We start from the raw sequence: 72,089 nt of genomic DNA on the forward strand, positions 1-72,089 counted from the left end.
TTGTTCACTGATGTTGGACCTTGTGAAATGGAGCCCTTCACCTAACGCCATCTGTAATTTAGGAAGCAGTGTTTCCTAGCATTGATAAGTATGTTTGACGAGTAATGTTCTTACCAATTGATCCATACGAAGACCCAGTTTTAAGCACACCACTTTTTCCTTTCCCTACCTTCAAAGCTGCACACTGATTATTCAGAAATGTTGTGGAGCTAGTACACATATGACAGAACGTTTTAGTGGAGTATTGAAACTGTAACTGAGGATAAAAGTGTTATTTTTTAGGTGCTAGCCCCACAGTATTACGGAAGAGAATGAATTAAACGAGCATGTAACCATTTCACAGTTCCGACACAGCAATCAGTGCTATCGCAAATGATTTCACGATGTATAGCGAGTAAAGAAAAAGATATTCTAACCTCACCAGCGATCCTGTACAAGGACCAAATTGCTTGAGAATGATGTTAAAGTGGAAACTGGTTGATACAGAAAAGACTGCTTCAGAGAATCCAGAAGCTATTCTGAAATGAGCCACATATCAAACTGTCAATATGACCAGACGAAAAATCTGAGAGTAGTTGAATACCAGGCATAACGTAATTTTGGTGGCAAGAGAGGAGAGGAGGTGAAATACAATTGGATTGAAATTGCTCATGGTGACGAGACATAAAGACTGTGACGAACCAGCACTACTCAGATCTGTGCAGCATTGTGACATAAAAATAAAAGAATATCAGTTCCTGTAACACATAGAGAACTTCGTGTAGGAGGTTATACCACAATGGTATCGCAAAAATTCTAAGATGAGTGCTGAAAGGAGCTGGGGGTGAATGTCTCGGGGTATTGATCTTTGTCCACTGCTTTCTTGAAATAGGATATACAGTTTCTGGCGAAAGACATACGTAAACGTGAAATTTTACCGTCGTCCTCGTGGAATGCAGTATTAAAATTTCGAATCTTTGATGGGCTACAGCAAAATACTTTTTCACTAATATAATACTTCCTTACCCTCTGTATAAAAAGGTTCTCATTATTCTGCCGAATTCATTTTCACGAGATTTCAGTAGAACTGTAAACCGTAGATGATAAACCGCAAGGTTTCAACCGTAAGTTGGCATACTTGTTTTCAACACGCTACTTTCATTCTGTACAGGAGTTCCACATACCTTTTCCGTTCCTTGATCCACTGCTTGTTTTCCGTCTCCCCGATCAATTTCCACCATGCTTCTCCCTGCTGCTCATTAACCCTAAGTCTCTGAATAGATTGTGATTTCACAGTGCATCTTATTCGTAAGTCAGAAACTGTAATACATACTGATTGTAAACTTCCTTTCCAGACGAATGTTATGCTGGATTTCAAAACACTATTTAGTTTGCCAAAAACACAGTCGGCTAATTCGGAATTATGGATCTTGTCTTTCAATTCTAAATTTTCCCACTATCCTGGTAAATATTAATCGGATCAGCAGTATTGATGTATACATTATATAGTAGCTAATTAGTCAACGATTCTTGTACTCCTTGGATCGCGTCCCCGGCGGCACGATATTACGTGGAACGTCTCAATAGGTTCACACATAAAATAAATTTTCTCTGTTAAAATGACAGGATGTGTTTACAGATCAACTTTATTTGTAAACTATAATAAAATGTAACCCAACCTCATGCAAATGTCAGTAATTTTATCCCTACATTCACATTAAATAAAGTAATAACCTTGAGGTTACAGCTTACTATTACTATTATTATCACTTCACTGCTACTAAAACTATTATTACTACTATAATTATGTCTGATACTATTATAATACGTAACTAAAGAAAACTATCAAACCATTTACCAGTTTTTGCAATCACAGATTCATCGCTTTTACCCAGGGGCACTCCGGTCGATAGATCCATCTACAGAGGTGTTACAGAGGGCATTGTGAAGCAGTCCCAGCCCTTCGTCCAGTTTAGGTTAGATCGCAGTCTTTGTTTGGAACTTTTCTACTGTGCCCCCATGTCGCCATTTTCAATGTCGAACGCCGCCGTATGATGGCCACCGTCACTCCATATCTCGTGTTCCTGGTGCATGTAGACCAGTACTTCAGCGGTGCTGCTATTCCAGTACTGAAGGGAGAACATGTTGGTCCAGATGAAAGTGCGTGTGCCATGCCTTTTTCAACAATGTGTCAGCAACGTTGTCGATGATCTTCCAGGTAGACTCATGGTGCAGGACCTCCTTAATGTCTAGTGTATTGCCGAGCGGTTCTAGGCGCTACAGTCTGGAACCGCGCGACCGCTACGGTCGCAGGTTCGAATCCTGCCTCGGGCATTGAAGTGTGTGATGTCCTTAGGTGAGTTAGGTTTAAGTAGTTCTAAGTTCTAGGGGACTGATGACCTCAGAAGTTAAGTCCCATAGTGCTCAGAGCCATTTGAACCGTATCTAGTATATTCCATGCTGAGTCACTTGTTGACGCCCAGCTACAGCCATGTCTACATAGAGAGGGTATTTCTAGGCGGTGTGTTCTGGAGTTTCATTTTCTCACAGATACATTCGTTCCTTTCTCTCCGTCTGATTCATTGCAAGTACGAGGCATGTCGACTGGTGCCCGTCAGAAAGTGGGTCTGTCCTTTTCAGAGATTCATGTCTCGTAATCCGAGCCTCTGTTTGATGTTTATCTATGCGGCAGGAGAAATTAGCAAGTAGAAATGATTTCATTTGTTATTAAAACTTACATTACTACCAGCACTCTTAGCTCACGAGAGAGGAGGGGATATATTAGCCCCTTTTAGTGCAACAATAAGGTTAAGCTGTGGATAGTGACCAGTTGTTCCTTGTTTTGCACTTACGAATCACTCTGTTATTTTAAAACTGTGAGCGATTCTTCACAAAAGAGTTCACTGAAGCCTACATTCATTCTGAGGCTGTTAATAATATGCACAATTTTTTAATTAGTTGTCTCCTGCTGATCGACGAGGGATGTCTTACATTATTGTTACAGCACGTCTCTGTGCAATGATTACTTCGCATTGTACCTGGAATTGTTCTTGAAAACTATTCCATTTGGCATTAATGAGTTGAAGTATTGGAATTACACAAACTATCTAACGCTATCCCCACAAAAATCATCATTAATACATAGAACAAAAATGTCAGAATTTTGTTTTTTATAAGTTGCAGGTCACTTATCAAGAACCAATAAATAACATTTCTGAATATGTTATCGTTTCTTCTGTTGTTGCATCTCTGTTTGAGTCTGAAAAGCACAACCTACCCTGAAACATTCTTACAAGCTTATCAGACTGTTTCTGACCACCATGTGTAGCAGGCATGGGAGCGGTCGTAATATGGAAGTGTGGGGAACAGCAGTGGTGATCTGTCCCGACTCAAAAAGATATTCATTAAAACAGCATGAGCAACAGTTCATATGAAGCAAAACATTTACGCATTCTACTTTGAAAGCTATTCCCAAAAAAGGGTTGACCTCTACAAAATCTATTGCCTTAAATTACCAAAGAAAACGGCAGGTGAATGTTTCTCATTAAGATATTTTCAGTATATAATTAGTGAAATGGTAAATGGCGTGCTCGGTGGAATCTTTAGGGAATCGAAATTATGAGTGACTCAGAGAGCTAGCATGGATTTAATTGGTAACTTGATAAGTTATAACGTTGTTTTAGCTTGGAGAAATTACCTCCCATTGCAGTAAATCCTTTTACATTACTTCTGTTCTATTTTCGTCTGAAGTATCATAATACACTCCTGGAAATTGAAATAAGAACACCGTGAATTCATTGTCCCAGGAAGGGGAAACTTTATTGACACATTCCTGGGGTCAGATACATCACATGATCACACTGACAGAACCACAGGCACATAGACACAGGCAACAGAGCATGCACAATGTCGGCACTAGTACAGTGTATATCCACCTTTCGCAGCAATGCAGGCTGCTATTCTCCCATGGAGACGATCGTAGAGATGCTGGATGTAGTCCTGTGGAACGGCTTGCCATGCCATTTCCACCTGGCGCCTCAGTTGGACCAGCGTTCGTGCTGGACGTGCAGACCGCGTGAGGCGACGCTTCATCCAGTCCCAAACATGCTCAATGGGGGACAGATCCGGAGATCTTGCTGACCAGGGTAGTTGACTTACACCTTCTAGAGCACGTTGGGTGGCACGGGATACATGCGGACGTGCATTGTCCTGTTGGAACAGCAAGTTCCCTTGCCGGTCTAGGAATGGTAGAACGATGGGTTCGATGACGGTTTGGATGTACCGTGCACTATTCAGTGTCCCCTCGACGATCACCAGTGGTGTACGGCCAGTGTAGGAGATCGCTCCCCACACCATGATGCCGGGTGTTGGCCCTGTGTGCCTCGGTCGTATGCAGTCCTGATTGTGGCGCTCACCTGCACGGCGCCAAACACGCATACGACCATCATTGGCACCAAGGCAGAAGCGACTCTCATCGCTGAAGACGACACGTCTCCATTCGTCCCTCCATTCACGCCTGTCGCGACAACACTGGAGGCGGGCTGCACGATGTTGGGGCGTGAGCGGAAGACGGCCTAACGGTGTGCGGGACCGTAGCCCAGCTTCATGGAGACGGTTGCGAATGGTCCTCGCCGATACCCCAGGAGCAACAGTGTCCCTAATTTGCTGGGAAGTGGCGGTGCGGTCCCCTACGGCACTGCGTAGGATCCTACGGTCTTGGCGTGCATCCGTGCGTCGCTGCGGTCCGGTCCCAGGTCGACGGGCACGTGCACCTTCCGCCGACCACTGGCGACAACATCGATGTACTGTGGAGACCTCACGCCCCAAGTGTTGAGCAATTCGGCGGTACGTCCACCCGGCCTCCCGCATGCCCACTATACGCCCTCGCTCAAAGTCCGTCAACTGCACATACGGTTCACGTCCACGCTGTCGCGGCATGCTACCAGTGTTAAAGACTGCGATGGAGCTCCGTATGCCACGGCAAACTGGCTGACACTGACGGCGGCGGTGCACAAATGCTGCGCAGCTAGCGCCATTCGACGGCCAACACCGCGGTTCCTGGTGTGTCCGCTGTGCCGTGCGTGTGATCATTGCTTGTACAGCCCTCTCGCAGTGTCCGGAGCAAGTATGCTGGGTCTGACACACCGGTGTCAATGTGTTCTTTTTTCCATTTCCAGGAGTGTATCTAGGCACTTTTCGTTTCCTAGAAGGGAATGGATTTATATATCTCATATAGTAGTGCAGGATGTCCATAGAGTCCCACTATCATTAAAAAAAAAAAAAAAAAAAAAAAAACGTAACTTGGAAACCATTAGAGATGGAGCATCATGATTCGTAGTAAAACATTTAGCTGCTGTCAAAGCTCTTTTCCTTCTATGCCAGAATTTCAATGTATGCTCCACTCGTCTCTCGTACAAGATCGAGACTATACGGTATTCGAGTTGTGCCCATGCGGTAGCCAGCAATGCAGCATCAATGGTTCTGATTACCTCTTTGATTCGTGCGCGAGGGGCAGCAATGTCATTAACTGGTGGGTACTCGCGATCCTCGGCCTAACTCTGCAAAAAAACAGTCTAACGGCATGCCATCGGGCGAGCTGGGAGTTATGCGGTGGGACCATCACGAGCCATCCACCTCTCAGGAAAACTTTCAGTCAACACGTCCAGTTTGTTCAAAATCCATTGTGGTGGTTGGGGTGCGCATTATCATGCTGGTGGACGATTGAGGGCTACAGCTCAGTGATCGCAGGAACTGTTCGAGCCTAACCAGGTAAACATTTCCCATTATCGTTAACTCAGCAAGGAAAATTGGGCCCATCACCCCATCATGCAGCAGGTCACAGAGTCTACTAAAGATGATTTCACGTGTGTTGCGTTGCTGTTACTAAAAGGAGCACGATAGAGATTGAGAAACCTCATAATCAGAATAAATAACCAACCTGTGAAGAGAAAAGAAATATGTAGGTACACACATAGAAATAATTTTCCAGAGAGGCATTAACATCCTGAGCAAAACAGTATCATTTGGCCAACGAAGCTTTCAGCTGCCTCTAACTGCTATAAGTACGTGGCACAACCGCAGACTTAATCGCTACTGTAGGCTACGGGTCGAGCGTATGGGCTCATAGAGCCACAAAGGTAAGGACAGCACAGGGAAGCCTACTCCTGCGCCTGACAGGAGCGTATTAACCAACACTGACTGAGGTGCTGCTGATCTCGCTAGACCTAGCAGTCAGGAAGAGAGGTGCACAATATTGGCTCAAGAAGCGGGTATATGATATAGTAAAGGAGATTCTCGGCAAAACAGCTATAACAATTAAGGAAATAAAGGCATGCGTTAATAGAGAAGGGCAAGAAATCTGGGACGGGACAGAAACAGGGAGAAGAACCTTCCTAACATAAACGAAAGGTCAAGGATGTCATACTTCTTCTCTCCTTCCGACCACACGCTTTCTGTCGGGAAATCATTCATCCTGCACTTTGTTTTTTTTTCTTTGTTTTCTGCAGTTTCTACAGCTCCCTCGACAATGGAAGTTATTCCCGGATGTCTTAAAAGATGTCCTGCCATTCTGCTCCTTCTTCTTGTAAAATTTAGCTACATATCAATTTACTACGCTGTAATAAAACCGAACGAGATCGGAAATAAATTTTTTTAACGGATACTTTTACATGAAAAAATATCTTGTAACCCTCAGTTCCGAGTTAAATGTTTCTCTCTGTAACTTCGAGGCAGATTAAAACTGTGTACCGGATTAGGATTCGCACCTTGGGCACAAAGCTGTAAGTCTTGCTTGGAAAGATCAGTCGGAAGAACACTTCTCCGTTCACGCAGAATTCGCAGATCCCAGTCCTTATTTTAACTTGCCATGAAATTCTAAATCAGGTACACTGTTCTGAGTTTTTCACTGTACTTTCTCCTGCATGTTTTTGTCATCAGTCGTTCTACTGCTCCACGCACCCTGCGTCGATTTCCTCTGCTGTGCCAACCTCTTCACCTCAGAGTGGCACTAACACCCTACGTCGTCAATTATCAGCTGGTTATATTCCATTCTCTGTCTTCCCCTACAGTTTTTATCCTCTATAGCTTCCTCTGGTAATAAGGAAGTGATTCTCTGATGTCCCTTCTCCTCGTCAGTGTTTTCCGTTTGTTACTTCCTTCGTGGCTTCTGTGGAGAGCCTCCTCATTCCTTGTATTATCATTTCCCCTAATTTTCAACATTCTTCTGTAGCACCACATCTCAAATACTTATATTCTCTTCTGTTCTGACTTTCCCACAGTCCATGCTGTGCTCCCAACGTACATTCTCAGGAACTTCTTCCTCAAATTAAGACCCATGTTGCCCGCCTGCCTACCAGCGCGATCTAACGCGCTGCTTCCTGAGAGAGAAGGCGTGCCAGTCCCCGGCACGAATCCACCCGGCGGATTAAATGGTTCAAATGGCTCTGATGTTATCAGTCCCTAGAACTTAGAACTACTTAAACCTAACTAACCTAAGAACATCACACACATCCATGCCCAGGCAGGATTCGAACCTGCGACCGTAGCGGTCGCGCGGTTCCAGACTGAAGCGCCTAGAACCGCTCGGCCACAACGGACAACCCGGAGGATTAGTGTCGAGGTCTGGTATGTTAGTCAACGTGTGGATGGTTTTTAAGACGGCCGGGGTGGACGAGCGGTTCTACGAGCTACAGTCTGGAACCGCGCGACCGCTACGGTTTCGAATCCTGCTCCGGGCATGGATGTGGTATCCAAAAAGGGCGAGAGTCATAGATGTAAACGACTTAGATTTTTACTTCTTGCCGGACGGTGTAGCCAAGCGGTTCTAGGCGCTTCAGTCTGTAACCGCGCGACCGCTACGGTCGCAGGTTCGAATCCTGCCTCGGGATTGTATGTGTGTGATATCCTTAGGTTAGTTAGGTTTAAGTAGTTCTAAGTTCTAGGGGACTGATGACCTCTGAAGTTAAGTCCCATAGTGTTCAGAGCCATTTGAACCATTTGAAACATCTGCCTCGGCGAATGCGGGCTGCCAGCCGGAGTGGCCGTGCGGTTCTAGGCGCTACAGTCTGGAACCGAGGGACCGCTACTGTCGCAGGTTCGAATCCTGCCTAGGCGCTACAGTGTGGAACCGAGGGACCTCTACTGTCGCAGGTTCGAATCCTGCCTCGGGCATGGATGTGTGTGATGTCCTTAGGTTAGTTAGGTTTCAATTAGTTCTAAGTTCTAGGCGACTGATGACCTCAGAATTAAGTCGCATAGTGCTCAGAGCCATTTGATCCATTTTTGAATGCGGGCTTGTTACCCTTATTCCGCCTCAGTTACACTGTCTTGGCGATTTGTGCGTAAAAACTATCTCCAGGTACGTGTACACCATAATTATTCTACAACGCAATCATTTGGGGTTAAATTCGTCTGTTTTGAGACTTTCCCAAGGGGGTCCACTGGAGGCCGAACCGCACAATAGCCCCGTGTTCGGTGTGGGACGGCGGTGGGGTGGGAGGACTGCTGTGGCCAGTTTTGGGGTTTTGATCCACTGAGGGCTATGGCGGGACGAAGCCTCTCCATCGTTTCTAGGTCCCTGGTCCAATACAATACAACACAAGGCCAATTTTTGGTACCAGTAGACTTCAATTGGCCACAAATACCCTCTTTGCCCATGCTAGTCTCCTTCTGCGACCCCTTGTCTCTTCTATCATGGGTTGTATTGCTTCCAAGGTAGCAGAATTCCTTAATTTGGACTACTTAGTGATCCCCATTTATGACGTAATATTTATCGCTAATTATGTTTGTGCCGCTCTTCATTACCTTCTTCGTCTTTCTTCGGTATACCCTCTGTCCATATGCTGTGCTTACTATACTGTTCATTCCATTTAAGATGCCCTATAATTCTCCTTTACTTTCATTGAGGATCGTAGTGCCAACAGAGAATTTTATCTCTGCGACATCACATGGAATATATATAATGGTAAGGTCGTTGTCGAACTTGGTACCGAGCGAGGTGGCGCATTAGTTAGCACATTGGACTCGATTTCTGGATGACGATGGTTCAAACCGGCGTCCGGCCATACTGATCTAGGTTTTCCGTGGTTTCCCTAAATAGCGCCGGCCGTTATGGCCGAGCGGTTCTAGGCGCTTCAGTCCAGAACCGCGATGCTGCTTCGGTCGCAGGTTCGAATCCTGACTCGGGCATGGCTGTGTGTGCTGTCCTTAGTTCTAAATCTAGGGGACTGATGACCTCAGATGTTGAGTCCCATAGTGCTCAGAGCCATTTGAACCATTTGAACCCTAAATCGCTTCACGCAAATGCCAAGATAATTTCTTCGAAAGGGCACTGTCGACTTCCTTCCCCAACCTGCCCTAACCCGATGGGACCGATGACCTCGCTGTTTGGTCACCTCCCCCAAATCAACCAACCAACCAACTTGGTGGCAGGCTGACTAAAATAGAGATATAGATCAAAGGTTAAAAAACGCCTTTGTCCTGTTTTACCTTAAAAGGAGTAGAACTTTGTGATGAAGTCAGGGATTTTCTCTGCCTCGTGATGGCTGGGTGTTGTGTGCTGTCCTTAGGTTAGTTAGGTTTAAGTAGTTCTAAGTTCTAGGGGACTTATGACCACAGCAGTTGAGTCCCATAGTGCTCAGAGCCATTTGAACCATTTTTGATGAAGTCATTAGAAGCAAGTGCTCGGGGCCTCCTGCGACACTACCGGTGCGCACAGTGTTTGGAATGAAGCAGAAAAGGCGGCCGGCGGGCGTCGCCGTGAGCGGGCACCTTTAGGCGGCGCGACAGCCGGCCAGCGTCGCCGCCTGGACGCCTGAGTGACAAGGCATTGATCCGTCGCTGCTCCGAGGCGACGCCTGCCCCCCCTCCTCCTCCCCTTCCCCCCTGCCCCTCTCTGCCGTCTCCTCGCCAGCAGGGCCTGGTCTCCCTGCGTCGCCGTGTCCTGCAGACGCACACGTGCACAGCCTGCGCGCACCTCGCGAGCGAAGCGCCCCGGGGCTCAAGCTGCCACAGAAGGACACCTCCCAGCGTCACAGGAGGCTGCCCACCTGCACATCGGCGAATGCTGATGCATATCTGGGCTACCAGCCGCGAATTCCGACGTAGTAGAACTACTCTCCAATTGCGTGAACTAAAGGCGATAGCTACGGTGGCTGTAAAAGGGGACGAAGAATCGGTGGCACAGGGAACAGAATGGAGAAACTTGAGTAACCAAGTACCGATAGTAGCCCAGCAGGTTTATACTTAAGATCTTGCAGAATACTCACTAGAAAATTTCCGCTTGTGTGTCTAGTTCAAGAGATAGATAAGAAGCACAAATAGTAAATATTATGAATGAAACACACATAACACTGGTGTAATATTCTAATATTTGGTATTTGTTAAACGAATCGGTTTTGGGCTGTTACGTCATGGTCGGGTACGAAGACAAGTATATGGTGCAGCGAAATTGCTTGGATCAAAGATTTTAAACTAGTGCATGTACGGAGTATCTCCATTTCCCGAGGTGGAAATGTTAATATTAGAATGGGAATAAAACAAGCGAGATTATTTCAGTGTAAATGCTATGGAAGATTATTTAACTAAGATAAAACATGTGACACATTAATTATTGAACTATAGACAAATTACAACAGTAGTACGCAGAACAACATAATTGAACAATAAGCTTTGGTGACATATTCCAAAGATATGGATGAACGAAATAATCTTTTCTTTAATAGATCATAAATTACAAACAAATATGATATAATAGTCATAGTAAGCTGGTGAGTGATGCAGCTGCGATTATACACAGTAATTTTTTTTAAGACAACGAGAGGAATTTAAGTAACCGAAATAAAGGAAATGGAGCATGTGAGTAAGAGGGGTAATTTACAACATGTGACACATTAAGTATTGAACTGTAGACAAATTACAACAGGTGTACGTAGAACAAATTAACTGAACAAAGCTATTGAACTGTAGACAAATTAGAACAGGTGTACGTAGAACGACATAACCGAACAATAAGTTTTGGCGACATAATCCTACGATATGGCTGAATGAAATAATTTTATATTTAATAGATTGAACTGTTTGGGGGAAGAGACCAAACAGCGAGGTCATAGGTCTCATCGGGTTAGGGAAGAACGGGGAAAGAAGTCGACCGTGCCCTTTCAAAGGAGTCATACCGACATTTGCCTGGAACGATTTAGGGAAATTACGGAAAACCTAAATCAGGAGGCCGGACGTGATTGAACAGTCGTCCTCCCGAATGCGAGTCCAGTGTGCTATCCACTGCGCCACCTTCCTCGGTCTTTAATAGATCATAAATTACAAACAGATAAGATATAACAGTGATATTAAGCAGTTAGTGATGCAGCTGTGACTATACACAGTAAAAATTTTTTAACACAATGAGAGAAAATTTAGTAACTGAAATGAAGGAAATGGAGCATGTGAGTAAGAGGGGTAATTTACAACATGGTCTGGAAGGGATTATGAGTAGTATTTGCAGTTAGAAGTGGTAAGTAAACTGTGTCTGGTCATTGGGATGCTGGACATGAGTTTATAAATTTCCATAATTTCAAGACAGTTCATCTCCCTTCCTTTGTGGATATGATGTAACACTTCGCGTTTCACGTTGTAACTTCTTTAAGGAAATGGTCTGCAAAGCTTCCAACTTCCGTGGTGTTCCTTCAAACGGGTACATATTGCCCTGCCAGACTGATCTGTATGGAAATTGTCGGAATTTGTCACTGTTACAAGTAATTTTATATATTCCACTCTTTTCCAAAGTGTACATGCTCTAGTTTAAAATCTTCGATCCAACAAAATTTCACTGCACCATATACTTATCTTTGTACCTGATGATGGCGTAACAGCCGAAAACCAGTTCGTGTCACAAATAATAAATACTGTAGAATATTACACTAGTGTTGTGTGTGTTTCATTCATAATGTACAAAATATTCTACCAAGAACCGAAGGAGCAGTTATCAATGCAACAGTAAACAATTAATGAAGTGACGTTACAGAATTAGAGGCTGTCCTTAAAAGTCTCGCTAGCATATCAAAAAAATCAAAAATTGAAAACTATTAGAGACAGAAGATATGGTTTGTTGTAGAATGGTTCGCAGTTCACAAAGATTTTTTCCTTTGTGCTTCGTTGCAGATTTGATTCAGAGTGCATCAAAATGATGACTGACCAGGAGAATGCTCAATGAGTTATCTGGTATACAGGATCCAAATCTGTGACAGCGCTACTGAGGAATTATCGACGCCAGTATGGGAAGGTACCATCGGAAAAAGACAAGCGTAATGATGTGGTTAAAAAACTTTAAAGAGACGGGCAGTGTTAAAGACATTCCTCGAAGAGGGCGACCCCCTGTATGTCAAACACGTGTTAACTGATTGCAAGCTGCATTTCAACGCAACCCCAGAAATCAGTTCTTTATGCATCACGTGAATTGCAGGGAGCAAGATCAACTGTCCATGAGTGTTACACCAACGGTTACGCCATTTACAAAGTGCAACTGGTCTAACCAGTGCAGCCAAACGATGGTCCTGTGTGGTATGAATTCGCGTGGTGCATACTAGCCTCCTTAGATGCTGACAGTGGCTACCCAAAAACGAGCCTATTTTCAGATGAAGCGACATTCCAGATTTCTCGACAGGATAATCGCCGCATTAAAATTTGGGGATATTTATTTATTTGTTATTTTCTTCTGGTTTGTGATCTAGATACAAGAACAGACTATACATTCTACATGAGTTGATGTCTGTGAATATAGCACATACTATTTAACACAAATTCAAATGAATTAATATAATTAGGTGTTATGGTGTTAAAGATGTAAATAAATACATAAAGAATAAGAATATAAATAACTTTAGAAACATGCATACTACTCATTGGCCATCTGGGACACTAATTTATATTCATTCGGAATCCGGAAAGCACATGTTACTTGCCTACTGTTCCGTGCTACAAAGCTACATTACAAATTTTGAAGTTTATAATTCTAGACTACACTATATTACACTAACTACACTACACTACATTTTCGTACTTTTGCATCAGAAAGAAACTGGATTTTCTCATTTGTCGGATAGTTAGCCCTTAGTGCGCTGAGGCCCAACTCTGGATTCACAAGGACTGTACTGCCGTTGTATCCGGAGTTGAAGAGATTTGGAGATGGCTGTCAGGTCTCAGAAGATCGTCCCCAGAGCCCATCTCCAGGCTACCCCTGGAAGATTGTTGTAGGTCAATTCTCTGCTATGATTCGTCTCGTTGTCGTGATATATGGCCTCTTCTTGTTTGTCTTTTGGCTCTGTAGGCTTGCAGCTTGTAAGCTGATATTTTGACAGTCAGAAAGTTCAGCCTGTACCAGAGCTCCTCGTTGTTTATTATGTCATATACAGTCGTATTGCCAAACACGTTCCTATCCAGGTCCATAACATCTTGTCTAATGGCACTCTCCCAGAAGATGTGGACCGAGTTTCCGATTGATCCTTCATTCACAAGTCTCTGCGGTGCGTTTTCGTGTTCTCAGTAACTAGCTGGCAAGAAATTTCTGAGAATGTACATCTGAAACATAGCGCACTGTGGTAGTAGAAAATGAAATGTGCGAAAACCAGAACAGAACGGAATGAAGTACTTGAGATACGATGCTACAGAAGAATGTTGAAAGTAATGTGTATAGTTAAGGCAGAGAATGAAGAGATTCTCCGCATAATCGGCCAAGAAAGGAACATACGGAAAACACTGACAAGAAGAAGGGACAGAATGACAGGACATCTGTTAAGATATCAGCGAATAACTTCCGTGTTATAGGGAGCTGTAGAGGGGTAAAACTTCAGAAATAAAGATAAAAGCAGGATGGATGATTATTCGACAGGCTGTGTGTGGTCGGAAGGGAGGAAGAAGTATGACATACTTGATCTTTCTGGCCATTATCTGTTAATGCATACCTTTATTTCCTAATTTGACGTGAGTGTCGTGCCCAGTATCAGCTATACCTTATCACATACACCCTTCTTGAACCAATATTGTGCATCTCTCTTCCTTATTGTTATGTCCAGCGCTAGTAAGCCCAGTGAGACCAGCAGCGCCCCAGTTGGAGTTGTTCAGTGCGCGCTGGTCAGGCGTTGGGGTACGTCTGTGCTGTCTTTCCCCACGGTAGCGATTAAAATTGCGTTGTGGAACGTTCTTATATCACTAAGAGGCAGCTGAAAGCTTTATTGGCCAAATGTTCCTATTTTGTTCAGGATCTTAATACCTCCCTGGTAAATTATTTACATGTGTGTACCTACATATTTGTTTTCCCTTCACAGATTGGTCATTTATTCCAATTGTGGGGTTTCTCGATCCTGATAATGTTACTTTCAGTAACATCATCGCAACGCACGTGAACACATCCGTGACAGACCCAGTGAACCATTGCATAATGGGATGATGTACCCATTTTTATTCACTGAGAAAAGCATACTGGGAAATGTTTACATACACATGCTCGAAGAGTTCCTGTTGCCGGAGATCAGTAAACTGCAGCTCTCCATCACACTGCAGCATGATGGGGCGCTCCCCCCCTCCCCCCCCCCCCCCCGCGCCCTCCAACACACACACACACACACACACAATGGAATTTGAACATTCTGGACGCGTTGACTGAGAATTTTCCTGAGAGGTTGATGGGATTATGATGGTCCCATCGCTTAGCCACCGCGCTCACCCGATGTCACGCTATTAGACTTCTTTTTGCAGAGTTAAGTCGTGGATGTCGAGTACACACCTCCAGATAATGAGATTGATGTTTCTCGTGATCAGATCGATGAAGCAATCAAACCTATTGATGCTGCACTGGCACCTCCCGCCGCAGGTTCGAGTCCTCCCTCGGGCATGTGTGTGTGTGTTCTTAGCATAAGTTAGTTTAAGTAGTGTGTAGGTCTAGGGACCGATGACGTAAGCAGTTTGGCCCCATTGAAATTCACACTCATTTCACCATTTGTTGCTGCAGTGCTGACCAGTGCATGGGCAGAACACGAATATGGTCTTGATCTTGTACGAGAGACGCGAGAAGCAGACATTGAAATTCTGACAGAACAGAAAAAAAACTTTGAGAGCTGCTAAACAACAGATCATGATACTCCTCCTCTATAGTTTCTAAGTTACGCTTACTTGAAATGGTAGTGGGAATCTATGGTCATCCTGTACTGCCATATGAGATTTATAAAACCATTCATTTCTAGTAAACGAAAAGCATGTGGATATGGTGATACTTCAGAAGGAAGACATAAACAAACTAATGCAAAAGAAATGTTTGCTATGGATGACAACTACCCCAAACAAAAACAAAGTTATAATTTACCAATTTACCAACTAAACCTATCCTTGCTCAGTGACTCGCAATTTCAGTTCCAGAAGGATTCCACTGAACACGTTATTTACTTCTTCTCTGATCTTGTACTGAAAATATCTTAATGACAAATATTCACCTATTGTTTTGTTTGGTAATCCAAGGCAATCTATTTTGAAAATGTCAATACTTTTTTCGGGAATGCTTAAGTGCTTACCTTGAAACGTCCCCTTAGAAAAATTTATGATTGACAGTGCTGGTAAATCTCTACGTTATTTGATTTTCAAATAGCTGAGCAGAACTGAACGTACTCAGACATTTCTCTCTTTACTTATTCTGATCAACACTGAACTGACACACAATATTTTTAGCGCAACGCAATCTGACTTTCAATAATCCCTACAAAAGAATGGCTCTAGCTAACAATAACCTATACCTTTCATGAATCACTTTCCTCACAAAAATCTTCGTTACTCGAACTACTGCAATACAGCGAGCGCCAATACTGCCAGCTGAATAAATGACACTAACTACTGATAGGCATAGTTAGCAAACGAAAAATTTTGATAGAGAACAAACAATGTATTTATCTTAATAATGTTCAAATATATCAGTTCATGATATCCAGTATTACAAATTTACTCTTTCTGACGGACACACGTCCAGATCGTCCGCTCTCAAAATTCTGCCATCTTTCTCCCCACAACCACCACTGCTGGTGGCTCACCTCCAACTGCGCAACGCTACGCGCTGTTCACATCCAACTGCCCAACACTACAATAGCAAATATTCCAGCAATGAGTCCAACCAGCCACAGACTTCACACAGCACAGCAAGTGATTTTCATACAGAGCGCTACGTGACGTTACTAACATAAAAACCCAAACAGCCTACTTACAACCTTCATATTTAACTGAGCCTCTTGCAGTTTTAACGAATATTTTTCTGAGTCGGGACAGATTACCATTGGCGTTCCTCACAGTTTCATATTAGCACCGTTCCCATTTCCGCTATACAGGATGATTCAAAAACACGTTTACAAACTGAGACGCCACGTCAGGCATCCAACAAGGAGCGTAACCACATAGGAGTCGGGTGTTGCGAAGACCATCCGGGCTACTAAATTGCGTTGCCGTTATTTCTTCACATGTTACAAATTACTACGAGAGGTGTTCAAAGTTTCGTCCAGGTACATCAACACATGCCTGATATTGCTGCTGCATTGAATGGCGCACCCTCTCAAAAATACCTGGTGTATCTCGAAGACATCCTGCTGCCGCAAAAATACTACCCACTAGGTCCTCTGGCGATGTAACAGATGTTTCATACACACAGCCCTTCAGATACCATCACAGCAAAAAACTGATTGCGAACATATTGAGTTATCGTGGTAGCCATTCGACTGGTCCAACGCGACCAATCCAGCGGCTGGGAAAGGTTGCCTGCAAACGTGCCCTCAGATGTCTCCTAAATTGCCGGAGCCTCCGTCGTGCTGAAATCGAATGCGGCGGCGAATAGGCGTGGGAACATCATTCAACATGTACGTTAGAACCTCTCGTAGGAATACGAGATACGTGCGACCATCTAGTTGGTGCGGGAGAATGTATGGCCCGACGATGCTAGCCCGTTTGTGTTGTGAGGCATGCGTACATGTAGCATGCGGGTTCTATGCGCTCATCAGACGCTAGACTGGGAACGCAGCCTCATGGGTGAAGAAGACACTCGATATGAAGCTCCGATCTCGTGACCATAGCGCCCTCCCGTGGCGTTTGCTACCCCCATTTCCTTCGTCATTACTGATCCTCGCTCTATGCTCGACCTGCCATGTCAGTTTGTGAAGGTGTATTTGAATAACTCTGTACAGGTGATCAGAAACCGCCTGAAAAACTTGTTAGAGTGTTGCAGGGTAGATTGTGTTGAGAAATAATAGTTAAGAAAAAATTCGATAGGTTCCTGAAACTGAACAAGAGAGCGATACAAAAATTGGACATTGAACGATAGTAAGGTTCGAACCAGAGGCGAAATCAGAGCAGTCTCGTGCGCTCATCAAGGCTGTGAGAACAGCTGACACTAATTGTACATGGGGTGGGAAGGGGGGGGGGGGAACGCTTGATTTTGCACCCGCAAAGGGCTGATTGGGTAACTTCAATGGTAACTAACTCGGGAACTGCGCAACCTATCGAACTTTTTGTTCACAATTGTTTCTTAGTACAGTCTTCCCTGCAAATATCTAATAGTTACAAACTGTTTCTGACCGCTCTGTATAATTTATAAATGACCTTCCATCTTAGACTTACATAGGAAATGGGTTGAGGTGTCATGATTCTTTCGCATTGAAATAAACATATTATTTCATTATGTTTCATTACCTTGCGAGGTACAGGGTAATGTGCTCAAGCACTCAATAAGAAAAGCAAACGCGAGGAAACTGATACAGAATATTCGTTTCGTAACTCTTATTACGTACATCACACATTGCTTTCTCCCAAACAGATGCCGGCCGCGGTGGTCTAGCGGTTCTGGCGCTGCAGTCCGGAACCGCGGGACTGCTACGGTCGCAGGTTCGAATCCTGCCTCGGGCATGGGTGTGTGTGATGTCCTTAGGTTAGTTAGGTTTAATTAGTTCTAAGTTCTAGGGGACTTATGACCTAAGATGTTGAGTCCCATAGTGCTCAGAGCCATTTGAACCCAAACAGATCTGAGGAATAAAACACACTGTAATTTTTATTGTGATTTAGAATGATAGTGACCATGGGGTCGTAATTAACTAACTGCTAAATAATTAAGTACAATTTTATTTCAAACAAATGAACAGCATACGAGGGATAACGACACTCTTTAAGACATTAACACTGAATGTCCATATACAGTATATTATTGTCAATTTGTGAAAGTAATCTGTTATGGTTTAATCATATTGAGAATCTAATCGGTGAACATGCTGCTCCCCATATATCGTGCTTTAATCTCCGTACTTTCGATTGGTAGTTCTCTCATATTTTTAAAAGAACGTGGTTTACATTTGCATCTCATCAGTACTGTAGTTCATTCCTTATAGATTTTCTCCGCTAAACATGATTGTCCCTTCAACGATAGTTATGTTGGATAAACTGGGGCAAAATACGCCAGTTTCCTATCAGCGTAGGAGACATCTCTCACGTAATATTGTTCAAATACTGGAGGCAGACTGTGGTCATATCCAGTAAAATCTGTGTAGCTTCTAGCAAACAATTTTAAACACTGCGCCGTTCCTTTTCTTGAAAGATTCCAACTGGCAAGGATTTCCATAAAATTAAAATAAAAAAGTTCTTTCAACAATAAAGTTTCTGATATGGGAGCATTCTGAGACAGCTTCTTTGAACCAAACGTGGTGTCTACATCTTCGTTTCCGGCCTTTGTCTTACATTTTTTGTTTAGCACTAACACACTGCCCTCAAACCCTCCCGCAATTTCATCTCTAAGTGTCGTCCGTATTTATTAGTGTAGAGTTTTCAGTCAGAAGCACTTTACAGATTGAAAGGGTACCGAGTTCGAGTCTCGGTCTGGCACACAGTTTTAATCTGCCAGGAAGTTTCATATCAGCGCACACTCCGCTGCAGAGTGAAAATCTCGTTCTGGAAACTTTACAGATTGCCATTTTTCCACTCCATTTCTTAACAGCTGCCTTAAGCGGCTCTATCTTCCTTTCAAGGAAAATATCAGCTTCCTTTCGTGCTTGTTTCTATGCCATTTCACATAAAACTATTAATTTACAGTACTTGCACTTAAAATACAAAAGAAAAAAACACGAAACATAATTTGACACAAAACTCTCTGATTTTGAGACTGTGTTAACAGACTGCGATACACCCATCACACAATTACGAAACTGACTGAAGTGTTTTGAAATGGCCGTAACCAAAACAAGTGGTAACATATTAACAACAGTAGCAACCACTGTTCATTTCGTTTGGTCACACGAAAAAAATCAGTAAGCCTGGGTGACGTTGCGACAGCAGGAACCATGCACATTTCTTTGTTCGAGAAGTGATATACTTTCATATTAAGCAATTTTTGTTTCATGTTAAAGCAAGAAAAGAAGAAATGACATTGACAGAATTTTCTTGTTCTTCTTAACCGTTATTTCGTGTTAAGCACTTTCGCGCTACGTGTTTGTCACCGAACGAAGTGCGCTGACTAAGTGAACCTATGAAGCAACGAGCAGCCCTTTCTCCGATTCTTCTCTGTGATTCCTCCCTTGTAACGCTCCACATTGATGAGGAATACTCAAGAATCAGCCTGACGATGGTCTGTGGGCTATCTCTCTCGTGGATGAATATATATATGATGGAAATGACCACACTTTCAAACCATTAACTACCAAATACTCTGATTACTTCCTCACAATGGCTCAAACACTGCACACTGCAATAAAGATGAAATACAGATGCGTTACATTTATTTGTGCAGACACTGAAGCAGCACCAATAGACAGTAGTTTAAAAATTCCAATTGCTAAAAGCCATTCAACAGCCAAGGTCGCATAAAATATCTCTCTATTTAAGACATCTTAAAAATATTTTTCTTGTAAAAACATGTTAATTTTTCCCTGAACCTCACGCAAAAGATGTCAAGTGGATAAAAATCAGCACATTATAAAAAGTTTGTTATCGTTAATGTACTGATTTTTATCTACTTGACATCTTGTGCATGAGGTTCAGCATGAAACGAAAATGTTTTACAACAAAAAGATTTTAAGATCTGAAGATGACAGCAAAGTCTATTGAAACTGGTTGTCTTAAATACAGAAATATTTTATGCGATGTTGGATGCTCAGTGGTTTTTAACAATTAAAACAGATCACCCTTCAGTACTCTCAAAATGAGAAAATTCAAGAAAAATATTGTTCCTAACCAGATTACAGAATTCATTGGGTCATTAAAAGTAGTAATTCTACTGGCTATGATGATGTTTTTAACAGAGTATTAAAATCCTGAGCTGGTTTGATAGGATTAGTCGTAGCTACCTTTTCAATGAATCAATGATTTGGGCATATTTCCTGACAGACTTAAACATCTGTAGTAAAACCAATCTACAAAACAGGAGAGAAGCAAACCACCTCCAACGACAGACTTACATTGCTCCTTCCAGTTAATCAAAAGTAATTGTGAAAGTGGCCTATAATAGAATATCGACTCATTTAACTGAGCATGACATGGCAGCTGCCCACCAGTTTGGCTTTCATAAATGATTCTCCATGCTGAAAGTAATAAAAATCCTTACAAACGAAGTGCTAACAGAGCTAAATAAGTAAACGTGCCCTGTGTTTCACGATGTGTCCTTGCCAAAACCTTTGATTGTGTGGATCACAAAACTGTACTTAGAAAACTAAAGTGTCATGACATAAATGGAACCCACCTTGTGTTCACGTAATCGTACCTCAGTAAAAGAAATCGGGTGGTCTCATCTACAACCTGAATCTCTGACTTGAAAATAACCTCAAAATAGGGGAACATAACACATGGAGTGCCACAGGAACTGGTACTGGCACCATTCTTTCTTCTATCAAATAATTTCATAGGTCAGTCCAAAAAATTTGACGTTTGACAACGATACAAGCATACAAATCAAGGGTCCAAACTCAACCCTAGCAGGCACAGCTTAAGTGGTAGATGCACAGCCTCATAAGTAGTTCACAGCTAACAGTTTAGCTATTGATCTAACAGAGACTTGTATTATGGAATTTCAGACCACTTTTAGCATCAGAAGTAGACATTAATGGTCATACGTTGAATGATGCATAGTGTGTAACATTCCTTGAGGTTCCAGCAAGATAACTAGTTAAAACGGAGTAACCATGTAAATAATATGAACAAGAAGCTCAGTTCAGCTTGCTGTACTCTATCATATTCGGTAGCGTTGACATGGAAAAACTTCCTATTGTCTTATGAAATTATCTTTTGAGGCAGTGCATCTTCAGTAAATAAATTTTTTGTGCAGCAGAAGCAAGCTTAAGAACACTATGTGAAGTAGAAAGCCATTTTTAAGGGTTCTGGAGTTCTTACATTCACTACTCCTTAAAGGTTTTGTTGCTGATAATGTAAAACAGCTTAACTGAACAGTGATGTACACAGTCACAAAACAGAAAACATAAATAATTTTTATGTATAGCTTATGTCCTTATCCAGGGTTGAAAATGGAGGTATGTACTCTGACTCTAAGGTATTCAACAAGCTCCTGTGTAATACAGAGCAAGATATTGGCAATTCCTACCAATTCAAAAGAAGATTGAAAACACATTTTTTTAACCAATCTTTTTATATGTTATCTGAATATACAGATTTACAGACTCAAATTTTCTCTTACATACACGGAAAAGAGCAACATTTTAAAAAATTTGTGACTGGTAATGTAGAAGCTGTGCAGAAAACTTGGGGATTTCTTACTAATTCATTCAATTACATTAAGACAGTGTAAGCGTGAATAGCACTAAACTGTGTAGTGATAGTGTATTGTTAAAGCACTACACAGATGAAGTTTCTATGATTTCCATATCTCATGTTAGTTTATACCTTGATTCGTTCCATATAAATCGATGAATTAATGAACAAATGAACAGAATCTTTGTTTTAAAATATTCTATTTGAAAACTACTTTTTTCTTATGTATTATGTATTTGTGTACAATGATCTGTCAAAATGTGTGAGCCACAGCCGCCTGATCATGGAACGAATCAGTACACAGTATACAGAAAGCTGATTAGGAAATTTATAAACAAAACAATAAAAGATTTAATACCACACGAAAAAAGTAAGGAGGTATATGAACAAATAACCCACTAAAAAGAGGAAAGTTCTCACAATACTGCGAGAAATTGGTCTACAGAAGATTTGGATTATGTCACAAGGAAACGTTTCAACTGCGGTTTCAATACTTGGGGCTTACCACTGAATTTCAGTTCTGTGAGGACATACTGAAAATGAAACCTTCTGAATAGTGCCCAACTTTTTTTACAAAGCACAAACAAGAATCTCACGATTGAATAAACGTATAGCAGAATTAGAATTCCGAGACACCTGAACAGTGGTTTGCATGAAGTTCGCGAACTGACACTGCAGATCAGTGTGAACGCCCTTTTCTGGATAACAGTCGTCTTGCCGAGTGCATATAGTTGCCTCAAAACATAACACCGCACGAAATAATAGAGAGAAAATAAGCAAAGTAAACAAGCCTTCGCGTGTTAGTGTCAGAGAAACTGGAGTACATTACGTACAATTGAAACTATATTGAGGTGAAGCTGTCAGATTGTGTAGGAGAAAATTCATTAATAGCTGCAATTCATATTTACAAGAAAATAATGGACTATCTAGTGAAGTACTACAGTGACAGTCTTACAGTAATTTGTGTTCAGAACGATATTTTCTCTCTGTAACAGAGTGTGAACTGATACGAAACTTCCTGTCAGATTAAAACTATGTGCTGGGTGGAGACTCGAACCCGAGACCTTTGCCTTTCGTGGGTAAGTGCTCTATCGACTGACCTACCCAAACACGACTCACGAATCCTCCTCACAGCTTTCTTCCAGGAGTGCTAGTTCTGCAAGGTTCGCAGGAGAGCTTCTGTGAAGTTTGGAAGGTAGGAGACGAGGTACTGGTGTGATTTGTATAGGTCTTGGAAAGGGATGTTTCAGCCGTAATAGTGAGTTCAACTGCAGCAGTAGCCGTCTCTGAAGTGACGAAAATTAACGTCCTTCAGATTACTAACAACAATTCTCTGCCAGCATATGATCTGTAATAGTATGAGAGCAAGTAAAAGACCATATCTACTGACAGCCTGTTTAAATGACGCGCGTTACATGGTGTTCATTCGAGATATGCTGCCACAATTTTTGGAAAACTGTAATATTTGTCGTGGAAAGGGGTCTGGTGTCAACATGACGAGGCACTGCTCATTTTTGATACTGATGTCAGTGAGGGCCTGGGCAAAAGATACCGACACTGGATTCCATTCGGAGGTCGGTACCCATGAACAGTACAGTCGCCAGATCTCAGTCCTAGGGACCTTTTTATAAGGTGCATGAAGTCATTGAACTATGAAATCGTACAAGAAATTGAAGAGGAAATCGTTGTTGGACGACAGAGGTATGTATATCACTAAACGGCTAAAAAGTTCACCCAGTCTCAGTTGCACGTTGCCTATTTAAGAGCTCCAGAGGAAGAAAAAAAAAACCAGATGATTTTCACTATTTCATACAAGTATTGACTGCTTCTATGTTGCTATCACAATCTACCTATTAACGGGTACAAAGGGTAAAGGTTTAACACAATAAATCGGGTGTTTAAGTTAGAAACTGTATGTAACTCTTGAGGGAGCCTAACCCCATGCCTGCAAATTACCCACTCCATATTCATACAATATTTGAGAATGAGAGCACTAAACGACTTTCAACAAACTCCACATATAGTTTTAAACCTTTTCGAAACTTTTTTTCGAGGACACCCCTTTCCTCCACAAAATAATAAAAGGAGAAAAGTTTATCGATTACGCATCTTAACTGCTCATGCTGCAAAACTTCAGCATTAGGAATTATTTTCTAATTTATGACCTCTTTACTAAGAACTCTTTTCGCGACACGTTTTGCAGAGAGTATCCATATATGATACTGAACGTACTTGCAAAATTATATCATTATACACCATATAGTTCATGAGATATGACGGGATAAACATTGAAATGCGTGAGAAATTGGCATTACTTTAAACGGAGCACAAATTACCCATACTAAACTAATCCAGTGTTTGATTATTACAGGACCTAGCAGCTTCTAACAACCTGCTTATAACCGCAGAAAATAATGAAAGCGAAACAGTTTAGCCGGCCGCGGTGGTCGTGCGGTTCTAGCGCTGCAGTCCGGAACCGCGGGACTGCTACGGTTGCAGGTTCGAATCCTGCCTCGGACATGGATGTGTGTGATGTCCTTAGGTTGGTTAGGTTTAAGTAGTTCTAAGTTCTAGGGGACTGATGACCTAAGATGTTAAGTCCCATAGTGCTCAGAGCCATTTGAACCAAAACAGTTTATCTCTTACTAAATGTTCGTTGCTCATGCGATAAAACTTCAAAATCAAGCATGACGCTTTAATTTATTATTTTTGGTATTAACTTTTTCATTAATTATGTGTGAATAATCAGTACTGATAAAACCAACATAATTAGGGTTTTTCCTTAACAAACACGAAGATTTCACATGCTTGACGTCAAATATTTGACACATAAACATTCAAATCCACCAAAACTAAAACAGATAAAAATTCACTTGACGCCATCCTAAGAAAAAGTCTCCATTCCTTCCTAACTGCCGGCCGCTGTGGCCGAGCGGTTCTAGGCGCTTCAGTCCGGAACCGCGCTGCTGCTACGGTCGCAGGTTCGAATCCTGCCACGGGCATGAATGTGTGTGATGTCCTTAGGTTAGTTAGGTTTAAGTAGTTCTAAGTCTAGGGGACTGATGACCTCAGATGTTAAGTCCCATACTGCTTAGAGCCATTTTTGAGGCTTCCTAACTAACCAGATCTGGCTTAAATTCGAAGAAATAGTATCCACGGTAATTGAAAGATTTATACTAAATATACTGAAGAACCAAAAAACCTGATACAACTGCCTAATATCGTGTAGGGTCACCGCGAGCACGCAGAAGTGCCGCAACACGACGTAGCGTGGACTCGACTAATGTCTGAAGTAGTGCCGGAAGGAATTGACACTATGAATCCGGCAGGGCTGCCCATAAATCTGTAAGAGTACGAGGGGTGGAGATCTCTTTTGAATAGCACGTAGCAAGGCATCCCCGATATGCTCAATAATGTTCATGTCTGGTGAGTTTGGTGGCCAGCGGAAGTGTTTAAACGCAGAAGAGTGTTTCCGGAGCAATTCCGTAGCAATTCTGGACGTGTGGGATGTCGATTTTCCTGCTGTAATTGCCCAGGTCGGTCGGAAAGCACTACGGACATGATTGGATACAGGTGATCAGAAAGGATGGTTACGCACGTGACACCTGTCAGATTCATATCTAGACGTGTCAAGGGCCGATATCAATCCAACTGCACACGCCCACACCATCACAGAGCCTCTCCCAGCAGGGTACATTGATTCCTTGAGGTTGTCTCCATACCCGTACACGTCCATCTGCTCAATATAAAATGTAACGAGACTCGTCCGATCAGGCAAGATATTTCCAGTCATCAACAATCCAATATAGGTGTTGACGGGCCCAGGAAAGTCGTAAATGTTTGTGTCGTGCAGTCGTCAAGGGTACACGAGTGGGCCTTCGGCTGACTTCCGCCAGGTTGAACGATTCTCTTCAGTCGTCGTTGGTCCCGTTCTTGCGGGATCTTTCCCCGGCTGCACCGATGTTGGAGATTTGATATTTTACAGGATTCCTGATATTCACGGCACTCTCGTAAAATGGTCGTACGGGAAAATCCGCACTTCATCCCTACCTTTGGGATGCTGTGACTCATCGCTCGTGCGCCGACTATAACACCACGTTCAAACTCAAATCTTGATAAGCTGCCATTGTAGCAGCAGTAACCGATGTAACAACTGCACCAGACATTTGCGTCTTATATGGGCGTTGCCGACAGCAGCGCCGTATTCTGCCTTTTTACATATCTCTGTATTTGAATACATGTCTTTATCAGTTTCTTTGGCGCTTCAGTGTATAAAGCGATGTGTGAACACGAAGCATTGATGTGTTGATTATATGATTTGTTCGTAATTTTTTACGTTAGTATGCGTGTCATACTTTTATTTTCAGTGAAAAATTCATGTTTGTATTATCTGACGTCAATCATGTTTTTGTTATCTTGTTGTTGTGGTCTTCAGTCCTGAGACTAGTTTGATGCAGCTCTCCATGCTACGCTATCCTGTCAATCTTCTTCATCTCCCAGTACTTACTGCAACCTACATCCTTCTGAATCTGCTTAGTGTATTCATCTCTTGGTCTCCCTCTACGATTTTTACCCTCCACGCTGCCCTCAAATGCTAAATTTGTGATTCCTTGATGCCTCAGTACATGTCCTACTAACCGGTCCCTTCCTTTTGTCAAGTTGTGCCACAAACTCCTCTTCTCCCCAATTCTGTTCAATACTTCATCATTAGTTATATGATCTACGCATCTAATCTTCAGCATTCCTATGTAGCACCACATTTCGAAAGCTTCTATTCTCTTCTTGTCCAAACTATTTATCGTCCATGTTTCAGTTCCATACATGGCTACACTCCATACAAATACTTTCAGAAACGACTTCCTGGCACTTAAATCTATACTCGATGTTAACAAATTTCTCTTCTTCAGAAACGCTTTCCTTGCCATTGCCAGTTTACATTTTATATCTTCTCTACTTCGACCATCATCAGTTATTTTGCTCCCCAAATAGAAAAACTCCTTTACTACTTTAAGTGTCTCATTTCCTAATCTAATGCCTTTCAAGACACTGTCCATTCCCTTCAACTGCTCTTCCAAGTCCTTTGCTGTCTCTGACGAAATTACAATGTCATCGGTGAACCACAAAGTTTTTATTTCTTCTCCATGGATTTTAATACCTACTTCGAATTTTTCTTTTGTTTCCTTTACTGCTTGCTCAATATACAGATTGAATAACATCGGGGAGAGGCTACAACCCTGTCTCACTCCCTTCCCAACCACTGATCCCTTTCATGCCCTTCGTCTCTTATAACTGCCATCTGGTTTCTGTACAAATTGTAAATAGCCTTTCGCTCCCTATATTTTACCCCTGCCACATTTAGAATTTGAAAGAGAGAATTCCAGTCAACATTGTCGAAATCTTTCTCTAAGTCTACAAATGTTAGAAACGTAGGTTTGCCTTTCCTTAATCTATTTACTAAGATAAGTGGTAAGGTCAGTATTGCCTCGCCTGTTCCAACATTTCGACGGAATCCAAACTGATCTTCCCCGAGGTCGGATTCTACCAGTTTTTCCATTCGTCTGTAAAGAATTCGTGTTAGAATTTTGCAGCTGTGACTTATTAAACTGATAGTTCGGTAAATTTCACATCTGTCAACACCTGCGTCCTTTGGGATTGGAATTATTATATTCGTCTTGAAGTCTGAGGATATTGCGCCTATCTCATACCTCTTGCTCACCAGATGGTAGAGTTTTGTCAGGACTGGCTCTCCCAAGGCCGTCAGTAGTTCTAATGGAATGTTGTATACTCCCGGGGCCTTGTTTCGACTCAGGTATTTCAGTGCTCTGTCAAACTCTTCACGCAGTATCGTATCTCCCATTTCATCTTCATCTACATCCTCTTCCATTCCCATAATATTGTCCTCAAGTACATCGCCCTTTTATAGACCCTCTATACACTCCTTCCACCTTCCTGCTTTCCCTTTTTTGCTTAGAACTGGGTTTCCATCGGAGCTCTTGATGTTCATACAAGTGGTTCTCTTTTCTCCAAAGGTCTCTTTAATTTTCCTGTAGGCAGTATCTATCTTACCCCTAGTGAGATAAGACTCTACATCCTTACATTTGTCCTCTAGCCATCCCTGCTTAGCCATTTTGCACTTCCTGTCGATCTCATTTTTGAGACGTTTGTATTCCTTTTTGCCTGCTTCATTTACTGCATTTTTATATTTTCTCATTTCATCAATTGAATTCAATATTTCTTCTGTTACCCAAGGATTTCTATTAGCGCTCATCTTTTTACCTACTTGATACTCTGCTGCCTTCACTACTTCATCCCTCAGAGCTACCCATTCTTCTTCTACTGTATTTCTTTCCCTCATTCCTGTCAACTGTTCCCTTATGCTCTCCCTGAAACTCTCTACAACTTCTGGTTCTTTCAGTTTATCCAGGTCCCACCTCCTTAAATTCCCATCTTTTCGCAGTTTCTTCAGTTTTAATCTACAGTTCATAACCAATAGATTGTGGTCAGAGTCCACATCTGCCCCTGGAAATGTCTTACAATTTTCTTACGTCAGTGGTTTTATTTGCCTCTAATATAGTGCTGTAAATGCTTTTAATGTATGAGATATTTTATTACGTGTGTGCTGCCGTTAACATTTATATCAGTTATCAGATTTGTGACTGTTTAATCTTGTAATGCTACTTGCGTATTTTTACAGTATCTAACGACCTCCTTGTCCAGGCCACCGTGTCAACCTCCGCTGTGCGGTGTCATCCGGATGCAGTCGAGGTCCACGAGAAAGGCCATGGCGCGTACGTCACACAACGTGACACTACAGGTCTTACGAGTGACAGTAGCCCTCTCTGGCGGGGAGCGAGTAACTATTTCAGACGAATTTAGTAATTCTTGACTGCTTGTTTAAATGCTTGGAAGTCCTCGATAGCACACGACAAAGGTAAGACATTCATTGGGCGCATTTTCAATTAAATGTTGATTTCCCGTTGGGCCCTGCACGGAGCCGATCTTTCACGAAGTGTGGCGGACAAGGCGACTAGTGTGACGTCACAAGTTCGTTGCAGGGCGCGGATGCGATATGGAGGGGAATGTGATCAGCACACCGCTCTCCCGGCCGGTTTTGGAGACCTTCCGGACCGTGTAACCGTCGAGTAGCTCCTAACATGACGTCACGTTGCTGACGCCCAAACCTCTACTTGTCGTCAGAATATCAAACAAAACTCCCATGTTCTGTTGTTTGTGCTATGTGCTGTCGTCCAAAAGAACGTGCGTAAACGATATGTAACGAGTAAGACCCGACCTTCGGAGAACAGGGAAAGAATAACTGTGAGCGTGTATCGCGCAGACGTCCCGTCGGGAAGTCGGTAGAGCGTTGGTCTCTCGTACCGAGGATCCCAAGTCCGAGGACTGGTACTGCTAGGTTTTGTACTGTAGTACGTGTGAAACTGTTACGTGGAATATGTTCCTGACATGTGAAACGATTGTTCGTAGCATATACTAGTCTATCACTGTATTACCGCATCTGGGAACGAGGGAGCTTCCGTCTGCTTATCCTGAGTGGTCGTAAGTTCCTATGGGACAAAACTTATGAGGTCATCGGTCCCTAGGTTTACACGTGAAGGCATTTACACTGCAGTAAGCTTCCTCAGTCACCACAGCAACTGTTTACTTTAAAAACACCTACTGGTTCCGCAACGGGCAATTACAATATTATCTTTGCTGGGTAGAATGATGCTCCGTTGGAAATCCACATTCGCTTCGTTTAATTGAAATCTCCAAACCTATAGATTGCATTTGTAGTTTCACAGACTGGACATAAAAAATCGGAACAGAAGAATAAAGTAACAGTTGGATCACACGTGTGCAAGTATTAATAGTAATACTTTTCTTCTTCTTCTTCTTCTTCTTCTTATTGTCATCCTTACTATTATTGCTTCCGCATGCGTGAAGCAATTGATTCTTTATTCTTCTGTTTCGATTGTTTATGTGTATTCTGTGAGCTACAAATGTTGCTACTTTCAAATAAACGAAGCGGCAGTTGACTGCCAATAGAACATCGCTGTAAACTCCGAACAGTTCTACATGTCAAGAACATGTCCCATATACCAGTGTCACATGTACTGTAGTACAAAAACTGGCATGACTAGGGCTCAAATTCGAGTGAGCCGTAGTAAAATTTGCTGTTTTGAAGAGCGCGCCGCAACGCGTAGAGTAAAGCAGTCGCTCTCCGTTTCTGGCGGTGGCGCCGCTGTGGCAATCACAGCTTCGGTGTCTCCCTCTGGTGGGAAAGGGGAAAAGTTGCCTGTTCGCGTGCATTTAAGGGGCGCTATGAGCTCGGCAGTTTGTCAGTGAGTCGGTCAGTTGGAGTGAGTCTGCGGGCAGTCTGCCAGTCCCGGCGAGTCGGTCAGCTGGTCAGCGGGTCGGTTGGGGCAGTCAGTGTCTGTTTGTCGTCCAGAGTGCTAGTATGTGTTAGGCCGCCAGTCTGCTCGAGTTTGTTCAGGCAATGTACATTGCCGGCTGGATTGATCGGTAGGTTGGTCTCTTCCCGGAGCAAGGATGTCGGGTAGCCTGAGGGCATGTTTCCTCTCTCGTCCCCAGCTTGCTCGCCTGTCTTTCGTCCACATTTGTTTGGCAGTTAGTGTCTGTCTGTCTGTCTGTCGGTCTGCCGTACGTTAATAGCTGCCTCTGTCATGTTTGTCAGATTCGGTGTTAACGAATTTATAGAATTAAGGTGTAAATGCCGAATTCCTGAAATATGTTTTTATCTTGCCTATCATCTTGCGAGCATGGAGAGCTGCATCAAACCAGTCTCAGGACTGAAGACCACAACAACAACAACATCATCTTGCGAGGCGGTATATGCGTAATGTAGAGCATGTTGTACATTTTATGTAAGTCTGAATTTCATGGGCTTTATTTAAATAGTCATTTTTATGAAGTTGCCACCCTTCCACCGTAAGAATCCTTTTGAAAAACAAATTGCACTTTCGGTGGCTAATAATTCCTTAATGTGAGTGTTTGTACCATTTCAACCCTTTTACGGGGTGCATAGTTAACGTGTTTGTGTGAGCTGTTAAAATTTTTAGTTTAAAGTAATATGGTGTTTTGCAGATTTGCACCAGTGTAGTCTTTCAGAGGTTGTTGTGAGCGGTCGTGACTACGGCCGTGTTGAAAGGGAGCGGCAAGCTTCTCAGCCCGAAGGCTCATACTGTCAAATTGTTCTTTCTGCCTGTGAATAAAATTCTAACTTGATATTTCGAGGGTGCTTTTCTGCTTATAAATTTTAAATCTGTTTTTGAAAAGGCTTTTATGAATAAAATTCCCATTTGTTAAAGATAATTTCATTTTCATCAGTTACTCCCTGGCAACTACTTCCACGCTCACCTAGTGTGATTAAATGTGTTAATGTTCTTGATGAATCGCTAGTAAATAAAGTAAATTCTTTAAGAAAAGATTTTGAAAGTAAATTCACGGTTCACCGAGACCCTTGGTAAGACAACTGACGTTCTTCCGCCTTCTTTACGGGTGCTCTACACGACAGACACTCACAGTTTTGCTTTCTCCTTGCACCGTAGGTCAGCTGTTGGTCGTATTTACCATTTACGCACGTTCCCGACGGCACATAGCACAAACTGTGTTGCAGTTTTGATTGATAAGCTGTCGATATACACCGTTTGGTGACGATGTGATATCTAGGGGTTTGAGTGTGAGTGCACCCTATACTGGTACTCCCACCAGGGAAAGATCCTTGGCAGTACTGTGGATCGAACCCGCGTCCTCCAGATGGCACCAGTGGTGATCACTTAGCTACGAAGGCAGACTGTTATTTCAGTGTGGTATAAGGGAACCTGATGATGGTCTGTCGACTGAAACTGGTTGTTAAACAATTTTATCAGCAGTTCGAGGCTGTAATAATGAAATTTTCAAAACCTAAATACAGTGGAACACACAAAATGGGAGGGAAATCGGCAGACGTGATGTACATGGAAATAAGGCGCTGAAGTCATGGACTGTGCGGCTGGTCCTGGCGGAGGTTCGAGTCCTCACTCGGGCATGGGTGTGTGTGTTTTTCCTTAGGATAATTTAGGTTAAGTAGTGCGTAGGCTTAGGGACTGATAACCCTAGCAGTTAAGTCCCATATGATTTCCAACACATTTGATTACATGGAAAGGCAAACAAACGATTACAGTTGCAGAAAAATTGGATGATTTATTCAAGAGAGGTATTCACGAATTGAGCAAGTCAGTAATGCGTTGGTCCACCACTGGCCCATATGCAAAGTGACAGAGCTGTTGGATGACATCCTGAGGGATAGGGTGCCAAATCTTGTCCAACTGGCGCGTTAAATCATCAACTTTCCGAGCTGGTTGGAGGGTCCTGCCCATAGTGGTACAGCCTGGAAACTCATTCACCGGAGTTGAATTGTCTTCAGTCAAGAGTCCCTCTTCGAACTGAGATCCGATGACCAGCAAAGACGTGTCTGGAGATGCCCAGATAGGGGTGGTATACATGACTGCTGCCTTCCATAAGGCCCGACAACCCGGAGTGATCGCTTTCGTTTCATCCGTGGCACCCTTACATCACAGTGGTACGTCAACGATATTCTAAGACTCGTTTTGTTACGCTTAATGCAAAGCCATCTTGGCCTCACGTTTCAGCAAAATTATGGCCCGCCCAAACACGGTGAGAGTTTCTACGGCTTGTCTTCGTGCTTGCCAAACCTTACCTCGGCCAACAGGGTCGCCCTGTCTCTACATCTACATCTACATCCACACTCCGCAAGCCACCTGACGGTGTGTGGCGGAGGGTACCTTGAGTACCTCTATCGATTCTCCTATTCCAGTCTCGTGTTATTCGTGGAAAGAAGGATTGTCGGTATGCCTCTGTGTGGGCTCTAATCTCTCTAATTTTATCCTCATGGTATCTTCGTGAGATACACGTAGGAGGGAGCAATATACTGCTTGACTCCTCGGTGAAGGTATGTTCTCGAAACTTGAACAAAAGCCCGTACCGCGCTACTGAGCGTCTCTCTTGCAGAGTCTTCCACTGGAGTTTATCTATCATCTCCGTAACGTTTTAGAGATCACTAAATGATCCTGTAACGAAGCGCGCTGCTCTCCATTGGATCTTCTCTATCTCTTCTATCAACCCTATCTGGTACGGATCCCACACTGCTGAGCAGTATTCAAGCAGTGGACGAACAAGCGTACTGTAACCTACTTCCTTTGTTTTCGGATTGCATTTCCTTAGGATTCTTCCAATGAATCTCAGTCTGGCATCTGCTTCACCGACGATCAACTGTATATGATTATTCCATTTTAAATCACTCCTAATGCCTACACCCAGGTAATTTATGGAATTAACTGCTTCCAGTTGATGACCTGCTATATTGTAACTAAATGATAAAGGATCTTTCTTTCTATGTATTCGCAGCACATTACACTTGTCTACAATGAGATTCAATTGCCATTCTCTGCACCATGCGTCAATTCGCTGCAGATCCTCCTGCATTTCAGGACAATTTTACATTGTTACAACCTCTCGATATACCACAGCATCATCCGCAAAAAGCTTCAGTGAACTTCCGATGTCATCCACAAGGTCATTTATGTATATTGTGAATAGCAACGGTCCTACGACACTCCCCTGCGGCACACCTGAAATCACTCTTACTTCGGAAGACTTCTCTCCATTGAGAATGACATGCTGCGTTCTGTTATCTAGGAACTGTTCAATCCAATCACAAAATTGGTCTGATAGTCCATATGCTCTCTCCCCAACTGAGGGCGTATGGGGCGTTATGGGCAGGACTCAGCCACCATCTCGGGATTTTGACGATGTAACGCACCATTTGAACAGAAGTTGGCAGGATATTCCCGAGAAGGACATCTAACAACTCTGTCGATAAATGCCAAGCCGAATAACAGCTTGCGTAAGGGCCACAGGTGGACCAACGCGTTACTGACTTGCTCAATTCGAGAAGGCCTTTTTCTTGAATAATTCATTCAATTTTGCTGAAATTGTAATCATTTGTTTGTCTGCACCTGTACGTCACATCTACTACTTTTGGATAATTCCTTCGCGGTGTGCCTTTTTCAGTTCGACAGTGTGTTTAACTCAGATTACTCAGTTTAGCATTCCCTATCCACTGGCCGACCAGAGTGGCCGAGCGGTTCTATGCGCTTCAGTCTGGAACCGCGCGACCGCTGCGGTCGCAGGTTCGAATCCTGCCTCGGGCATGGATGTGTGTGATGTCCTTACGTTAGTTAGTTATTTCTAGGGGACTGATGACCTCAGAAGTTAAGTGCCATAGTGCTCAGAGCCATTTGAACCAGCCTATCCACTGTGTAACTGTGGCTGTAAAGGTTATGGCCTTTCTGTTTATGTGAAATCGATGTTGCCTGAAGCTTATCGATAAAGTCATGTTTATTGAAACAAAAACTTCACTGTTATTTTGATACATGTGCAGAACGGACGGGGCTGGAAGTTCGTTGGGGGGAGTTAGATACTCAATAGTTTATTAAAATGAGCACCTCATTTCCCGCAGGGACTGCAGCGTAACGCATCGCATCGTTGTTCTGCGGGCGTGGCCTCATTAACATCCGATTAAAATGTAATCGTCAGCTCCCGCGAGGAGGTGGAAGAGGGGGTGGTAGAAATGAGCACGGAATAGAGGGCATGGGGATGGGGGGAGGGGATAGGTGGTGGTAGAAAGGGCCGATGCTGCTGATATTGCCGTAAAACGTAAATGATGAAATTGGAGAAAATTACCCTCTGCGGTGGTAACTGGCCGCGTGTAGCAAGCCGCTGGAGCAGTGCAGTCCCGTCGTTATTACATTACATCGGTAAGAGAGGGGGGGGGGGGGGGGGGGAGTGGATAGGAGGACGGCCAGCGGTTCAGGTTAAAATATATTGCGGCCCATATTGTAGCACGCCGGGTAAGCTGGGTGATCGGCGCGCATCCCAATAAGTCACATTTCGGATGAACTCGCCGGCCCGCTCACACACGGCCGCGTCCGCGTTCGCGGCGTCGCTTGTCAGTGTTTGTGCACCGCGGGGGCGGGTGGGGGCGGCGGGGGGCGGCGGGGGGCGGCAGCGACGGCGTACGAAATAAAAAGAATGTCAAACGGCGGTGGCTGTGGCGCCGCCTCTATCCGCGCCAAGCCAGTGGCTCGCCGATCCCTGCCCGCCGCCCTCACGTACGCATGATGATGGGTTTAGTTGCGCGATATATACGAGGATGTGCTAATCCCGGAAGCAATTAACAAAGGCACATGCCAGCCATCAATTAGGTGTAACGAGCTCGCGCGCCTCTGCGCCTCTGATTGATAGAATGGGCCCGCCAGATTAGTTAGCAACCATTGGCAATCCCTGGCACAATACACCAGGATCATTCAATATATGGATATGTCGGGCCGGGACGGGCGAGCGGCGCAGCGGCGGGCCGGCCGCGGTTTTCGGGCCGCGCGTCGCGGGCTTCGGCGAGCGCCGGCCTCGTTTTGCCGCGTTAGGCCCCGGCTTTTTGTTTTTGCTTTCGATTTTGTTTGGCCCGGCGCGTGCAGCACCGCCACCGCGCGAGCGAACACCGACCAACCGGTGGCGGCGTTTCGCACGTCGTACCGTTCGTCGTCATCAGGAGCGTTGTCCGGTGCCGGTGGCTCTGTTACCGTGTCAGCGCGTCGTGCGTCTTCCCTACGCATCTGCAGGTTACGAGAGTTGCATCGATTTACTGCCGGTGCTGAAAATGTGGGAATATACAATCGCAGCCCATTTTCTGACTGAGAGCCTATCTAGAAAATGCCATTGGACTTTCCCTCTGGTAAACTGCATAGCGGTAATACAAGCACCTAAGATTTCAGTAGGGTCAATGCTCCAGTTTGCGCCACTACACCATTTACAACCACTCTGATGAAACGCAAGTTGCGACATGCTCGCGGACTAAAACAGTGATCCAGGACGTGGAGAATGAATTTCTTTTATTCTACTATCACAAAACGTTTAGTTCTTAGACTACTAATTTCGATCAACAATGTCCATCTTCAGAACTGCAACAGAACGTGGGAAATGAAATACACTACTTCTTGTTTCAGACACAACATCGCTGTAATAGTCTACGGAAGCCAGTTCATAGACGCTGGCCACTGATGGGATAGTGAATACGACTGGATTTCACTCCCTCAACGGCACTTAACGCCTGAAGATAGTGTATTCAGTCACTAAAACTGGTTGCTGTATAACAAGTAATATCAAAAGAACAGCAGCAAGTGTTTCATTTTATTAGATTAGTGAACTGCCGAAGTCCCACAAGCCTTCAGCCAGAAGAATGGACATGCAAAAACCTCGTATGTATATCTTGCCCTGCCCTCTCGTAGTACAGAGTGCATCACATTTTTGCCCCAGTTTCTTACGTTTATCATTTTACTCTCGCGTTTGATTCTCCCTTCTCTGTTTACATAATACATTTCATTAACAAGATAATCTTATTAATTGGCTGTTACGATATTTTTTTATGTTTTTCTTGCAACGGAGTGTCGCACAGTACGTGAGGTTAAGTTCCTCCGATTGTCGACTATGCTGCATTAGCCGGCTATGGCAACAGATGTCGCTGGTTACTTACTTTACTCTTTTGTTTTCATCCTTTTCGCTTCTTTCGCTAGTTATTTAAACTGCTTTATGTTAATTTATTAGATGCATAAGCTTGTTCCTGTGTATGTTATTACCTTTATTTAAAATGACCACAAGAGCGTCTCAGAATCATATATTACCACTTATTATTACTTTTTAAAAATTTTAAATTTAAATTTATTCGCGTTTTTAATTATTACATTTATTACTGTAATAATTTATAAATTTGGCAAGCCCACTATAGACTTTACCTGTTGACTCTTCACTTATTGCATACTGTACAATTTTATAATTGACAAATAAGTGTAGACGTAGCAACATCTAACAAGCTTACACCACAAACATATCTAGCAGTTACTGTACTGCAGTTTATCAAAAGTAGCCAGGAATGTGGCCTAGTTTACACCCTATTTTAAAGATGTGCAACGATGGTAAGATGATTTTGTGTCCATTCTGTGACGATGCCACTACTGCTCTGTTATAATAGGACATGTTAAAAAACTGGCATGCCTCGTCATATTTTAAGTGCAGTTTCTCACATACATGTTCGAGGACGTAATCTGTTCACTAGTCGTAAAATGTTTCCCATGTTTTCCTACAGATATGAAGATTTGTCATTGCTGACCGGAACTGGTAGTGTAAGGACCAAAAGTTTTATGATCATGGGCGGAAATAAAAAATTCGTTCTGCTTTGATGTAAATAGTGAATTTTTAAGCTTCTTTCGTTTGCCGCCCAATCTTACAATAACTTATAAACAATAGAATATTAAATTTGTTATTCAGTAAGATACAGACGCATTTCTTTGTTTTCTCTTGTTGGAGTCATAATTTTTTGAAACGATCAGTGCTAAAGAATTTGAGTTTCGTAGACTTTAAGTAACGTAAATCGGTTTTTCATATTCTACCAATTTAAATAAAACATAAAAGTAAACTTAAGCTGTTGGGAAGTAAAATTAACTATTATTGTTTCATTTCTTACAGATTGAACATGGTGAACCCAAAAACGTAGAATTACATTTCTATGGCCATTAACAGATCCTATATTAGTCCCGGTTTCATGTTATGGCACACTTGTGGTTATATGTAGAGACACATTCGTGTCGAGTTTTGGCCAGTTTTAAAAATGTATATAAAAATCTATAATGCAGGTTTGTTCTGCAATCCAATAAAGGCAGTTATATTTAAATACCTTATTTAAAATATTTCGGGTAGTTTTATATCAAGATAGACCTAATTAAGTCTTGCCATAGCATCTCATTTTAATTTATCTCTCCTTGTAACATAGTAAAATACGTAATACGTATTATGGAAATGTAACACTACTCAAGGTTTTTGAGTCAACCAGGTATAGGACATTTCAGTGTTCTCCCAGCGAAACTAAAACTGCACTGAAGGTTATTGTGGAAGTAATAAAGGTTTCTATTGCAAACAAGTTGTCCAATGCTCCAAGAATATTGAGAAATAAAATTGATGGTCCATCACTACAGGAATCTGCTGGGCACTGTGAGCCACATTCTCTCTTAAGAGAAAGAAAAAAAACGACTGACTTGGTTTTGGAGTGTTCCGACATGGGGTTTCCAGTTACTAAGGAAAATCTCTATGTATCTATAAAAAAACTCATTGAAAATGCAGATTCTTTTAGTTATAAGGCTGCATTGTAAACAATCGGCCTAGAAACATGTTATATCAGGGTTTTCCTAAGTTTTGTCAGAAAAAGATGCTGAATGTTAATTAGGATGGAGCTTCTATTACAGGGGAGAAAAATAAGATATTGGTTCCAGGAAGTATCTCAAACTCTGAATGATAAGGATATGTTAAATGACCCTAATGGAGTTTTTAATGTGGATGAAACCTGTTTTATGTGGCCCCTAAAGGGAAATTAACAGTAGATTGTTTCTAGACCAGTTTACAACACAGTTTGTTAATTGTGTGTCTGTTCCACTCACTTTCTGTAAGTTTTATCTGCTTTATGCATGTTTGTTTTCTTACATGCTTGTATAAAGAGCAAATTACTTTATAGAAAATCGATTCTACTGATATTTAAAGCCCAAGTTTTATTATTATATGCAGTGGACAAAAGTGGGGAAATGCCTGGCTATAGCTAGAGCTAATGTGGACAAAACTGGGGAAATACGCAAGTTTGTATTCAATATTTTTTGCTGCTTTTGTTATAAGACTTAGAACATTTGTTTCTACATAGCTGTAAGGTACAGACATCGAAACAAAAGATATGACTTTTTAAGTAATTTGCAAACTTTCTTTCGTATTGTAAACATATATCCGGAGTTTGGAATTTCAGATCCCTTAATCGGGCAGGTACATTAGAAAATCTAAAAAGGGAAATGGATAGGTTAAAGTTAGATATAGTGGGAATTAGTGAAGTTCGGTGGCAGGAGGAACAAGACTTTTGGTCAGGTGATTACAGGGTTATAAATACAAAATCAAATAGGGGTAATGCAGGAGTAGGTTTAATAATGAATAAAAAAATAGGAGTGCGGGTTAGCTACTACAAACAGCATAGTGAACGCATGATTGTGGCCAAGATAGACACAAAGCCCATGCCTACTACAGTAGTACAAGTTTAAATGCCAACTAGCTCTGCAGATGATGAAGAAATTGATGAAATGTATGACGAGATAAAAGAAATTATTCAGGTAGTGAAGCGAGACGAAAATTTAATAGTCATGGGTGACTGGAATTCGTCAGTAGGAAAAGGGAGAGAAGGAAACATAGTAGGTGAGTATGGATCGGGGGGAAGAAATGAAAGAGGAAGCCGCCTTGTAGAATTTTGCACAGAGCATAACTTAATCATAGCTAACACTTGGTTCAAGAATCATAAAAGAAGGTTGTATACCTGGAAGAATCCTGGAGATACTAATAGGTATCAGATAGATTATATAATGGTAAGACAGAGATTTAGGAACCAGGTTTTAAATTGTAAGACATTTCCAGGGGCAGATGTGGATTCAGACCACAATCTATTGGTTATGAACTGCAGATTGAAACTGAAGAAACTGCAAAAAGATGGGAATTTAAGGAGATGGGACCTGGATAAACTGAAAGAACCAGAAGTTGTAGAGAGTTTCAGGGAGAGCATAAGGGAACAGTTGACAGGAATGGGGGAAAGAAATACAGTAGAAGAAGAATGGGTAGCTCTGAGGGATGAAGTAGTGAAGGCAGCGGAGTATCAAGTAGGTAAAAAGATGAGGGCTAATAGAAATCCTTGGGTAACAGAAGAAATATTGTATTTAATTGATGAAAGGAGAAAATATAAAAATGCAGTAAATGAAGCAGGCAAAAAGGAATACAAACGTCTCAAAAATGAGATCGACAGGAAGCGCAAAATGGCTAAGCGGGGATGGCTAGAGGACAAATGTAAGGATGTAGAGGCCTGTCTCACTAGGGGCAAGATAGATACTGCCTACAGGAAAATTAAAGAGATCTTTGGAGAGAAGAGAACCACTTGTATGAATATCAAGAGCTCAGATGGCAACCCAGTTCTAAGCAAAGAAGGGAAGGCAGAAAGGTGGAAGGAGTGTATAGAGGGATTATACAAGGGCGATGTACTTGAGGACAATATTATGGAAATGGAAGAGGATGTAGATGAAGACAAATTGGGAGATAAGATACTGCGTGAAGAGTTTGACAGAGCACTGAAACAAGGCCCCGGGAGTAGACAAAATTCCATTAGAACTACTGATGGCCTTGGGAGAGCCAGTCATGACAAAACTCTACCATCTGGTGAGCAAGATGTATGAGACTGGCGAAATACCCTCAGACTTCAAGAAGAATATAATAATTCCAATCCCAAAGAAATCAGGTGTTGACAGATGTGAAAATTACCGAACTATCAGTTTAATAAGTCACAGTTGCAAAATACTAACGCGAATTCTTTACAGACGAATGGAAAAACTGGTAGAAGCGAACCTCGGGGAAGATCAGTTTGGATTTCGTAGAAATGTTGGAACACGTGAGGCAATACTAATCTTACGACTTATCTTAGAAGCTAGATTAAGCAAAGGCAAACCTACGTTTCTAGCATTTGTAGACTTAGAGAAAGTTTTTGACAATATTATCTGGAATACTCTCTTTCAAATTCTGAAGGTGGCAGGGGTAAAATACAGGGAGCGGAAGGCTATTTACAATTTGTACAGAAAACAGATGGCAGTTATAAGAGTCGAGGGGCATGAAAGGGAAGCAGTGGTTGGGAAAGGAGTGAGACAGGGTTGTAGCCTCTCCCCGATGTTATTCAATGTGTATATTGAGCAAGCAGTAAAGGAAACAAAAGAAAAATTCGGAGTAGGTATTAAAATTCATGGAGAAGAAGTAAAAACTTTGAGGTTTGCCGATGACATTGTAATTCTATCAGAGACAGCAATGGACATGGAAGAGCAGTTGAACGGAATGGGCAGTGTCTTGAAAGGAGGATATAAGATGAACATCAACAAAATCAAAACGTGGATAATGGAATGTAGTCAAATTAAATCTGGTGATGCTGAGGGAATTAGATTAGGAAATGAGACACTTAAAGTAGTAAAGGAGTTTTGCTATTTAGGGAGTAAAATAACTGATGATGGTCGAAGTAGAGAGGATATAAAATGTAGACTGGAAATGGCAAGGAAATCGTTTCTGAAGAAGAGAAATTTGTTAACATCGAGTATAGATTTAAGTGTCAGGAAGTCGTTTCTGAAAGTATTTGTATGGAGTGTAGCCATATATGGAAGTGAAACATGGACGATAACTAGTTTGGACAAGAAGTGAATAGAAGCTTTCGAAATGTGGTGCTACAGAAGAATGCTGAAGATAAGGTGGGTAGATCACGTAACTAATGAGGAGATACTGAATCGGGTTGGGGAGAAGAGAAGTTTGTGGCACAACTTGACTAGAAGAAGGGATCGGTTGGTAGGACATGTCCTGAGGCATCAAGGGATAGAGTAGCATGGAGAGCTGCATCAAACCAGTCTCAGGACTGAAGACCACAACAACAACATATATCCTATCTGGAATTGTCCTTAAGACGACCATAACTGGTGCCTCGATCCTAAATGGTGCACATAAGGAAAAACGTAGCAGTAATTCCACAGCAACGGGCAATAATGTAACTGACAATGATGATGATGATGGTATTTTCTGGTCGTGCATAACTGCAAGTTTAGCATTCTTCAGACCTTCTGGTTTTCCGCCATCGTTGCCGTAGTTGCAAATGACGCATCTATCATGATGTAATGAATTTACTGGTTTCTTTTTCTTTCTGTCTTTTTTTTTTGTTACTCTGTTCCTCCTCTCAGTCACCATTACTTCCCATTTATCATCTATAACGCAGTGTCTTCTCATGTAGTGTCCAAACCAACATTCTTCTGCTTCCAGAATGAGATTTAATCTGCCAGGAAGTTTCATATCAGCGCACACTCCGCTGCAGAGTGGAAATCTTATGCTGGAAACATCCCCCAGGCTGTGGCTAAGCCATGTCTCCGCAGTATCCTTTCTTTCAGGAGTGCTAGTTCTGCAAGGTTCGCAGGAGAGCTTGTGTAAAGTTTGGAAGGCAGGAGACGAGATACTGGCAGAAGTAAAGCTGTGAGGACCGGGCGTGAGTCGTGCTTCGGTAGTTCAGATGGTAGAGCACTTACCCGCGAAAGGCAAAGGTCCCAAGTTCAAGTCTCGGTCGGGCACACAGTTTTAATCTGCCAGGAAGTTTCATTCTTCTGCTTACCTGTTTCCAGTGTTCATCTTTCCGCATTCATCCTGAGTAGCACAGCTCCATTTCTTCCATCATCTGTTCATCTCACATCTAACATATCTCTTTAAATCCACATGTCCGGAGCAGTGTGCACATTTCAACAGTACACTGGACAATACTCCACACAAAACATTTCACTAACCTTTTTCTTAATTGCTTATTTAATGGACCACATTTATTTTCCAAGAGCTATCTATGATGCTTTTTTTTCTTCTTGAATTCTTGTCATGTTACTCGTTATTTTGCGTCTTAAGTACACGAATCTATGAATTTGTTCCAATAACTCACCATAAACTTTCATTTCTGTATTCACTTATTGCTTTGTAAAAACCGTTATCTCAGTATTCTTCAAATTTATCTTCATTTTATTTTTCTCACAGCTGGTGTTTATTTCCTATAATACATAGTTAACTGCCTTTTCGTTTTAGCAGTATCATCATCATCGTTTTCCAACTCCAATTTCCCGGGTGTGGTGTACAAGCGCTCGCCATCTTCTTCTGTCTTCATACATCTGTTCCAGGACAGCTTCCCATTTGTGTCCTTTCTTCTTCACATCTGGTCTTACAGCATCAGCGTCTTCTTGGTCATCCCCGCGGTCTTCTTCCTACGAGGTTCAGGCTGATACGCCTTTTGGCAAGTCTTTGGCTGTTCATTCTCATAATGTGCCCATACCATTGAAGCCTGCTTTTCTTTATGACACTGATAACAGGAACATCAATACCAGCTACTTTTCTGTTCACCTCATTCCTGATTTTGTCCTTCCTAGTTGCTTGGCTCAGAGTTCTAATGAATCCCATTTCAGTTGCCTGAATTCTGCTGAGTCTTTGTTTCGTAGGATATATATTTCTAAACCATACGTTGGGATTGGTACGAAATAAGTGTGGTAAATGATGGTCACTTTTGCTTTTCGTGGTATTTCATCATCCCACAGAAGATTTCTGATTCGACTGTAAAAATTGTATGCTTTCTGTGTCCTGCTATCGATATGATGCTTCCTAGGTACTTGAAATGTGTTACAAATTCTACTTTGACTTCATCTAGGACCATATTCGAGGCTGTTCCTTGCCTGTTGATGGTCACTTCCGATGTCTTTGTTTTACTTATTTTTAGTCCGAAAGTTTTGAACGTGTTGTTCCAATCGCAAAGTTTCTCCTGCGCTTCAGTTTCTGTCTCTCCCCATACTATTAAATCATCAGCAAAAACCAGAGCATTTGGTTCGCTGTCTGTTTTCTTGATGTATTTTATAATGTTGTCCATGACTATTACAAACAGGAGTGGCGATAGGACTCTTCCTTGTTGGACACCTCTCTCTGTTTCAAACCATTACGATCGTCCGTTGCCTACCTGGAAACAGCTGTAGCACTTTTGGTACAGCAGCTTGACTTTATCAGTTCTACATCTACATCTACATTTATACTCCGCAAACCACCCAACGGCGTGTGGCGGAAGGCACTTTACGTGCCACTGTCATTACCTCCCTTTCTTTTTCCAGTCGCGTATGGTTCGCGGGAAGAACGACTGCCGGAAAGCCTCTGTGCGCGCTCGAATCTCTCTAATTTTACGTTCGTGATCTCCTCGGGAGGTATAAGTAGGGGGAAGCAATATATTCGATATCTCATTCAGAAACGCACCCTCTCGAAACCTGGACAGCAAGCTACACCGCGATGCAGAGCGCCTCTCTCGCAGAAGCTGCCACTTGAGTTTGCTAAACATCTCCGTAACGCTATCACGCTTACCAAATAACCCTGTGACGAAACGAGCCGCTATTCTTTGGATCTTCTCTATCTCCTCTGGTTCGGATCCCAAACTGATGAGCAATACTAAAGTATAGGTCGAACGAGTGTTTTGTAAGCCACTTTGTACTTTGGTATCCTTAGGTCCTCCAGACATTCCCATATCTTGTTTCGAGGAATACTGTCATACGCTTTTTCAATGTCATAAATGCAATCACAAGATTTCTTTCATATTCCCAGTACTTTTCTGTCTGCATACTTATTCCAAAAATAAGATCCATAGTACTCTATGTTGTTCTTCCTCAAGCGAACGCTATCTTTTTAATTCTCATTTCTGTTATCTATTCTAACAGCTTCAAGGCGTGTGACAGCAGCGTGATGCCTCTGTAATTTCCACATTTTTGTCGATTGCCCTTTTCGAACAGATGGATGATGACTTCTTTACTACAATCTTCTGGGGTTTTGTTTTCTTTCCAAACCACTGATTACACACTATATAGCCAATTTAAGCCTAATATTCCAGCTGCCTTTATTATGTCTGAGCTGAGATCATCAAAATCTGTAGACTTTCCATACTGCATGCTCTTTAACGCTGTTTCTACCTCACCCCCTGTTACTGGGTGTCCGTTGGTTGGGACTTCATTATTTACTCTACAGACATTGATGGTCGTGTTTTCTCCATCTCCATCTCCATTTAGCACTATGTTAAAGTACTTTTTCATTTCATCCCCGATTCCTTCCTCTGTTCGTATTAAGTTACTGTCCTCTGTTTCCAAGAACAAGGATATTTACACATTCATTTCGTCTACTCTTTAGTACTTTGTACAGTAATTTCCTATTTCCCTGATATTCTTCCTCTATCGTTGTAGTAAATCTTCCCAGAACTTTCCCTTTTCTTCCTGGATCAGTCTTTTTACAGCTAGTTTCCTTCTCCGGTATTCCTGAGCTAGATATTCAATTGCTAATTCATTTCGTCTATCATCTGTTTCCCGTTTTTCATGGTCTAATTTTATTTTCTGTAATGTTCCTATCTTTTATTGCTATCTCTACACGATCATTCCTTCTCTTTTGGTGTGGTACACGTTTTTCCGCAGATATCCGTGGCTTCTCTAACAAGGGTTTCTTTGAATAAGGACGATTCATGTTCTTCTCCCCCTCTCTGTTTTTTAGCAGTATCATATTATCAACAACTGTTATACATTTTATGAACCTCGTTATGTCACATCACTGTATCGTTGGAAGCAGGTTTTAACTAATCTAAATAGATATTGAACAGAGTAGGGGAGCGACAACAACCTTGCCAAACATATGAACCCCTTCCGTCATCTCATATGCTTACTTTTACTTCTTATGTTATATACAGGGTTCCTGTGACAAATCTCTAAGACTTATAGTACATAATATTTTGAGAAGGAAAGTAAGTCCGGAAATGTACCGTTTCTGTTCTACTGCAGTTGCACTTCAAATGTTTAACTCATCCACTTCTGCTTGAGAAATCGAATTAGGTGTGACTTAGTTTCTCTTCTACTGCAGTTACACTTCAATTGTTTCACTCATCCACTTCTGCTTGAGAAATCGAATTAGGCGTGACTTAGTACAACAAAGTGAAGCTAACAAGGTGAAAGAAAATATAACGCAACATCTATTTATAACTTAAGCATATTTCTTTGAATTAACACTTAGAAACATGTTGTGGTACACACTCTCTATCCCATCTGGTGTCTCTTAAATTTCTAGTGCAACGGCCGGAACTCGTGCCAGCATATCTTCCTTCTCTCTACAGGAATCTCGTACCAAGACAGACGTTATGTGACATCAGGTGACCGTCTGACGCAGTACACGTCATCCTGTCTACTTTATGGCATACCAGGAAAGCAACTATGAGTCTTTTCTCTTTCCCTGAACAGACGTGGACGCGTTACACATCTGAAATGAAACCGTCGTAGAATGGAAACGGTACTTTTCGTACTCACTCCCCTCTACAGATCCCAGAAGTTTTTAACCTGAATTTCCGAACGCCTTGTATAAAATGCTTTTTAGTCTCCTTTCTTTCCAGTTAGTTCCAGTATTCTTCAGGACATCTATTTTTTGTGGTGAGGTTAGGGATATGTATGACGGTTTGAGAGCGTGTGCTGTGGATTAATCGATATTTGTGTTGTGTGTGTTGCTCCATTTAAGAACACATTCGTAGACGTTCGCTGAGGATCTCCAAACAACTTGTCTGTGGTAGCTATTTCAGAGCATAAGGAATTTAAATAGTAGACACAAAAAAGGTAATTTACAAAGGAACTTCCACTTTACTTGAAGCTTTTACATACATAGTAAATGTATAAGATTATTGCTAAGAAAACAAAATAAATAAATAAAAATTGTAAAACCTTTTCAGTAAAGTCTTTTGCTAAAACTAATGAACCTCTTGATGCCATCTTGCCGGCAGCTGGTTTACGTATCACCTATCTTTGTATTTATAAAATATATATTCCAGACCAACGGAGTATGTTGAATTAATGTACCTGTGTGACGTATTATTTTGGGAGTTCTGTATTTCTTTAATCATGTAGTCACTTTCTTTTCAGCCAAAATAACGTTTGTATTTAATTTTAGCTCTCAGTCAGTTTACAGATGTTTCTGTTTCTATCTTAAAATGTTCTGTTATTTTTTGTCTCGCGGCCTAAAGTAACAACAGGTCTGGGAATGATGTTTTCCATTTTAATTGTAGTGGTATGAGCGATTTTTGCTATTTAACAGGACCGGCTACAGCCATGCAAAGTCTTCCTTTTTGAAAATATCTGTGTTTCCAGAAGTATTTGTTTAACTTTCAGATTGAGCTTGTTTTGCACTTTACTTATATAAAAATTACATGTAATATCCTCAAATACACATTACTTGCATGGCTGTTGGTCCTCTCTCACCCTCTATAAACTGGCGTAATTGTACCATCCTTCTTCTAAATTCTTTTCTTACGTAAACAATTATTATTGATACCATTGAATCCTGGAACTACTTGTTACAAGATCTCCATTATTTACCTCTCTTCGGTTATCAAGTTTCTTTAGATCATGAAACAAAATTTCCGGGACCTATTATCATGTTCTAATTCTTACATGAATTATTTCCAAATCTTTTTTCTATATTCCCCCTCTATTTTTCATGTTACATTTCCTTCTCATTTGTACGCAATGTGATGTTCAATACCTGTACTATAAAGCCGTACAGCGTGAAGTTTTAAATTTGGACTTTTGATTAGATAATATTTTCTCAGTGGCGGATGTCTTGTTTACGATTTATCAATACAGCTAAATCTTAGGAATGTTCATTAACACTTGCAGTCACGCCCATCTACACTCCTGGAAATGGAAAAAAGAACACATTGACACCGGTGTGTCAGACCCACCATACTTGCTCCGGACACTCCGAGAGGGCTGTACAAGCAATGATCACACGCACGGCACAGCGGACACACCAGGAACCGCGGTGTTGGCCGTCGAATGGCGCTAGCTGCGCAGCATTTGTGCACCGCCGCCGTCAGTGTCAGCCAGTTTGCCGTGGCATACGGAGCTCCATCGCAGTCTTTAACACTGGTAGCATGCCGCGACAGCGTGGACGTGAACCGTATGTGCAGTTGACGGACTTTGAGCGAGGGCGTATAGTGGGCATGCGGGAGGCCGGGTGGACGTACCGCCGAATTGCTCAACACGTGGGGCGGGAGGTCTCCACAGTACATCGATGTTGTCGCCAGTGGTCGGCGGAAGGTGCACGTGCCCGTCGACCTGGGACCGGACCGCAGCGACGCACGGATGCACGCCAAGACCGTAGGATCCTACGCAGTGCCGTAGGGGACCACACTGCCACTTCCCAGCAAATTAGGGACACTGTTGCTCCTGGGGTATCGGCGAGGACCATTCGCAACCGTCTCCATGAAGCTGGGATACGGTCCCGCACACCGTTAGGCCGTCTTCCGCTCACGCCCCAACATCGTGCAGCCCGCCTCCAGTGGTGTCGCGACAGGCGTGAATGGAGGGACGAATGGAGACGTGTCGTCTTCAGCGATGAGAGTCGCTTCTGCCTTGGTGCCAATGATGGTCGTATGCGTGTTTGGCGCCGTGCAGGTGAGCGCCACAATCAGGACTGCATACGACCGAGGCACACAGGGCCAACACCCGGCATCATGGTGTGGGGACCGATCTCCTACACTGGCCGTACACCACTGGTGATCGTCGAGGGGACACTGAATAGTGCACGGTACATCCAAACCGTCATCGAACCCATCTTTCTACCATTCCTAGACCGACAAGGGAACTTGCTGTTCCAACAGGACAATGCACGTCCGCATGTATCCCGTGCCACCCAACGTGCTCTAGAAGGTGTAAGTCAACTACCCTGGCCAGCAAGATCTCCGGATCTGTCCCCCATTGAGCATGTTTGGGACTGGATGAAGCGTCGTCTCACGCGGTCTGCACGTCCAGCACGAACGCTGGTCCAACTGAGGCGCCAGGTGGAAATGGCATGGCAAGCCGTTCCACAGGACTACATCCAGCATCTCTACGATCGTCTCCATGGGAGAATAGCAGCCTGCATTGCTGCGAAAGATGGATATACACTGTACTAGTGCCGACATTGTGCATGCTCTGTTGCCTGTGTCTATTTGCCTGTGGTTCTGTCAGTGTGATCATGTGATGTATCTGACCCCAGGAATGTGTCAATAAAGTTTCCCCTTCCTGGGACAATGAATTCACGGTGTTCTTATTTCAATTTCCAGGAGTGTAGAAGGAAAATCTGTGGGGGTGAGCATTCACATGCACAGGACGGAATATTTGTCGCTATCATATATCGACTCCTACAGTCAGGTGGCTGTGATCCTGCATACGGTTTGTCCATGAGTGCCCTGCAGATTTTGAGTGTAATTAGATCGCCGCTACAGACAGATCTCACTCAAGGGTATCATGTATTTTGTACACTTATTTCGTAGGTATATTGTTAATTCACGTTAGATATGTGGCATGATCTGGTCTTAAAGCTTTTAAGAATTAAATGCAACGGTATTTCAGTTCTTAGCGACAAGTGTCACAAGTCAGTAGGAATTTATTGTGTTGTAGTGAAAGGCGTATGTCTCAGCCATCTTTCGTGAAAGTTTTGTTTGTAATGATGAACTTGGCTTCAGCTCGTCTAACAGATAGCTTTTCTGCTATCTGCTTATCCTATAAACGTTCCTGGAGGGAGGATTCTGTACGGAACCGACTTTATTGATTTTGTTTCCTTTCTTCTCTGATGAGCACCCTATGTTACCCCGTACCTGTAACCTAATCATGATTCCTTCGTGATACATGAATGTATGACTGACTGGGAGTGCATGAAGAATAGTAGAATCAGTATAACTTTCTTGGATCTTATTGTAGAAGTGTGGGATCGTCCGTTGTGTTTTAGCTTTCAAAGCTGGCTCGCGGTGTGAGCGGACATGAGACAGTTTGACCCGCTCTTGTCAAAAGTACGTCTTGTGATTGATCAGATAGACCAAGATGCGGACTGTAGAATTTTCCACCGAAATCTCATTTGAAAATGTTTTAGGTAGACTGGAGAAAGGCTGAGTAACGGGAATCGGTATTTTTAGCTTCCACATGATAGGGCAAAACGTTTGACGATTTGATGACGGCCACGCCCAGTCTGGGGGTTTGCACCTGCTGCTTCCAAACACACTAAGGATATAACATTTCGTCTGGGAATGCGGTTAGTCATTTTCATTTCATAAGTAGGTAATGTGTGCAGTAATCAAGTTCAATTATCAATGGAGTTAAATTTCGCGTGTGTACATTTTTATTGTTTTTAACTTGGTTTATGGATCAGCGACTTGGTTATTCGTTATCCACCCTGGTTATGAATTAGTCATTGTGCTTTAGACATTTTCGTCAGCAGTATCAATGGTGACGAGCCAGATTTAATGTCAGCCGTACGCAATTCATAGAGACTATTCCTCCACTGCTGTACATGGTGCTTGAATTTTTAGTGTGTTCACGAGAGCACGATATTTTGCTGACAGATTAATATCCGTAGAATTTATTTGGAAATTAAGTCCCATACGGGACCATAAATGTTTAGGTGAACCATCGTTACTAAATGTTTGCTTAACTTCGAGGAGACTGCATCATTTCAGTTAATGCCCCTTTCATGGAGTTCGACTTGTTAGTCTTTTCGCCTAAATGTATCCATCCACTTTGAGAAATATTGTTTCAGATCTGCAGTGAAATTCGTTCCCGTAACTGCCACGCTGAGGTCATTTAGATTCCGTTTCGCATTTTCTGATAAACCATATTGCCAGACATCATTATGGTTTCTTGCCGACTGCAGACGATGTTGTCCATTTCATATGGCGAAAGATGTATCCCACATATAGACTACTACTTAGGTTCAGAATCAAGCTTGAATTCAATGAAAAAATTAGAAGAAAAGGAATAGGTGTCTTTTAATAGAAGAAGGAAAGATAGACAACGTTAGTGTTTAGGTTTCATGCTGCTCTAGATCGTAGTGAAGAGCCCCTGTTTTAATAAATTGTGTTGCGGTGGCGTTGCGAAATGTATTCCTAATAGCAAAAGATAAAATATCGAATATGGAGTTACGACATGCAACAAATTAGCTGTTTATTGCACTTTGAAATATTTATATTTTCTTTTTGTATTTATATGTTTAATCTTCCTTCATCCTTAAAGATACTAAACTATTAATCGTGAATACGCTTTATACACGTCACAGATACTAGTACTACAATTTACTATTGTGACTACTTTAGAATAAGCACAATGGCTAGTATGTCAGTATAATCTGGAAGTAATGACTAAGACTGACTTATACAGGGTGATTCCGTGATTATGATACATACTTTCACGAATGATGGAGAAGGATAAAGATTGTAGCATAGGCAATCTCGAAGAGCACGTAGGTATAGAGTTTGTGGCATTAACTCAGTTAACCCATTCCAGATGATTACTGTGTACTGACACGAGAAATCCTTATGTGCAATATCTGTACTACAGTTGACTGCAGTCTGTGTTTACAAGTTGAAATACTAACGTCGATCAGCCCTAACCAAATGGAGTTCTTGGTGATACAGAACACTAACAAGGGAACCTCCCCATCGCACCCCCCCTCTGATTTAGTTATAATTTGGCTCAGTGGATAGGCCTTGAAAAACTAAACACAGATCAATCGAGAAAACAAGAAGTTGTGTGGAACCGTGAAAAAAATTAGTAAAATATACAAACTGAGCAGTCCATGCGCAAGATAGGCAACATCAAGGCAGATCTGAACTCAGGAGCGCCGTGGTCCCGTGGTTAGCGTGAGTAGCTACAGAACGAGAGGTCCTTGGTTCAAGTCCTTCCTCGACTGAAAATTTTACTTTCTTTATTTTCGCAAAGTTATGATCTGTCCGTTCGTTCATTGACGTCTCTGTGCACTGCAACAAGTTTAGTGTCTGTGTTTTGCGACCGCACCGCAAAACCGCGCGATTAGTAGACGAAAGGACGTTCCTCTCCAATGGGAACCGAAAACATTTGATCGCAAGGTCATAGGTCAACCGATTCCTCCACGGGAAAACACGTCTGATATATTTTATACGACACTGGTAAAGGCATGTGCGTCACATGACAGGAATATGTTGTCGACCCACCTAACTTGTACACTTGGCGAATGGGTAAAACGATTCTTCTACCTTGCCCGATTTAGGTTTTCTTGTGGATGTGGTAATCACTCCCAAAAAAGTGATGAAAACATAAGAGTTTGTCACATAAACTGAAAATAAAAAATTAAAGTTTTCACTTGAGGGAAGACTTGAACCAAGGACCTCTCGTTCCACAGCTGATCACGCTAACCACGGGACTACTGCGCTCCTGGGATCACATTGTCCTTAATATTGCCTATCTTGCACATGGACTACTCAGTTTGTATATTTTGCTTATTTTTTCGTACTTCCACACAACTTCTTCCTCTTTTCTCGATTGATCTGTGTTCAGTTTTTCAAGGTCTATCCACTGTGCCAACGTATAACTAAATCTGAGGGGGGTGCGATGGGGAGGTTCCCTTGTAAGTAGCGTGCAACCAAAGGTCATGTTACAGGGTGTTTCAAAAATGACCGATATATTTGAAACGGCAATAAAAACTAAACGAGCAGCGATAGAAATACACCGTTTGTTGCAATATGCTTGGGACAACAGTACATTTTCAGGCGGACAAACTTTCGAAATTACAGTAGTTACAATTTTCAACAACAGATGGCGCTGCAATTGATGTGAAAAATATAGAAGACAACGCAGTCTGTGGGTGCGCCATTCTGTACGTCGTCTTTCTGCTGTAAGCGTGTGCTGTTCACAACGTGCAAGTGTGCTGTAGACAACATGGTTTATTCCTTAGAACAGAGGATTTTTCTGGTGTTGGAATTCCACCGCCTAGAACACAGTGTTGTTGCAACAAGACGAAGTTTTCAACGGAGGTTTAATGTAACCAAAGGACCGAAAAGCGATACAATAAAGGATCTGTTTGAAAAATTTCAACGGACTGGGAACATGACGGATGAACGTGCTGGAAAGGTAGGGCGACCGCGTACGGCAACCACAGACGGCAACGCGCAGCTAGTGCAGCAGGTGATCCAACAGCGGCTTCGGGTTTCCGTTCGCCGTGTTGCAGCTGCGGTCCAAATGACGCCAACGTCCACGTATCGTCTCATGCGCCAGAGTTTACACCTCTATCCATACAAAATTCAAACGCGGCAACCCCTCAGCGCCGCTACCATTGCTGCACGAGAGACATTCGCTAACGATATAGTGCACAGGATTGATGACGGCGATATGCATGTGGGCAGCATTTGGTTTACTGACGAAGCTTATTTTTACCTGGACGGCTTCGTCAATAAACAGAACTGCCGCATATGGGGAACCGAAAAGCCCCATGTTGCAGTCCCATCGTCCCTGCATCCTCAAAAAGTACTGGTCTGGGCCGCCATTTCTTCCAAAGGAATCATTGGCCCATTTTTCAGATCCGAAACGATTACTGCATCACGCTATCTGGACATTCTTCGTGAATTTGTGGCAGTACAAACTGCCTTAGACGACACTGCGAACACCTCGTTGTTTATGCAAGATGGTGCCCGGCCACATCGCACGGCCGACGTCTTTAATTTCCTGAATGAATATTTCGATGATCGTGTGATTGTTTTGGGCTATCCGAAACATACAGGAGGCGGCGTGGGTTGGCCTCCCTATTCTCCAGACATGAACCCCTGTGACTTCTTTCTGTGGGGACACTGGAAAGACCAGGTGTACCGCCAGAATCCAGAAACAATTGAACAGCTGAAGCAGTACATCTCATCTGCATATGAAGCCATTCCGCCAGACACGTTGTCAAAGGTTTCGGGTAATTTCATTCGGAGACTACGCCATATTATTGCTACGCATGGTGGATATGTGGAAAATATCGTACTATAGAGTTTCCCAGACCGCAGCGCCATCTGTTGTTGAAAATTGTAACTACTGTAATTTCGAAAGTTTGTCTACCTGAAAATGTACTGTTGTCCCAAGCATATTGCAACAAACGGTGTATTTCTATCGCTGCTCGTTTAGTTTTTATTGCCGTTTCAAATATACCGGTCATTTTTGAAACACTCTGTACAACCTGTACCCACTATCGGAACTTGCAGATACGATTTTCGTGTGTGAAAGCAGCAGAGAGGCAGAAAGGTTGTACAGGAACAAATATCCGTTTGAAAGACGTCCGGCTCACACCATGTCTCCAAGACAGTTGCAACAATTAAGCGAAACAGATCAACTGGTACAACAGCACAACGACAAAGGGAGACGACGAGCTACAGACGGACTCCCGACCTAGAAGATGCAGTGCTTGCTCGAACGGATGAGGCACTTGCAATCAACATTCGATCAGATGCACGTGAATGTTTCGCAGAGTACTGTCTGGCAAGTGTTACGGGAAATGCAGCTACACATCTACCTCCGACAGAAAGTGCTTGCTTTGATCCTGCAGAATTCGGACCTCGTGTAATGTTCGGAAGATGTTTCTTGCAGCACCTTACAATCATTCCACAATTTCCTGCGTATGTACATTTTATAAATGTTGCCTGTCTCACCAGAGATGGAATGCTAAATAGTCGCTATAATCATGTCTGCGCCGATGAGAATCCCCACTCTATAGCTGTACATCTGCAGTCCATGTGCGGGTAGGCACACACAGTGATTACGAACTAGGCGCTTTTCTTCTTTCTCCCCGCTTAAATGCAAGTCATCGGATGTCGTCCCAATATAGGTTGAGTCAAAAAGGACTTTACAACTTTGGAATGATACAGAAATTTATTGAGGTAACTTACAGAATCGGTAGATGTGTCATTTTTTAGCAGACAACCTTAAGATTCACATAAAAGTTTTAAGTGTCATTTTGGTTCGATGTGACTACCATATGTGACGCGGCGAACATCCTACCGGAAATCAATTTCTTCCCACACTCGTTGCAGCAAATTGGGCGCAACTTGTGCAACGCCAGCATAGTTCAATTTTTCAGGTCGACTGAATCGTTTAGTTGGAGAGTAACATACACTCAGTCCTTAATGAAGCCCCACAGAAAGAAATCCAGTGGTATCAAACAAGGAAAGCTAGGTGGCCTTCCGACAGGCCTTTCACGACCAGTCCAACGACCCGGCGTTCCTGGCGGCGGAATAGGGTACTAATGCATTACGTGAATCAAACTTGATGTTGTTTGCTACAAAATGACATCCACCGATGTGAACATTTGAACCAACACTCGAAACAGCTGATCACCAAAGCTTTCAATCACACTCTAGACGCTATTACATTTATATTCAACACCCTACAACTCAGACCACCAACTTCCCCCCTTCCCCCCCCCCCCCCCCCCCCTGCACACACACACAAACACGCACCCACGCACACAGACGTACACACCGTGAATAGAAGTTAGTTTTCAACATATACGTTATTAGGTTGGCAACATGTAGGTTAACGAACCAAACAGGAAACAGGAGGAAACACATGATGAACTCACAATATTTACGTCGTTAACAGTACAGCGATCGAACACATAGCTGTTACTTGTGGCAAAAGAATAACAGTGCACCACAAAGAAGAAGGAGGTAGATGGTAGACAATGCGAAAGAAAAAGTTCAGAATACAAAAACTGTACTCATGTTTCCGAAATGAAGAGGTAGTGCGACCTCCATACCAGATGAGAGGAATCGCAGATGGCAACAGACTGTAACTAATTACTTATTTACATAAAAAAACGCGATATGAATTGTTTGTTAGTTTAAAAATAACAAAGCCGTATCGTTCTAGATCCCACTGAAGATGCCTTAGAGTAATAAAAAGGCGAAACGCGTTAGGGGAAAATAAAGTTCCAGCAAGAAAAGGTGGTTTTGTTTAGAGAACAAGTATTATCAGATTCACTTAAGGGATTCATGTCAAATGATAGTACTGTAGCTTATTTCTCATAATGACTACATCTCTATAGTATGCTAAGAAATGTAATCAAATGTAATTTGACTGTGATAATTCAGCATCGAAGACGGTGTAAATTATTTATAGTAAATGATAACACTAACACATACCTAGTGGCAGTAACAATTTTATGACCTGTAATTTCGAATAACTAGTATGTTTGTATACTGACAGTTGCTCTTAACGTCTATACCAGTTTTCTGACGCTGGGTTAAATCATACTGCTGTATGAGATAAAACAGCAGTTGACCGTGTACGTGGAAGGTAACTACTGTATGTTACAGAACAAGTATTCTTCTAAAGAATTAGGCGGAAGTTCAGAACCTATCACTTAGGAGCACAACATTATCTGACAGAGAAATCGTGCAGTGAGAAACTGGAACGATTTTAAATTTTATGATACAAAAATGTAAGAAAACTTATGGCGGTAGACGCAGTAAAACTATTAAGAGACACTAATGAAAAAAAGCTAGGAACAAATTAGATACGGAAGAGATTCAAATGCTTCTGAAGATTGGTAATAGAAATTTGAGAAGGATGAAGATATTGCAGGGCCGCGTGTTAAGACCTCCAAAACTAATTAACTTGATACTGCACAGATGGGACATGAAAAGTTGAATTTTTAAGTCAAAAGTTCTCCATTTTTTCTAATCGTTACCTCAGTTTTCGTAAGTAAGTAACTTTCGCAGTCAGTAGTCTCTATAACAGTGGTTCCCAACCTTTCTTAGACCATTGCTCCTCAGTGCAATCAATCATTAGCTAGTACCGCCACCCTCACCTCCTGCCATTTGTTGTCAATCTCTCTCCCCCCTCCCCTTCCACACACATTATCATCAACTTCAGCACCTAACTAAACTGTAAGGTGAAAGACTTTTCTTGGAACACTTATTTTTAAAATGATGAAAGATGAATGAATGATATTTAGTTTGTGTGTATGTGTGTGTGTGTGTGTGTGTGTGTGAGAGAGAGAGAGAGAGAGAGAGAGAGAGAGAGAGAGAGAGAGTGTGTTAGAATGATTGACGAAAGGATTTGTGGTGCATCGTAAGTGCTACCAAAAACTCATTCTCAGAACAGGAAGGTAAGTATCAACGGTGAGGGTACACACTTGTTACAAAACATGCTTGTCCTGCCTCCATGGTCACATTTGCTTGACCTGCACACTGCAACCCCATTTAAAATCATACAAGTTCACACGTGTGCACTATACTTACTGATCGTAAATCACTTCACTGCTGCACCTCTTAATTCTGAGCTGGCACAAATTGGACGGCTTCAGGATTTACTGCTTTGTACCTAACCGCTGTAATAATAAAAAGAGTACAGTACTATAGCAGCCCATATGTAGTTACTGCTTTGTCGTGGTGTCAATTAATTCACTTATCTGCTTCCAAGCGAGTAATGAAGCAATGACAGAAATACTGCACGTAATATCTACAACTTAGAGAGCATATTTTCTTTAGATATTATTTCATTTGTTACGCATACGTGCCACTTTTATTATCAGTGATGTACGGGACAAAGCACAACACGTGTGCAGTGGGTAGAGTATGTTAGGGACCTGTAATCTCCATCTCATTAATGTTACTTTTTGGGAAAAAGTAATTACTGGTAACTGATATAATCAATATTACAGTCCTACAAAATTGTGATAATAGTAAAGATCTTTTGAAAATAATTTAGTTACGTGACCGAATCAGATATGAACCGTTTAGTTTTTACCCCTCAGAAAATTTCAATTTACCTCTCAAGGGGGAAATTACCCCCACGTTAGGAACCACTGCTCTATAGCCTATTTAGCATATTCCAACCTTGTTACGCCCCTAGTGATTTCGACCCTAATGTTTCTTTCAGAACCAGTTTTACTATTCCTTGAGACCTCAACACATATGCCACTAACCTATCTGTTCTTACAGTCAGCATTTTTCATATTCTTCTATCCTCACCTACTCCTTTTAGTACTTCTTCATTTCGTAATGTATCTGTCCATATTTTTTTAAACAGATCGTTGAGGTTGTGGGATATACTACGAGTTTGTAGGTAGCTATTAACAGAAATACACTGTACACTGTGCAGAAATAAAGGCAGAACAGCGTCAGATGACTGTAAAGTAAAAATAAAGAATTTAGAAGATGAAATTTAAGTTCTTTTTTGATGAAATCTAATGAAAGATGGTACTATGTTTGAATATACAGTGGTTACTTATGGTTTACATCAATAGGAATACACTTGCATCAACAAGTTGATAGCCGCCCGGTGTGGCCGAGCGATTCTAGGTGCTTCAGTCTGAAACCGCGCGTCCGCTACGGTCGCAGGTTCGAATCCTGCCTCGGGCATGGATGTATGTGAGTCCTTAGGTTAGTTAGGTTTAAGTAGTCATAAGTTCTAGGGGAGTGATGACCTCAGATGTTAAGTCCCATAATGCTCAGAGCCATTTGAACCATTTGACCAAGTGCGTGTTAAAACAAAAAATTTTCCTGTAGTTAAGGATTCAAACCTTTTCGACAATTTGGTATTCGTCATTAGATGCATTTTTACACATTTACATATGACATGCAGAAAGAGCTTTATTATAATGCTTTATGAATATAGCTGAGTTGTAGATGTAGTCAAAAAGGGATAAGAATTCTGGGTGGAATATGTTCAGTATGAAACTCTCCCAGATGCTAAATAAATCTCATTGTTTTGCTGTGGCATACTAAAACCAGCTAATGATTAAAGTCTGTGGGCCCTAAAAGTGTATTTTCAAACATTAACATGAAATGCTAGTATAACCCAACAAGTAGCTGCAACATTAGATGTTATACGTAACATCCAATTACGTCAAATTTTTTGAAAGTTTATTATTTTCCGTCTATAAAGAATGTTGAGGTATGCCTACCCGGTTTGATGGTTCAACTTTTACTACGAGTAAAGGAGATGTCTTTGTAAGGTCTTACAACTATTAACGTACTTGTGCTCTTTGCCTAGGTCTCAAAGAGTCGTTTGGAGTCCATGACACGTGGAGGTTTTACTCGCAACGCGTCGGGATAACCGGAAACACGAGCGCACAGGAGAAAATACTATGTAGTACCTCCCAGGAGACAGCACTGTCATGCCGTTTATCACCGCCTCTTGGTGTTGACAATAGCCTGAATTCGGCAAGGATGATAGCCTACAAGTTTCTTCAGGTGTGTTATATCCAGCTGAAACCACTCAGTTGGGACTAGTCCCCGATAGAACTACCAAAATGCTGGCTTTATTTGCTATTTTCACCTGCTGCTCCAAATGGTCCCAGAAATATATGAGAGGTGATTTAGCAGGCCAGCTGGAGTACGGTAAGGTGTTTGTATTTTCGTTAACCTGCCGCCATCTTGGAAGAACGGAGTGTTCACTTCACACTCATAATGAAGATGTTAATGAAATGGTGACGCTTTGCACCGAGAATGTTGAACTTGACATCCTGATTCATGTTCACTGTAAACTGCATGAGGGGGCCCAAATCGTGGTACAAAAAACACATAAAAAACATGGCAGAAAAACAGCCTCTAAAAGCTTAATAAAAGAAAAGCGTGGTCAGTAGTAGAGTGTAATACAGATGATCATTATTTAAATCAACCTTCTGTGGAACGTGTTTTCTTTCACCTCTTCGCAAAGTTCGCTTCGAAACAGCAGTTCCAATCACGTTTAAAACAGATTCTCTTGACAAACCATAGCACGTCTTCGCTCCCTGGCAGTTAAACTTACAGCAACCACGGCTTTTATGCCGTAGTAAATGGCTGCGAGTGTAGACGAAGTTGGACAATACGTTTGGATACACCAACATATCGTGCAGCTTCATTCACTGTGTGGTCATGAGGACGTCCAAACATGAGAGGTTCTTCTTGTCACGTCTCCACGTCGATCCCTCTTATTTTCATGATTTCATACATCCGACTGGCATCACATGACCACTAGTTCTACACATCTACAGCACCCCAAAGCGATGAGCGTTCACACATTATTTCGCATGAGCTTACAGTCTATCAGGCAACGGCCTTGCCGCAGTGGCTACACCGGTTCCCGTGAGATCACCGAAGTTAAGCGCTGTCGGGCGTGGCCGGCGCTTGGATGGGTCACCATCCCGCCGCCACTTGCTGTTGCCATTTTTCGGGGTGCACTCAGCCTCGTGATGCCAATTGAGGAGCTACTCGACCGATTAGTAGCGGCTTCGGTCAAAGAATACCGTCCTAACGGTCGGGAGTGCGGTGTGCTGACCACACGCCCCTCCTTATCCGCATCCTCCTCGGAAGATGACACGGCGGCCGGACGGTCCCGGAAGGGCCACTTGTGGCCTAAAGACGGAGCTTTTTTTTTTTTTTTTTTTTTTTTTACAGTCTATCAATCGGTCCGGATATACCTCATAAACCTTACGTATAGCCTAGTCCACGAAGACAAACAAATCTAATAGTGAAAAAAATCGTATAGTCGTAAATTTTTGTAAAGTGGGTAGATGGGAGAGCCATCGTCAACATACCAAAAACCATGACCTGTAAGATAGCAGTGTCTGGGCGGGTTGGGGTTAAAGGTCACTTTCTTACGTTTTTTCCGAACAACTCGAAATCCGCCGTAAGGTCCTATTCATTTTTTGACTAGATATAATAGTTTTCGCGGTGCTGGAGAAGGAAAAAATCATGGATTTTTAAAAATAGTATTTTAATGGAATAAAAATAGTATTTATTTTTAAATGACGTTAAATATTCAATGAGCGGTATAAAGGGATAAATTTAGTTCTCGGGCCGTACTGAGGTGGATGAGAAGGGGAGGGGTTGAGGTGGTGAGGGTTGGGGGCAGAAGCATGAGGGAAGGCAGGTCACCACATTGTTGTTGTACATTTCCCTCCTTCGCAGGTTTACAAGCTGAAGAGAGAGCAGGCGATTCCCCACTTCTATACCCACTTACGTCACAAACTACAAGGTGTTTCACAAAGCTGTATTGCCTCTTCCACACCTCGCCTTATGAATCGCGCAGTGGCCAGGCACAACGGGAGGTTGTTTATTTTCTACGAAGAACGTTAACATTACATGGAATGCAAATATAACTTATTAATAAGATTAACGTAAAAAACGAACATCGACAGATTCTACATAAATCTCTGCACACTGTTTAGTATTCCTAAAGAAGAAATTGCTTGTTTGTCACTCAGTTCGGTAGTTGGGAAAGCCTACTGCGCCCATTACGAGTGCTGCTCGCTTTTTGGTTTACAGACACACTACACCTTCAGAGCATTTGCTGTCCAGTTTTCGTACGTGGCTAGACAAAATAAATTCACTGAGTTCGGGATTATGTACTCCACTTGTTTTCAGTTTATTATTATTATTATTATTATTATTCAAATGCAGTAGTAAAGCGAGCTGTTATGTAAAGAAGTTCAAAAGCTGGGTCTGTCAACTTTCTACCACACTGAAGAACCTATTCCAAGCGCAACATGCTGTAAATATCCAATCGACAGTATCAGTTTCACTGTATTCGCTATTAATGACTGAAATACTTTTCACATCAGGCTCAGCTCGCGTAGCATCTGAAGAGGCCCAGATACTTAGTATTATGGAACTTCAGATATTTCAAAATAAGTCGAGCAATGCGTTACAAGAGATTACTGTACTAGCCTTGAACGCAATCAGAGTCAGACATATTCACACCCACCTTGCAAGATATACTGTTAATGTACATTAAGTGCCCCCATCAGAACAGGCAGCCCTACAGGTACCAGCAGTTGCTGAATGGAATCACTAGAGAAAAAATGAATAGTACCTTTTTTTTAGGAAATTTAATGTAGTTCAACTTTTGTCTTAGAAACATTTTCACTACAACTCGCATTTTTCCAGGTGTTCCAGAAAAACATAGGAAAGTCATATTTAAATGACCCTCTCCAACTCCAACTCCCACATTCACATACCACCGGTCATGATCCTTGTATGTTGTTCTGTACACTCCCCCGCCCTCTATAACTATACAAATATTTGTTAATACACGAATTTTTCCCCTAATTTTCCTTCGTTGACTGGATTAAGATAATCATTCCGCTTCCCGTAAACATAATACCGACGTTGTAAAATGTTTCCAAAGCTTACGCAGTAGCAAAATTTCATTAACTTTTGTATCAAACAGCAGTGAGATTTAGGAGAGAAATAGCCACATTCTACGAATCATACTGCATATTTTGCTTTAATTTTTCTCTCGTTATTGTTATCCAGATAGTTATATTAAGTCACTCTACAGACAAAACATGTTTCTCTCAATTTTGAAGAGGCATGACACAGCAGCAGCTACGCTCAGAGACCATTTTCTTTAACAGAAGAATGGTTCGATTTTAAAGATCATTCGAATGCGTTATTTTCTTCAGTGATTACCGCATGCACCTGTTTTAATGTGGTCAATACCATATCCCTCGACATACCTTAGGGACAATGGGCGTGTATGATTGCCGGCATCTACTTGACCACACGGCATTACACCATTCAGAAAAATCCTTTTTACAAACAATACGTTTAATGTCACACGGAAATGGTCTTTGCTGTTGTTTCCAGCTAATGGCTCTCCCACGTTCTAGAATGTCTGTATAAAATGCTCATTTGTTGCTTTTGACCAAGCCCCACCTGCAAATAAATAGGGAATGTTGGTGTATGTGGAAGTGTATTTGAAACGTGTACAGAGAGACATGTTTTAAGTAATTGAATAACACTGTACATATTCCTAGAACAACAGCCCAGAGACATGATGGGCTCATTTAAAATATGACAATCGTTATAGCAGCTTTTTGCTTGAGGTTTATTAGTCCATTAATTAATGATATATAAGTTTTATTATTCTCCTTAATAAAGCTGTGTAAACCAATGTTTAAACATTCCATAACTGGTAAAATATTGTATTAACTCCCCATCAAGATAAGAAAAAAGAATGAGACAGAGAAGGGACTTGGATCTGATAAGATTTGGAAATGGCACATCTTTTCCTCCAGTCAACAATTTTATAATATCTATGTTTTTTCAAGTGACTGTACTGATAATGCGTGCTGGCATGACTAGCATTTTAGGGGTCATATGTTTTAATATCTTAAACGAAAAATCCAATTTGTAGCTTTCGGATAGTTGATTTTGAACTAAATTGATATTATGGACAAGATATTTCATGAGTATAAATGTGATCTTCCATACCGCAAAACCCAAAAATACGTTCTAATAACGTGCGTAAATGCGTGGACGAAAATTAATCAAAACTATGTCTCTTAACGATAATGATAAACGTACGAGCCAGGTACAGAAGATTCTAGCTCAGGAAGTGACCAAGTGTGGAAGCGGAGGTAACAGTGAGTGGAATAGTTGTTACGAACATGCACTTACAAAGACATTTACGATAGAAAAAAGTACACGCTCACTAGAAGAAATGCCCCAGATGCTAGGGTAAACTTATAGAAATAACATATTGTAGTAAAATAAAACATAATTAATACGCATATATTATTTATATAGTTTTAGATATTAGAAACAATAACTGAAAAAAGAACAATAATATAGTTTCAGTAACTATAGTACATTTTCTTAATGAAATAAATCCGCTTGTGCCTTTGGAGAAAACCACTGAGTTTGGTATCTAAATAATCTGGAGGATTCGGACTTGGTAATATTTTCATTTATTTAAACAGATACCCGGTTTCACCTTTACAGCAATAATTAGATGTATAAGAAAAGCATAAAACCAAAGATAGTTGACAAAAGATGTACACTGGCCAAATAGGCTACGATCTGACAACACAGAACAAACGTACTGTTCCGACATCATATGATGAACATTTAAGTTATTAGGAATAAAATACAGGGAGGGAAAGGTTTTTACATTTTGTAGGGAAGAGTGTTGTCTTATCGACACATGACGTGTTTCGGTCGGTGTGCCAATCCAGTGATCAGTTTTAGAATAATATGTTGGAAAGCGCACTAGAGACCATCATATGCAATTTACGACATGTTCTACTATTTTTATTGTTGTCAGACATAAAGCTGTGTTTGGTGTAGCATTTTTAAATATTTTTAATTCTACACATTTAAGTGCCCTGTAATATATTTTATACTATTTTGGAGTTATTGTTAATTCTTCAGTAACAGAATTCTATGGAGTTATACAACACGTGGACAACGAAACTTCCTGGCAGATTAAAACTGTGTACCAAGTAGAGCACTTGCCCGTTAAAGGCAACGGTCCCGAGTTCGAGTCTCGGTCCGGCAGATAGTTTTAATCTGCCAGGAAGTTTCATATCAGTGCACACTCCGCTGCAGAGTGAAAATATCATTCTGGAAACACGTGGACAGTTAAGCCATACTTCGCAGATCGTGCACCATCATGTACCTCGAAATGGATGGAGGTTTTCTACCATGGAACACGTGATATTTGCAATTGGAATGAGTTTCTTCAATTTTACCTGTCTTGAAAATGGAAATTTGTGTTAGTTTTCAATAGTTTCTACTTAAAAGTATTTTTAACTTGCAAGTGGTTTTTGAGAAAACTACTACTGCACTTGCTTCTACTTACAGTTTATTGGTAAGCAACGGAATAACGATGCAACAGATAAACTATTCAGTGAAGTATTCTTAAGATTTTTCCCGATTGAAAAAAAATAATTGGTCTTAGGTACGTGACCATGTTGTACCTTTAAACACTTTTTTCTCACTTGGAATAGCATTACCTATCCCAGTAACGTTTTTAATTACAGGGTAAGCTTGAAGCATATAAAAAGTGAATGTCATTACCTAGAAACGGAAAAAGAAAATATATTACTCTTGCATTACAGAGTTGGCTCGAGGCAAAAGTGTTCCATCGTACAACACTCTCCCCTACTGAAACCAGACTACAGTTATAAGAGCCAAAAGCCATTAAAGTGAAGCAATGTTTGGGAAAAGAGCGCGAGAGGGTCTCACCCTGCCCCGCAATTTCTTCAGATTTTATTTTGATCAAACTATGAATTTGGGATATGATTTAATGTTCAGCGAGAAAAAATAAAAACTTGAAGGTTTACCGATGAAACAGTAATTCTGTATGACACTTTAAAGTATTAGGATGTTGATTCTCTCCCCCCACCCCACCCCCCCACCCCCCCACCCCCCCACCCACGAATTCTCTTCCTGTACCTACCTTTTCATCTCCGAGTAGCACTTACAAACTACACTACTGGCCATTAAAATTGCTACACCAAGAAGAAATGCAGATAATAAACCGCTTTTCATTGGGCAGATATATTTTACTAGAACTGACATGTGATTACATTTTCACGCTGTTTGGGTGCATAGATCCTGAGAACTCAGTACCCAGAACAATCGCCTCTGGCCGTAATAACGGCCTTGATACGCATGAGCACTGAGTCAAACAGAGCTTGGATGGCGTGTACAGGTACAGCTGCCCATCCAGCTTCAACACCATACCACAGTTTATCAAGAGTAGTGACTGGCGTATTGTGACGAGCCAGTTGCTCGGCCACCATTGACCAGACGTTTTCAATTGGTGAGAGATCTGGATAATGTGCTGGCCAGGGCAGCAGTCGAACATTTTCTGTATCCAGAAAGGCCCGTACAGGATCTGTAACATGCGGTCGTTCTTTATCCTGATGAAATGTTGGGTTCAAAGTGCCGTAATGCGAACAAGACGCGTAACCAATGGCACCCAATACCATCACGCCGGGTGATGCACCAGTATGGCGATGACGAATACACGCTTCCAATGTGCGTTCACAGCGATGTCACCAAACACGGATGCGACCATAATGATGCTGTAAACAGAACCTGGATTCATCCGAAAAAATGACGTTTTGCCATTCGTGCACCCAGGTTCGTCGTTGAGTACACCATCGCAGGCTCTCCTGTCTGTGATGCAGCGTCAAGGGTAACCGCAGCCATAGTCTCCGAGCTGATACTCCATGCTGCTGCAAACGTCGTCGAACTGTTCGTGCAGATGCTTGTTGTCTAGTAAATGTCACCATCTATCACAAAGCGAAAACAGTGGTCCAACTAAAACATTCATATTTCTTTACTTACTACTCGAATATGTAATAAAAATGGGGGTTCCTATTTTTTAAAAAACGCAGTTGATATCCGTTTGACCTATGGCAGCGCCATCTAGCGTGCCAACCATAGCGCCATCTGTTTCCCCCCTTCAAGGTAGACGAAACTTCATTCTTTGTAGTTTTTTCGTTTGATGTTTATTTAGTGAGATATTTGGCCCGGTCACGATCAATGGATCACCCTATATACAGGGTGATATAGTTGCCCTTCCATATTAGCTTTACGCAACCCTCAACGCCTTCATTTACCACGAGCACGATTTTCATATTCTCTGTCTATCTGCGAAAATTATTAGTCCTACAGAAAAAAATGAACAGGACGTTTTTGTAGGAAATTTAATGTAGTAAAATTTTATACTGGGAAGGGATTCCTAAGAGACCTTCAAATGCGTTTTCCTTGAATAACTCAAAACCGTGGCCTCAAGCGAACACGTATCGCAAGCACATAATTTAAGTGCATCAAGTTTCGTACAAAAAAGGTCCTGTTCATTTTTTTTCTGTAGGACTAAATAGTTGGTACATATCGAGCGACAGAACATGGAAAGATCACACTTGGTTCTTGAAGGCGTTGCGGGATGCTTAAAACATGTAGATAGGGGCAGCTGACTCAACTTGTGTACTGAATCGCGTAAGATAAAGTTACTTACACACATACACACACACACACACACACACACACACACACACACACTGCATAACTGGACTGGAGATGTACAGAAAATAGGTTTTACATAACAGTCTGTTGCTATTATTAATAATATGTACATAATTTGGCTCTGCTGCAAAATTAGTGAGTGGAGTTGAATGTGTTGGCCACCAGCATGTCCTTTAGGTTTTTCTTTCTGCTACTGTAATTTTTGTCATGAAAATATAAATATAAAAACATAAAAGAACACTATCAATCACTTAGTCTCCAATATCAGTATGTCATTTCTTCCGCAAAAAAATAAAGGTCCTTAGATGGAACCTCGTGGGAAATGTAATTAACTTGCCAATGCCCGGTAATCACCTAATAACTGTGTATCACAAGTAACTGAAACCACAACTCAGAATGTAACCAACGGTAAAGGAAATAACGATCGTTCTTCTTACTGTTAACAACCCAAGGGCGCTCCTGTGCCTCATTGTTGGTGATGGCGACGTGGCGACGTTGCTGCGTCCTCGCACAGCGGCCAGCAGTGGCAACAACACGCGCTAACAGGCTCTCAGCTGGCCAGCGCCTTTTTCCTGCCCTCTTCCCTGCTCTGCTCGGCGGCGTGCGAGCAGTAATCCGGTATGTAAGCCGGCCGCGGACTACTCGGAGCAAGAAGAGCGAGCCGCCGCCGCCGCCGCCACCGCCGTGTAATCAGGAGGTACGCGCGCTCGCGGCAGACAGACGCGGCTCCCTGCCCTACCCGGCGCTGCTCCTACCCTGCCTTTCCGCAGATTACAGCCGCCCACGCACCCATAAAGCACCTCTGCCGTGGCTGCAGTCCCCCCCCCCCCCCCCCCTCTATGCAGATCCGCCGCCGTTGACCTCCGGTCTCCAGCCGCTAGCGCTTCCTGCAGCGGACAACACTACCCTCTTTCCGCTACTTCCTGTTTCTACAAGGAACGTTCAACAAGTAATGCAACATATTTTTTTCTGAAAGCAGGCTGGTTTCATACAGCATGCCACAACACCATATTATTGCCACTCTTTTGGTTACAAAACCTTATTTTGCAGCTTCATCTGCGTTTAATGCGACAGTTTTACGCCACCACACTGGACTCGCATTCGGGAGGACGACGGTTCAATCCCGCGTCCGGTCATCCTGATTTAGGTTTTCCGTGATTTCCCTAAATCGCTCCAGGCAAATGCCGGGATGGTTCCTCTGAAAGGGCACGGCCGACTTCCTTCCCGAATCCGATGAGACCGATGACCTCGCTGTTTGGTCTCTTCCCCCAAAAACCAACCAACCAATCTTACGCCACCGTTCTGGCAAGGCCTGTACGACCGCACTGTACCACTGTATTGGTCTGAACTAACGTCTCTCCATCATCCGTGTGCAGCTTCCCGTGGAGTGCATCCTTTATTGGGCCCAACAGGCGGAAGTCAGGAGGGGTGAGATCCGGTCTCAAGGGTGCATAAGGCCGGTATTTATCGAATTTCTTTGTCAAAGATTTGATCAAAGATGTGATCAAATATTCCTTTGACGTAGCGCTAGAAGGGGTATTACACTGTCATCATATTTGCTGTCAAAGTTCAAGATGGCTGACAACAACAACTTATTAACCGCAGCAGTTGCATGTACCACAATTGCACTGTGTGCACACATGGATGAGAAGCGGGGGAAAAAAAGGAAACATACCTGGGTGAAGCCGTGGGTTTTACGACCACACAATAAAGGCATTCAGCAAGACTTGTTACGTGAGCTTATAGTGGAGGACGTCAAGTCGTACATCAGTTACTTAAGAATGGATGAGCATACATTTCTGTATGTGCTCAGTGTAGCGTGTCCTCATATCACAAAGCACAATATTCACTTAAGAACTGCTACATCTGCAGAAGACAGGCTCACTGTAACACAACGATTCCTTGCCACAGGGGAGGGTTAGGTTAGGTTAGGTTAGGTTAGGTCAGGTCAGGTCAGGTCTCCAGTCTTCTTAATCTATTTTGGTATTCACGGTGCTTCACGTTGTTAAGCGCCTCATCAGCTTCATACATCTCTATTAATTTTGTAGTTGTCGGCACACACCAATTATATTTACCGGCAATGTCTATAAACACTACAGACGACAGAACGCTGCAGCGATGCTAGCGCTCCATGTCGTAACATGTCACATTGCAGTGAAAAGAAGACGAGCGACTTCTTTGATCAAATCTACAGCGAGGCCCTAGATTTGATCAAATATTGGACGACATTTGACAAAGTTCCCTATTACACCATCAAATATCTTTGACAAAGATTTTTGACAAAGATGTTTGACAAAGAAATTTGATAGTGTAATACCGGCCTAAGAAAGAACGTTCAAGTTTTGTGAGCTCTCCTTGGGTGCGCAGACTTATGCGAGGCTTTGCGTTGTCATGGACGAGGAGAAATACGTTTGCACTTTTGTGGCGACGAACACATTGAAGTCGTTTCTTGAATTTCTCGAGGGTAGCACAGTGCACATCAGGAGTTGATCGTTCCACCATGAAGGAGCACATCGTACAGAATAACCGTTTCAGAGTCCACAAGACTGTTACCATGACTTTACTGGCTGAGGGTGTGGCTTTGAACTTCTTCTTCGCAGGAGAGGTGGGGTACCGCCATTCCACAGATTGCCGTTTCGTTTCCGGTTCGAAGTAATGAACCCATGTTTCAATGTCTGTGACGATGTCCGACAGAATATTGTCACGATCAGCCTCGTAACACGCAAGCTATTCCGCGTAGGTAGTCCTACGTTGCTTTTATGCGACGTGGAACCACCGGGCATACACCTGTGAGTACCCAGCTGGTGGACGAGTTTGTCACTACTATCTACAGAGGCGTACAGTTGAGCAGCGAAGTTTCTGACTGTGATCCAATAACCACCTAGAATGAGAGTGTGAAACCTTCCCGTCTCCTCTATATCTCTTTTGTTACGCAACCTTCCCTTCTACAATAACCTATGAAACCTTCCCCTAGGATTTCCATCTCTTGCTTAGTAATAACAAATGAAATCTTCCCTTTGAAATTAATTCTCTTTCTCAATCTTCGCATACAAATTTAAATGCTGCTTATTAAAAGTGATTTTCTGATTATTTCGACAAACATAGAATGTGTCGTCGTCGTGGCCGTCAGTCGTTACCTGCAATAACCCAAAACTGTTTCTTACCTTTTTTTACTGTTACTGGATCGCCATCTGACTGCTACATCGAACTGCGACATGAATATACGAGGCCTGTTCAGAAAGTAAGCTCCGATTGATTGCCAAATTGAAACCACAGTGAACATCAGAAATGCTTTACTTGTAACAATTAGCTACACCTTTCAGCTACTTCTCTACGTAGTCGCCGTTCTGACTTAGACGTTTGTCATAGCGTTGTACCAACTTTTCAATAGCCTCATCATAGAAGGCAGCCGCCAGTGCTTTCCGCCAATTCTCCACGCTGGCCTACACCTCGTTGTCTGTGTCAAAATGTTGTCTTCAAAGACAGCGGTTCATGTGACCAGAGATGAAACTCAGGGGGAGACAATTGCGGACTGTATTGTGGGTAATCTAACATTTCCATTTAAAAACGATGCAGGAGCATCTTCATTGCCCCTGCAGAATGCGGCTGAGAATTGTCTTGAAGAAGAAACAGCACGACAGTTATGTAATGTTAGCTGCATAGCTTCAGGCGAAATTTCTCACCAGGCCCTCGTACTTGGCGGCAGACACTATTTTCTAGACATCTTTACGCACTCACTGCGAGCTCAGAAATGAGAAGAGCGACGTGATGCTAACTGGGGTTATACTAGAGACACTACCCAACACATCTGTGCAAAGCTTTATCGGATTTTCATAGTCGTTTCCATTTCGCGACCGATCGGAGCTTACTTTCTGAACGCCCCTCGTACTTACTCTGTTATCCTATACTCTATTAGGTGCTAGTGGGCTGTCATAATAAGTGCCTGTATTTATTACCAAAGCTGACGTTATTCTTTAATAGCAAAGCTGACGTTATTCTTTAATTAATTTGACTGAAGTTACGTAATTCATAGTTAACCTTTTTCATCACAACAAAAAAGTTTTGCAAAGTTTTACGTTGATGGTTTTTGGGATGGATTATAATCAGTAATGCAATATTGCTAGCAATTAATTATATTCTGAATGAAATGATTTTACAAACGTTCAAATGGGACTTACTTTTTACAACAATCTTACAACTAGCATTGCGCAAACATACCTTCAGTAGTCTTGAGTTTCTCAAAAAAATAATTCAGTAATATTAGTTCCTCTTATGATAATAGTTAGCTGATGTCTCTGTACATATCTCTTGTAAATCATAGCAGGTGGCTGGCAGGCAAACCGCTCCTCTCAACCTCTCACTTCAGACCTGCCACCGACTCGCTTCACATCTCGCCTACTACTGACTTCCCACGAACACTAAAGTGCGGTCTCTCCCGCCAACAATGCTTTCTGGTTCATACAATCCCTGCTACCATTACAAAATGTATCAATGCGCGGTATTTCCCGCCCTTTTCTTAAAATATATCCATACTTGGTCTCTCCCGCCCTTTTCAAAATTATATCAATGTGCGATCTCTCCTGCCAACAATAATTTGGTGCATACATTCCCTGCTACCACAATTATTTCCAACATGACAAATATTAATTATTCATACTTAATCCTATTAATAAAATTTAAACATATTTCATAAATTGTGGTTTGACAATAGACAATAGAAATATACACGTCTTACAAGTCTCCACACGTTTCAACATTGCAACACCTGTACGTGGCCGGCCGGACTTGTTTGTACGACCTTGTTGCGATGATTATGGACGTCTCGCCCAACGACTCAACGTGCATTGGTTCATGCCTGGTGCCCGCAGACACTCGGCAAGCCCCTTTGATGCTCTGTTTTTTTTTTTTTTTACCAAAAGAAACTCAGTGAGAGTTCTCTGCTTGACAAGAACCTCCATTACAGACTGAATTTTGAAGGCTATTGGAATTTCATGAAGCTATGGGAGCTGACGTGAGAATATTCCACGATGTTCTACAAAAAAATCGCATTTTTTTTCAACTGAAACAGGCTTACAAAAAATGTGCTACATTACTTACTGAAAATCCCTTCCATTAGGTTTCAGCAACTCTCTAAGACGACTTAATGGTATGTGTGTATACTAATTAATTGGTGATCCACTAGTATGTCCCTATCGTTTTTTCACTGCTATTGTGTAAGAATCTCTGGAACAGTTCTGAAGCGAATGCAACGAAGTGGTTCCTTCGGAATCAAATCAAAATCACAAGGACTTAAGTCCGGCCAGTATGGTGGATAGTAGAGTACTTTCCAGTCCCGTCGACCGAACAGAGCAGCCACAGCTTGCATTGTATGCGCCCGCGCGTTGTTGTGCAAAATGATTGGTGGATTGCGCAGAAAGTGTCGCCGCTTCTTTCGCAAAGCTGGCCGCAGGTGATGCTCCAAAAACGAAGAGTAATACTGTGCATTGACGGTGGCATTCGCTTCACAACTGTTTCAGAGATTCGACAGGCAGTAGACCGCTCCATTCGCAGCATCAACAGAATAGGCTCTGCTAAGCGCCTTCCACATCGCTGGCAACGGGTTCCACACAACGCTGGTGACTACTTTGAAGGACAGTAACAGATGCAAACATGCAATTCTTTTGCATCGTATGTGAATAAACAGTTGCCACTATTTAAGTTCCAACCCTCGTACAACAGGCGATGGCAAATTCGGTGAATCCAGGTCATTGAAGGAAAAAAAAAAGGTGGATGCCTTCTAGAGCCATGCTGGACTTGATCTATGACATTTCGTTTTTTATTCGTCTGTATAATGAGTATACCGTGAGTTTCGATATGCAGCTACGGCAATTCGCTCTGGGGGGGGGGGGGGGGGGGGCAGGCATGTGAATACCTCTAACGAACTTCTGCCCCTCAGTATTTCTAAGACACAGAGCCACCGCTTCAGCGTCACCTATACGAAAATTATTAGCAGTGGTTTTAAATGCGAATGGTCTTGTGCAGCGAAGCTGAAGACGGTACGTTGTAT

This window comes from Schistocerca nitens, chromosome 1 (genome assembly GCF_023898315.1).
Source record: "Schistocerca nitens isolate TAMUIC-IGC-003100 chromosome 1, iqSchNite1.1, whole genome shotgun sequence".
Classification (NCBI taxonomy): Eukaryota; Metazoa; Arthropoda; class Insecta; order Orthoptera; family Acrididae; genus Schistocerca; species Schistocerca nitens.